The 71,790-nt window shown below is 42.9% G+C and overlaps 2 protein-coding genes across 13 annotated transcripts; one reads left to right on the forward strand and one right to left on the reverse strand.

The window, feature by feature from the left end:
• The first annotated feature begins 4,527 nt into the window (after positions 1-4,527).
• COA1 (cytochrome c oxidase assembly factor 1) lies at positions 4,528-34,733 on the forward strand. 12 transcript variants are annotated; one of them, XM_084896266.1, is made up of 8 exons: positions 4,528-4,680; positions 5,277-5,396; positions 10,752-10,851; positions 18,890-18,942; positions 20,809-20,911; positions 27,793-27,941; positions 32,245-32,321; positions 33,637-34,733. In XM_084896266.1, the coding sequence occupies exons 5-8, from the start codon at positions 20,824-20,826 to the stop codon at positions 33,740-33,742; spliced, it is 420 nt and encodes a 139-aa protein (XP_084752392.1). In that variant the 5' UTR covers positions 4,528-4,680; positions 5,277-5,396; positions 10,752-10,851; positions 18,890-18,942; positions 20,809-20,823; the 3' UTR covers positions 33,743-34,733. The 12 variants fall into 12 exon arrangements, with proteins under 12 accessions (XP_084752392.1, XP_084752389.1, XP_084752393.1 ...); XM_084896263.1 differs by having other exon boundaries at positions 4,541-4,680; positions 27,796-27,941; XM_084896267.1 differs by lacking the exon at positions 10,752-10,851 and adding an exon at positions 13,810-13,892 and having other exon boundaries at positions 4,541-4,680; positions 18,887-18,942.
• A 14,242-nt stretch (positions 34,734-48,975) lies between these two features.
• Positions 48,976-66,000, reverse strand: LOC311628745 (GTPase IMAP family member 8-like). The gene is made up of 4 exons (XM_084896257.1): positions 65,737-66,000; positions 57,464-57,503; positions 56,638-56,671; positions 48,976-54,527 (listed from the first exon to the last, which is right to left on the reverse strand). Exons 1-4 carry the CDS (start codon positions 65,793-65,795, stop codon positions 53,932-53,934), a joined length of 729 nt encoding a protein of 242 aa, XP_084752383.1. The 5' UTR covers positions 65,796-66,000; the 3' UTR covers positions 48,976-53,931.
• Positions 66,001-71,790: the final 5,790 nt, after the last annotated feature.

Below are 71,790 nucleotides of genomic sequence, written 5' to 3' on the forward strand. Positions count from 1 at the left end.
GGCGAGGCCAGTCTGCAAACCACTACAGGCCCCTCGCCCAGGCCAGCCCATGCCCCAAGGCAATCCCCACCCTGCTCCAGGACACCCTTCAGGGCAAACCAGCTGGCCCCCACCCATGTACCAGGCCTCTATTCTATATAATAACAGTAATATGCAAATTGACCATCACTCCAACACACAAGATGGCTGTCCCCATGTGGTTAAAGATGACTGTCCCCATGTGGACACAATATTTTCCATCAAAATCCACTGCTCATTTCTATTTAAATCTCTTATAATTTGTAATTATTTTGGTATTTGCTTATGTTTTTCCCACTTGATTATAGGTTCCCGGATGGCAGAATATATGTCTGTCCTGCTTGTCATTGTATCCATTATGCTGAGCATAGTTTATGGTCTTCACTAGTTGTTGAATAAATGAAAGATTAAGAAACTAGAAACCAATTTCCTTTTATATATGAAAAGGTGAACAGATTTAAATGAAGTTGATTAGGTGAATTTAGCAAACCATTGTATTTTTTAAAATGTATTTTTTTTTATTTCAGAGAGGAAGGAAGAGGGAGAGATAGAAACATCCATGATGAAAGAGAATCATGGATTAGCTGCCTCCTGCAAGTCCTCCACTGGGGATTGAGACCACAACCCGGGCATGTACCCTTGACCAGAATCGAACCTGGGACTGTTATGCCCAGATTTCAAGATCCCCAAGGACCACCAGGGAGCCAAGTCTGATGCAAAAGCAAAAGAGCCTTAATTCAAGCTCGAGTCTGGTCTTCCTGTCTCTACCAATGCAGCAGTAGGATCCAGAGAGCCCCGAGCTCTGAAAGTGTTGTCCTTTTTTATAGGGTTTAGGGTTGGGTGGTGGGGTGAGGCTCAGACCACTGAGTTGGCTGGTTCTGATTGGTGGGGTGAGGGCCAGGGTCCAGTTACACTGGGTTACTTCCCTCTGTATTTCTGTTGGTCTGTTTTAAGGGTGGGTTGGGTAATTGATATATTTTGTGGTTTTTCTCGGAAAGGGGTTATGTCGGAGACATAGTTACACAAGATGGAGGACACAGCACAAAACGGAGTCAGCCCTGCTCTGCCCTTGAAAGAAGGCCTACGTGCTGGGAAGGGGCCATGAGACCGTATCTCAAGGCCTGGCCTGGTGTCAGCACTGATAACTCTATCTGGGGCATAGTCCATGGCCTCTCTGGAAGCATGCTCAAAAATTCTCACTCTCCAACAGGACTTTTCAGTTCGCAGTTCCTGCATTTGGGGGAGCTGCGTCAACGAGAGTCACGGTCATGGCCCTTTCTTGTACAAGCAGGAACTGGAACTGCTGATGCCTGCAATATGCTTATAGGGAAATGGCAGTGTGTGAGTTCCTTTTATCAGCTTGTTAGTACATTATATTCTAATTACATTTCATGGTTGGTTAGAGTAGAATAAAGTTTTTATTCTCTGTTACAGAATGATCAAGATGCAATCAATAATCGCTAATGTTTACTGAGCACATATAAGACACCAGACACTGTTTTAAGTACTTGGCATCCTTTACAAATCTCTGGGGTAAATACCACCGTGTTTCCCCAAAAATAAAACATCCTCAAAAATAAGACCTACAGGTTTCCTTCTGAGTGAAATATAAGGCATTCCCCCCCCCCCCCCCCCCCGGAAAATAAGGCCCTCCCTAGGCTCTGTCTCAGAATGAAAATTAATTTACAGTAAACTGGTCCCGAGGGCCGCCCTGACTGGCGTCTAGCAAACAGTGACATTACACGAAGTCCTGACATCACTGCTGTGTGGAGGCAGAGCGGAGGTCGGAGTGAGCGGTGAGCGCGGGGCGGGAGAGAGGAGGAGACTTTCGCAGATGCGTGTAGAAGAACAGGAGGTTTAGAGCGGACGGACCCGGCGAAGTGGTGAGTGCTGGTCTGTCTCAGGTGACACTACCTGATGCTCGTGGCCGCCCTCATGATGACTGAAGGTTCTCAGTCAGTGGCAGACCCTGCTCCAGCCCAGATCCAGGCCCCAGCAAGCCCAGTGACAGTCCCCAGGCAGGCCCCAGGGGGTAAATGTCTGATAAAGGGGTAGGGGGGATGTCTGGTGAAGGTATTCAGTGGCACAGGAGTGAGGGGAGGGGAATCACTTAAAATGACACAGGAGGATCAGAGGGGGCAATCAAAATGACACAGGAGGATCAAAAGGGGTTACTAAAATGGTAATCCCTCCTCTGATTCTCCTGTGCCATTTTGATTCCCCCTTCTGATGTCCCCTGTCATTTTAAGTGATCCCCCTCCCCCCACCTTGATACCCCAATTCCTTTTTTTTACCCCTAGAAATGAGCGCAAAAAGAAAAAGCTACTCCGTGGAGTACAAGAAAGGAATCGTGGAAGACTCTCGGGGCCAAAATCTTACAGCTTTCTGCAAAGAGAAGATGTTGAGTATCCGATTGGTCCTAAAATGGCGAGCAGAGTATGGTAACCTCATTGAACAAGTGGACAAGGGAAATGCTAAAAAGCGCAAGTGTGGATCAGGTCGGCAACCATTATTTTCTGAGCTGGAAGACCTGATCTGTGAATGGGTTGTTGACAGGAGAGCAATTGCTTTGGTTGTGAATAGCGCTCAGATTCAAGAATTTCCCCTTGCAATGGCACCACAGTTTGACATAGCCCCCAAAGACTTCAAAGCATCACAACACTGGCTGGATAATTTCCTTCAGTGAAGTGAACTGTCTTTAAGAAGATCTACAACATTGTTTAGGTTGGAAGATACTCAAGTTATTAAGTGAGCACTTGCATTTAAGTCCTTTATTGATGTTGCTGACTTCTCTAAATACAATCTTTTCAACATGATTGCTATGAATGAAACTGCAGTGTTTATGGGCCAATCATCTCAAACAACAATTGAACAGCAGGGTGCCTCCTTAGTGTACATTCCCTCCACTGCTCATGATAGTGCACGTGTTTCCTGTATTTTGGCAAGTCATCTGGATGGCACTAAAATCCCACCTTTAATCATTTCTAAGGGCAAGAAGGAAAAGATTGAACGTGTTTTGGGCGTTTAATTCTTGAAACTGAAAAAGCCTGAGCCACACAAGCAGTTATAAGGAAGTGGGTCGATTTAATGTTGCCGCTTGTTATGCAAGGGAGCCAAAGAGGTCTGCAAGTCTGGGATGCAGCCAGCACTCACTGCGCTGAAGACATGAAGACATTTCTTAATGAAAGAAAAATAGATCAGATAATGATTCCCGCAGGAATAATGGCCTATCTCCACCCTCTTGATAGTGCAATCAACAAGCCATTCAAAGACAATTTGTGCATGGAAATTGATGACTACATTGAAAATAGAATGGAGAGAAATCAGTGTGGAAACTTTGTGAAACCTAAACTGCAAGAAGTTGTGACTTGGGTGAAGAATTCATGGAAGAAAATCACTGACAGTTGCATTGCAAATGCACTATGAACAGGCTACCTTGACAGGAAGTACTCATTTAAAGACAGTGCTATTGCTAAACATGAGAGATTTGGTCCACTGATTCTGAAAGAAATGGAGTCACAAGAAATTCACCAGGAAATTCAGGAATTGGATTGTTATGATGATGTTCCAGAAGATGATGACATGATTATCATTGAATAAATGAGTAAATTCTTGATACTGTAGGATTCACAGTTTGTCTAGTTTGTGTTGACAACTACCGCACTACCGTACCATATACAGGTAACAAATTTCCTTTATTTTCATTTAACAATAAATGTGTACCGTATCCCTCTTCATGGAAAAATAAGACACCCCCTGAAAATAAGACCTAGCGCATCTTTGGGAGCAAAAATTAACATGAGACACTGTCTTATTTTCGGGGAAACAGGGTATTACCTATTTTGCTATTCAATCCCATGAGAACAGAGAACACTCCAGTATTTTATCTTTTTTTCTAATTTTTTGAAATTAATTTATTCAGTTTTGACAGATAGAGATACATCAATGCATTCATTGGTTGATTTTTGTATGTGCCCTGACCAGAAATCGAACCTGAAACCTTGGCATATGGGTCAGCGCTCTAACCAACTGAGCTACCCGGCCAGGGCCATTTCAGCTTCTTCTCACGCGTGCATTCCTTGGATTTAATAGGCATTTAATAAATAATTGGCGAATAAGGTAAATTTTATGGTTGCCAGCTTTCTCAGCGAAAGGATCAGCACGGATTTCAGGGCCAGAGCGCAGGGTCAGGGGGCCCGGGGTTTCGTGTCCCTGGGGGGCAGCCGAGCGCGAGGTCCCTGAAAGGAGCGATGAGAGGCTGCAGCTTCAGTTTCCGCGCCCAGCGCTGCAGGACTGAATGCATGTTGTGGGCTCCCGCGACCCAGAAAACAAAAAAGCTTGGATTGGAGGAGGCGGAACCCCTTCCCTGCCTGAGCCCGAACATCTAGGAAGCTGCAGCCCGGCAGCCCGTCCGCCCGTCCAGGCGAGGTCGCTCTAGTCCACGTGGGACAAGCAAGCCGAGGCCGGACGCTCTAGCCTCCAGCGGAGGCGCCGCCGGAAGTCTCGACTGCTCCAGGGGGGCGTGCCGCCCGCCGGCTCCTTCCGCCCGCTCCTCGCCTGCGGCTGCAGCCAGCCCTGCGGCCCTCCGCCGCCTGACCCTCTGTCCTTGACAAGTTGGGTTCACCCCAGGGGGAAAGCCTGGTCTCTCCTGCGCCCCGAGAGGTTTGTTCCGGCGGCCGGGCGGCCGCGCCTGCGTGCGGGGCGGGCTGCTGTGAAGGGCGCCCGGCCCCTGGAGGGCCCTCGCGCCGCGGTCCCTCGCTCCCTCCGCTGGCGTGGCGCCGGGAGGCAGCGGCAGGCTCCGCGCCTGGGGATGCGGCTAGGGGGCCTCTCACCTCTCACCACCGAGTTGTGAAACGTGCAACTTGGCCTTGGCCTGCGGTCCTTGCTGCAGGAGCACGTGGCGAAGAGTTGGGGTCCCCTGAGAGGTGTGGCTGGGCACGTGGTTGGGGGTCCTCAGGGACACTGTGAGGAGGACCTTTGCAGGCCCTGGTGGGTGGTCACAACACCTTTTTGCCCCGACCACACATGAGCTCCATATGGGGGCTGACTGTAGGCCTGATTCCAGTGTAGGGAGCGATGCACGTACATGTATGTGTGCGAAAGATGCCAGTCTTTGTGCATGTAAGCGCGCGCGCCTGCGCCCGGTCTGCTGAGTGTAACTTTTAAAATCTATTAAAAAGTCTTCTGTTTTGATATTTGCTTGTCTGTCTCCCCCATCTCCCCAGTCTCACCTGAGGGGTATTGTTGCTCTACCTCAGGGTATGCTATTGGTCTGCTTCCACTTTGGATAGAAGTAGCAGATCCCCATTTCAACCGCACACCTGAAAAGCAGCCCGTGCTCCTCTGCTCAAAATCTGGCTGGCACTTCATTGGTTCAGGTTAGTAAAAAGCCCTTAGCCTGCCTGAATGCCCCTCAAGGTCTTGGTTCTGCTGAACTTGTCCGTGCCCTCCTTCAAGGAAAACACCCCTAAAAGTACACACTTCTCCCTCCATGCCAACCTGCAGTAATTTCATCATTTTAAAAAATATATATATATATTTCATTGATTTTTTACGAGAAGAAGGGAGATAGTTAGAAACATCGGTGAGTCATCGATTAGCTGCCTCTTGCACGCCCCCTACTGGGGATGTGCCTGCAACAAAGGTACATGCCCTTGACAGGAATAGAACCTGGGACCCTTCAGTCAGCAGGCTGAGGCTCTATCCACTGAGCCAAACCGGTTTTGGCAATTTCATCACTTTGGATATGACAGAGTTTTATAATGGTTTACCCGTATTTTGAAATTTACTCTTTCATTTAGTCAGAATTTGTTGAACGCCTAACATTGTCAAACACAAACATTTTAAGAGCTGAGGATATAATGAGGGGAGGGGAGAGGGATACAGTCTATAGTTCCTTAAAAATACAACAACAAACAGCTTAATTGTGATACAGTTCACATACCATAGAATTAACCCATTGAAAATGTACACGATTTTTAAAAACACATTCACAAAGTTTAAAGCCATTGACAATGTTAACCTAAAAATTAAAGGACCTTTCCAAGCCAGAGGCAAGCAGCATTTATTTGTGACCGAAGCATACCAGTAGAAGCCCAGGGTTATTTATGAGAAAGGGAAGGGGAACAATTACATCAATAGAAGGAAGGCATTTCTGTTGGTGCAGATAAGTTAACATAGTGGTACTAATTCTAAACAATATTTTAAATTTTAAATTCAGATGTCATCAGTCCAGTAGTCATAATATCTGCTTTCTTATTAATCTTTGCAAACAGTTCCTTTGGGACACAATGTTGCTTTCCGCCCAATCTAAAGATTCTTTGCTCTGTTTTAATATTCCAAGATTTGAGGCATAAGACATACAAGGCAGTTCCTCTGGGATAGCAATTGCATTTACACCATGATCAAGTTTAAAACATTTTCTTAACACCCGGAAGAAACGCTGAACCCATTAGCAGTCTCTTCTGATTTTCTCTCCAGTCCCACTGCACTCCTATCCCTAAGTACTACTAATCTATGGTCTATATTTGCCTACTCTAGATAATTTATATAAATGAAATCATAAAGTGTGTAGTCTTTTCTGATTGTCTTCTTTCACTTCATATTCTTGTCATCCATGCTGTTGCAGGTATCAGTAGTTAATTTCTTTTTTTTTTTTAAATATATTTTATTGATTTTTTTACAGAGAGGAATGGAGAGAGATAGACAGTTAGAAACATCGATAAGAGAGAAACATCGACCAGCTGTCTCTTGCACATCCCCTACTGGGGATGTGCCCTTAACCAATGTACATGCCCTTGACCGGAATCGAACCTGCGACCTTTCAGTCCACAGACCGACGCTCTACCACTGAGCCAAACCGGCTTCGGCAGTAGTTAATTTCTTTATGTTGCTAGATTATATTTCATTTTATGGATATACTACTGTTTATCCATGTGTCAGTGGATGGACATCAGTATTGTTTTGGGGAGTATGAGTAATGCTGCTATGAAGGTTTATGTATATGTTTTTAATTTTTTTTAATTTAATAAATCTTTATTGTTCACCTTTTTTCTCCCCCATAGTACCCCTCCACCCAGTCCTACCCCACTCTCTGCCCTTATCTACCCACTCCCTCTCCCCCGCTCCCCCTCCAGTCCTCATTCATAGGTGTATGATTTTTGTCCAGTCTCTTCCTCTACCCCCTACTCAGACACCCTTTTCCCACTGAGAATTATCAATCCCCTCCCATTTTATGCCCCTGATTCTATTATATTCACCAGTTTATTCTATTCCTCAGATTTTTAATTCACTTGACTTTTAGATTAACTTGTTGATAGATATATATTTGTTGTTCATAATTTTTATCTTTTTTTTCTTTTTCCTCTTTTTAAAGAACACCTTTCAGCATTTCATATAATACTGTTTGGTGGTGATGAATTCCTTTAGCTTTTTCTGATCTGTGAAGCTCTTTATCTCCCCTTCAATTCTGAATGATAACTTTGCAGGGTAGAGTAATCTTGGTTGTAGGTTCTTGCTATTCATCACTTTGAATATTTCTTCCCACTTTCATCTGGCCTGCATAGTTTCTGTTGAGAAATCAGCTGATAGTCGTATGGGTGCTCCCTTGTAGGTAACTAACTGTTTTTCTCTTGCTGCTTTTAATATTCTTTTTCTTTTGCCCTTAGCATTTTAATTATGATGTGTCTTGGTGTGGTCCTTTTTGGATTCCTTTTGTTTGGGGTTCTGTGCACTTCCTGGACTTGTAAGTCTATTTCTTTCACCAGGTGGGGGAAGTTTTTGGTCATTATTTCTTCAAATAGGTTTTCAGTGTCTTGCTCTCTCTCTTCTTCTGGGACCCCCCATAATTCTGATGTTGGTATGCTTGAAGTTGTCCCAGAGGCTTCTTACACTATGTTCAACTTTCTGGATTCTCTTCTTGCTTCTTCAGAGGAGTGTCCTTTGCCTCTTTGTGTTCCAAATCTTTGACTTGATTCTTATGCTCCTGTAGTCTGCTGTTGGGTGTCTGTATAATAGTTTTGTTTTTTTTCAGTCAGTGTATGTTTAATTTCTATTGTAGTTGGTCCTTTTTCATATCCCAGAGCATCTTGTTAAATTTATCAGCCTTTACTAGAAAATTCTTGAAAAACCTTATAACTGTGGTTTTGAACTATGTTCAGTTATTTGTTCTCCCCCATTTCTTTCATTTGTGATCTGTTTTCTTGTCTCGGCATTTTCGCTGCTTCCCTGAGTTGGTAGGATAGCTTTGTGTGCTAGGTGTCCTGTATGGTTCAGTGGATCAGCCTCCCAGTTATCTGAGGTGGACACTCTTGGTGCAACCCTTTGTGGACTATGTGTACAGCTTTGTTGTAGTTAAGTCTTGATTGTTGTTGGTGTCACTGGGAGGAATTGACCTCCAGGCCAATGGGCTGTGAGGACCTGCTGTGTCTATAATGGAAGAATTACTGTGCTGGAGACACGTTTATGGGGCAGGACTTGTTCCAGTAGAGCTTTGGTGCTCACTGAGTCTGCCTCTTGAATGTGTACCTTATGAGAGTAGTTGAAATCTGGTGTTGTCTCACACCGACCACTAGATACACTAGTTTCTGGATCTCCAATGGAGTGTAGGTCAGCTACTGTTTGAGGCCACCCAGTAGGAGCTACAGCAAGAACTACAGTTTTCTCCTCTTTGCTTGGGATTTGGTGGTTTTGGAGCAGTCTGACTGGAGCTGCAGTTTATTTCGTTAAGCTGCCACAGAGTAGGCCATTTATATGCAAAAGCAGCTGTGTGGAGCCTGGCAGGTTTGTAGAATGTGTGGGGCGGAGCCTCAGGGCATCACTAAGCTGGGGCGTGGCAAACAGCAATGGCTGCTGACAGCAGTCTCTGTGTTTTCAAGTCCCTGCCTCCCTGTGCTCCAGCGCAGTAAACTGATTACTGGGCGCACCTCTGCAAAAGAGTCACCCTCACTTTCTGACCCGATTGCCAGCAGACCAACTTCTCTCCATAGGCGTCTGGGTCTCCTGTGTGACCCCAGAAATTGGATTTCAAAGTGAATGGGAGCTTGTTTCCCTTTGGGTTGAAAAAAAGCCCTGCTCCTAGTCACCTGCCGCCAGCCCGATGCGTGTGCCTCCGTATCTCAGCTTTTCAGCGCTTGTGCTCCTTTCTTTTTCCTTCTAGTTGTAAGACTTCCGTTCAGCCAGCTTTCCCGTGGTTCTGGGAGATAGATGTTTTGTCTTTTAGTTGTAGTTTTGAAATTGTTGTTTAAGGCGGCAGATTAGTTGTTTATCTTTGCAGCCATCTTGGTTTCTCTCTTTGGTTTATGTATACATTTTCATTTCTCTTGGGTATATACCTAAGAGTAGAATTGCTGGCTCTTAGGGAAACTACATTTAACATCTGAAGGAATTGCCAGGCTGTTTTCTAGAGCCGCTGCACTGTTTATATTCCCATCAGCAGTGCATGATGGATCTGATTTCTCCACATCCTTGTCAACACTTGTCAGTATTTGTCTTTTTTATTTTAGCCATCCTAGTGGGTGTCAGCTGTGTCTGGTGGTTTTGGTGTGCATTTCTCTGATAGCTAGTGATGTTGAACATCTTTTCATGTGCTTATTGTCCATTTATATCCTTTGTTCAATTTTAATCAGGTTTTTATTCTTTTTATCACTGAGTTGAAAGAATTCTTTATATATTTTAGAGCGTTTCTTTAAAATATATTTTTTATTGATTTCAGAGAGGAAGGGAGAAGGAGAGATAGAAACATCAATGCTGAGAAAGAATCATTGATTGGCTGCTTCCTGCACACCGCCCACAGGGGATCCAGCCCACAACACAGGCATGTGCCCTGACTGGGATCGAACTTGTGACCTGGTTCATAAGTTAACATTCAACCACTGAGCCACACCGGCTGGGCATATACTATATTCTAGATGTTAGTCCCTTATCAGATATAGGAAAGCCTTGTAAATTATGCTATAGTTCCTTTAAATGAAAAGCATGTGAGGTTAATATTTACTCTCTCTGAAGACCATGTTTAAGGTCTGTAGGGGCAATTCAGTAAGTTGAACAATAATACTGTGTGTGGAAGACCAGGCCCAGGAAAAAGAGCTGTAAAGAATATGTGTACAGCATTATGAGATTTGAAAATCAAGCTGGAAGGAATAGTTTATATAATTTGTTTATTTCCTATTGAATTTTGTGTTTTTCTTAATGATATGTAAGAGTTCTTTGTATAGAGATATTCACCTATTTTGACTGTTAGATATGTGGCAAATGTTTTCAGTCTACTTGCCTATTAAATTTTGTTTTTTATCTTTTACTATACTGATGTTTTACATTTTTTGCATAGTCAGGACTGTCAGTGTTTTCCTTTTGTAGGCTTTTGTGGGTGTAGTTTGGGATACTGCTTTAAGTTATATGCATTATAGAAACTAACATAATTCCCTGCTTAGGATGACATTTGCATTCCTAGTACATATTTAACTTAGAGTGTTTATTATTATAGACACTGCCTCCTTTCCTCCCTGCCTTGAAAAATATGCTATAATCTGTTTCAGTTTTGTTGGTTCATTTAATTTTCTATTTCAAACAGACTTATAGAAGTTATTCCTTTATTCTTTTATGTTTAATATACTGTATTTTTTATTCATATTTAATATACTGTATTGGACAGTTGTCATCAAGTAGTGGTACTTATTTTATGCTAATAGGAGTTTATTTGAGGATTTTAAAAATATATTTTTATTTATTTTTAGAGAGAGAAGAAGGAAGAGGAATAGAAACGCCGATGAGAGAGGAACATCATTGATTGTCTGCCTCCTGCACTGTCCTCAGGGGAATGAGCCTGCAACTGAGGTAAATGCCCTTGACCAGAATTGAACCTGGGACCCTTTAGTCCGCAAGCCAATGCTCTATCCACTGAGCCAAACTAGCGATGGCTCCTTGAGGATTTAATATATATAGAGCTGGGATGCAACTATATTGGTTCTATATTGATAGGGACATGCTGGGAATAACAGTTTTATAAAATCTTATTAACATTTTTATATTTCTCTCATTTCATAGGTTTAACTCAAATATTTTTATATTTTTCTTATTTCATAGTGGCAATTCAAATACTTCTAAGGTCACTGGACATTTTGAGAAACTGAAGAAAGTTAATATTACAGTAACTCTTTAGAAAAAGTTGCATATATTTATTTTACATACAATTTCTAGTTCTCCCTAGGCCTGATTTGTTAGGAGGATTTTGTGTTTCTTGCTTCGCTGCTTAAGTTGTGTTAAAGTATACATAACACAAAGTTTAGCATTTTAACCATACAATTTAGTAATATTAAATATATTCATATTGTTGCGCAACTTTTTTTTTTAAAGACAATGTTTTAGCATTTCATTTTTAAAAAGTATATATTTTATTGATTTTTTTACAGAGAGGAAGGGAGAGGGATAGAGAGCTAGAAACATCGATGAGAGAGAAATATCGATCAGCTGCCTCCTGTACACCTCCCACTGGGGATGTGCCTGCAACCAAGGTACATGCCCTTGACCAGAATCAAACCCTGGACCTTTCAGTCCGTAGGCCAATGCTCTATCCACTGAGCCAAACCTGTTTTGGCTGTGCAACTTTCTGAACCATTCTCTCCACATCTTTATCTTCCCAAACTAAAACTCTGTATCCATTAAATAACTTCCCATTGTCTCCCTGCCACCCAGGCCCTGCCAAACATGATTCTATTTTTTATCTCCATGAGTTTGACTATTCTGGGTATCTCATAAATGGAATTCTGTAAGGTGCTCTTGGCACCTCACAGCATTTGGCATCTACAAATGCACTGGAAAGGCCCGCAGATGGATTTGAATGCTGCAGACCCTTGGAACTTCAACATAACTTAGATTTATATGTAATTTGTTTAGTATCCTGCAAATACTAAGATTACACAGATGCTAAGCACTCAGCTCAGCCTATTTATACCCCAGCTTTTTGAGAGAAGCAATACACAATCAAATAAAAATGCCTTTATAAGACTTCTTTTCAGGGTACTAGAATCAAGATTAAATACTGATTCCTAGTTTCCATTATTAGATTGTTACCTAGCATCACACCTGTCTGTGTTAGGAATAGAGTGAGATAGCACCAGTATTATTAAGATGAGATATATCTTCATTATAGTAGTATACAAATCTGTACTTGTGTTAAAGTTCATATAACTGTAAACAGAAAGGCAAAGCAGTCACTTTTACTGTATGATAATTTTTAAAAAGTATAGAATAAGTGGCTAAAAAGAAAATCATAAAACATTAGAATGCATAAGTATTGGCAGAAAATTGAACAGTTTTGCCATTTTTAACCCAAAGGCCTAAAGCTCAAATAAAATTAGAAAGATCCTAACCTGACAAGCATGTTGAAATATTTAAATATAGACCTAGAAGTGTTTCTAAAAGTTATGGATGTACACTAGAAGTATTTAAATATATTTCAGTATTTCATATTTCAAAAACATTAATTTGGCAAAACTTGAATTTTCTGGGAATACTTCATAGTTTAAAAAATATATGGTAACTCAGCTAATGTGACTCAGTGAATGAATGTTGACCCATGAATCAGGAAGTCACAATTCGATTCCTGGTCAGGGTACATGCCCAGACTTGTGGGCTCGATCCGCACTAGGGGGTTTGCAGGAGGCAGCCAATCAATGATTCTCATCATTGATGTTTCTATCTTTTCCTCTCTCTTCCTCTCTCTGAAATCAACTTTTTATCCTCTTATTCAGTATTGTTTTGAAAATATCATAATACAGTAAAATTGACTATTTGGCCTTTTGATTTACAGTTCTATGCATTTTAACACATACATAGCTGCTTTTATCCAAGTGTAAAGGGCTAGAAAGGACAAAATCAACTTAGTCTTTAAAAATTTTTTAAAATTACAATTCACATTTAGTATTATTTTGTACTAGAGGCCCGGTGCACGAAATTTGTGCATGGCATGGGGGGGGCGGGATGGGGAAGAGTGGGTGTTCCTCAGCCCAGCCTGCACCCTCTCCAATCTGGTATCCCTCGAGGGATGTCCAAATGCCTGTTTAGGCCCAATCCCACTGTACCTAAACGGGCATTCGGACATCCCTCTCACAATCCAGGACTGTTGGCTCCCAACGGCTTGCCTGCCAGCCTTCCTGATTGCCCCTAACTGCTTCTGCCTGCCAGCCTCATCACACCCTAACTACTCCCATGCCATCCTGATTGATGCCTAACTGCTACCCTGCCAACCTGTTTGCCCCCAACTTCTCTCCTTTGCTGGCCTGGTCACCCCTAACTCCCCTCTCCTGCAGGGTTGATCACCTTCAGCTGTCCTCCCTTGCAGGCCTGGTCCCTCTCAACTGCCCTCCCTTGCAGGCCTGGTGCCTCCCAACTGCCCTCCCCTGCTGGCCATCTTGTGTCCACATGGGGGTAGGATCTTTGACCACATGGGGGCAGCCATCTTGTGGGTTGTATTGATAGTCAATTTGCATATTACTCTTTTATTAGATAAGATAGAGGCCTGGTGCATGGGTGAGGGCCAGCTGGTTTGCCCTAAAGGGTGTCCTGGATCAGGATGGGTGTTCCCTTTGGGCATGGGTCGGCCTGGGTGAGGGGCCTGTGGTGGTTTGCAGGCCAGCCACACCCCCTGGCAACCCAAGCGGAGGTCCTGGTATCTGGAATTTATCTTCTACAATTGAAACTTTGTAGCCTGGAGCGGAGCCAAGCCTCTTGTCACTCCATGCGGAAGCCATTACTGTTGGAATTTATGTGTCTTCTATAATTGAAACTTTATAGCCTGGAGTGAAGGCCTGAGCCGCCAACACTGCAGAAGCTTGGCTTCCTCCATTGTCCGGGACAGCCTTAGTCTCCTGCTCTTCCAGCTCCATGGCTGCCACCATTTCTGTTGGAATTTATTTACCTTATATAGTTGAAACTTTGTACCCTTGAGTGGAGGCCTGGGCCAGCCAGGGTGTGTGGAAAGCTTGGCTTCCTCCATTGCCAGGGAAACTCAAGCCTAACTCCTGCTCTTTGTGGCTGCAGCCATCTTGGTTGGGTTAATTTGCATACTCGCTCTGATTGGCTGGTGGGTGTGGCTTGTGGGCGTATATGAGTGATGGTTAATTTGCATATTACTCTTTTATTAAATAGGATTGGTTTCAGGTATACAACATACCCGTAGTAGTTAGATAATCATATTTTACAAAGTGTTCCCCCTGATATTTCCAGTACCTAAGCGGCATAATACAAGTTCATAATGATTACACTATTGACTATATTCCCTATGCAGTGGTGCCTCGCATAACGAACGCCTCGCACAGCGACCTTTGGACAGGTTTTTCATGAAACCATCGGCCAAAAAGCAGAAAATGGATGAAGATGTGCAAGATTCGGTAGACTCTACTTAGTCTGTCTTAAAATTAAAAAAATGTGTGTTTTTTTTAAAAAAAATTATGTTTTTAGATGTATCTAAATAAAAATATGTCATCTTAGCATATTTTTTTTTATGTCATCTTAGCATATTTTATGCTACAGAACGAATTATTTTTTTTAACATGTATTGTTATGGGAAAACGCGTTTCACATAACGAACTTTTCGCATAACAAACTTGCTCCTGGAACGAATTAAGTTCGTTGTGTGAGGCACCACTGTGCTGCACTTTACATCCACATAACTATATTTTTCAATACCTTCATCTTTTTCTTTCTTTTTAATATATTTTATTGATTTTTTACAGAGAGGAAGGGAAAGAGAGAGAGTTGGAAACATCATTCAGCTGCCTCTTGTATACCCCCTACTGGGGGTCTGCCCATAACCAAGGTACATGCCCTCGACCGGAATTGAACCTGGGACCTTTCAGTCCACAGGCCGATGTTCTATCCACTGAGCCAAACTGGTTACGGCCCCTTCATCTTTTTCATCTAGATCCCCAATTCCTCTCCCCTTTGGCAACTCTTATTCTCTTCTCTTTTGTTTTCTTGCAGAAACTCAAACTTCCTTAGAAATAAAATTATTTCTATAGTAATATTGTGATATCAACAGGTGGCAATGTTGTGCTATAATAGGACATTAATAAAGATTGTGATGCTTCTTGTTGGCTGAAAGTAATTACTTTTAAGTTTTCACTTCAGAAAACCAGGACAGTTAATTGTCAACATTAACTCTTGAATCTATTTACTTGGATCCTTTCCAAAATCTCTCTTACTCTTATAATATTCCTAGCAAATAAATTGTGGATAAAGGTATCCTTAATATAATACTTATGTATTTATTTTCAAATCTTTTAAAATACTTGTAGAGTTATGGGTTAATTCTTTACTTAAGGTTAACCTTTGTGGTGTGAATAACTCCAGCATTAAGAATAAATCTGTGAGTCATAGAATCTTACCAGTGAGACAGGATATTTTATATTCCAGCTTTTTCTATCACATGTAGGAAACTCATCTATCATTTCTGAAAATTGGTGACATTAATTAATCAGCAAATGAAGCAGCTGCAGAAGAAAGATACAGATGTCGAAATTCAGCATCTGGAGTTTGAAGCTTTAACAGAGATATTCAGTGGGAAATGATGATGTGAGACATTCACACTTAGATGACTCATAAGTTTTCAAACATAACTCACCCATAAAGGGACTCCCCTTTTCCTTACACTTCAGCAAGTTACACCTGACAGTATATACTCCCCGGGGAACGGGAACCACCATTTATCCAGATGCTCGTGATAACTGTCTGTGACCATCTTTAAGACCTTTCAACATTTTCTTTATTCTTCCACTTACAGTTTCTGAAATGGCACTTCATCTCTTCCTCCATCACCTAGTTCAAACTACCATCATCTCTCCGGCACTGCTTTCTAATTGGTCTACTGAAAAGTATTATTACCTCCATTTTTAGTTTTCCATGGTATCTCCATACTGCTTTCCACAGTGGCTGCACCAATCCGCATTTCCACTTACAGTACACAAGGGTTTCCTTTTGAAAGCTATTTTAAAAGATATAAAGTCTGCCTGACCAGTGTAGTTCAGTAGCTGAGCATTGACCTATGAACCAAGAAGTCACGGTTCAATTCCTGCTCAGGGCATATGCCCAGGTTCCGGGCTCAGTCCCCAGTATGGGATGTGAAGGAGGCAGCTGATCAATTATTTTCTCTCATCATTGATGTTTCTATCTCTCTCACTCCCCTTTCCCTTCCTCTCTGAAATGAGTTAAAAAAAAAAAAAAAAAAAATATATATATATATATATATATATATATATATATACACACACACACACACACACACACACACACACATACACAGTGGTGCCTCGCATAAAGAACGCCTCGCACAGCGAACGCTGCACACAACGAACTTCATTTCATGATTCATACAACGAACTTCGTTTCACACAACGAAATCGCCCGAGCTTCCACGACTGCTTCGCCCGAGCTTCCACGATCGCTGCCGATGTATTGCATCCTTCCGCGCAGGCACTGCAGGCAGTCGTTAGTCACTGCGCTTAACTTAAGCACGTATCGCGGCAATCGTTCTTCATTACGAATTAAATCACGCAGGTATCACGGCAGTCGTCCTTTTAAGTTAAACTCAATATTTTTTTTATATCATGATGTATCTAAATAAAAATAATAACAAAAACTTTATCTTTTTTTATGTCATCTTAGCATATTTTATGCTACAGAACGAATTATTTTTTTTAACATGTATTGTTATGGGAAAACACGTTTCACATAACGAACTTTTCGCATAACAAACTTGCTCCTGGAACGAATTAAGTTCGTTGTGTGAGGCACCACTGTAGAGAGAGAGAGAGAGAGAGAGAGAGAGAGAGAGAGAGAGAGAGAGAGAAAGAGAAAATCGGTTGCTGCTTGAAACTCTGTTAATTACCATAATACTTAAACCTGAAATATTTAATTTGACCTAACACATTCCTCCCTTCTCCCAACTTGTGATATTTACCACTGGTCTCACTGCTTTCTGCTAAAGCCTCATATCACGTCTCTTTTTCCTTGTTCACTGTGCTCCATCCTATCTGGTGTCCTGTCTGTTCCTTGATTGGAGGAGGTGAGGAGTATAGATGCCAGGAGACCGGTTTTTAAGCCAACATGTACCTTAGGTGAGGAACAATGCCTGTCACAGTTTCTTGGGTGTGAAGCTGTAGCTTCCTGGTGAAGCAAACAGCCTCTGCTTCCCAGCTGAGTGGGTAACAATGTTTGACCCTCCCTTTGCTCTCTTTCTTTTAGTAATTAGCTAGCAATGGTAACACTTTCTTCAACTGCCTATATGCCTGCTTCTAGCATATTAAAATGAACCATGGTTTTAGCAATTTGGTGGGGCAGTGTAGAGAAAATAATTCACTTTGACAGACTCAGCTTGTAAGACATAGCCCAATGACAGGAGTAATGCAGTACAAAATAATACACGGAAGAGTCCAGCAGGGTAGACGGCCATTCATGGCAGTGACAGCCTCCATTTGCAGGTCCATTTCCCGTGACCCCCTACCAGCTCTCCACAGCGCTGCAGCTCTTGTTTCTGCCGCTCGGCCTTTGCTTGCTGTTTTTTCTGATCTGAAGCCCTTCTCCCACTCCTTCACCTTTCTCTTACTCGGAGTCACTTTCCTTTGCTGATCTCCTCTAGACAGGGCTGACCACTTCCTTGGTGTTGCTTCCTCTCCTGGTACACCCCCTGGACACACTAACCAGGCTTCTGCTTGCCTATTGGCACCTTCATGCAAATTAGAAAAAGGCACCCACCCCTTCTTCAAGATACTTCAGAGAACTTTCAATTGTTAGGAAACGGTCTTAATAAATACAGGGTGGGGCAAAAGAAGGCTTACAGTTGTTCCTAGGGAAAATAATACATTAATAAATAATAATACAAGCGTAAACTCTGTGTTGCACCTACTCCCGACTGTGAACCTACTTTTTGCCTCATCTTGTATATGCGTCTAACTTGTTTACCCTGTCAGTGGCACTCTGGTAGGGTTGTGGCATGCCCAGAACCATGCACATCTGGTTCTATCTGTGCTGTAATTATAGTGAATTATCTGGATTCCCCTCATCACTGTTTGAAAAGCCCGCAACATCCAAAAGCAAAAGGAAGAATAAAGCTACATATACATGCTAATAGCAGGGAGGGCATACCTGACAAGGCTTTTGCACTGAATGTTATGAATATATTGTAGTTCAGAGACACATGATTTTTTTGGACATTTCGGTATTTCTGAAATCAGTGGGTATCTTAAAGTCAGTATATCATGGTTGAAAGCACAGTCCCTAGAGATAGACCACCTGGGTCTGAATCCCAGTTCTACCACTTATAGGCCTATTTGTGTGACATGAGATACATTACTTAACCTCTCTGGAGATGATAACAATAGTTCCTACTTCGTGGGATTGTTGTACACATCTTTACTATACACATCTTTTTCTCTCTACCAGGCACTTAATAGTAAGAGATACAAATATTCACTGTTATTATCAATATTATTAAAGGCTATGTATATATTTATTTCCTTTTAACCCTGAAAAGCTGTTTTTAATCCAGGGTGTATAGCTTATATGGATAGCATCTTGTTTTGGTGGGCTGCTCACAGGGCCCATGATTGTGTGCACTGAGGTCACATGCCCTCTGCTGGCACCCTCCCTTCCCCACATCAATTTTCTGGTGGCTGGCTTTGTATTTTTCTCCTAAGGCAGAAGAGAAAGAGGAAAACTGGGCCCTTTAAGACAAGGCTTGTTTTAGAGGTTAAACTTAACTTCATGTTCATGTTCTAAAGCTTGGGTTGGTAATAAATCTTGGGTCTATAAAACTAGACACCAGAGAGAATTGGGTTTGAAAAAATGATTTTAATATAAAATCATTATCTAATTGCAGGGCACATTTCCTTTGGTGATTTTCAAGAAAGCGGTGATACAAAGTGGCAAAAGGTAATGAATGCTCCTGGCCAGGTTCCCCATTAGAATCCCCCAGAGTACCCTGAAGTTAGACAGTGGATGAAAATTGCTGCCTGAATAGCTGTGAGTTTTTCTGGTCATTAATTTTCACTTGTGGTTGTAACTTCACATGAAGGATGGGGTGGCTGCTCTCTGCATTGTTCCAGGATGTCTTTTATTTCATGCCTCCTGCTAACTTTAGAAACTACAGTCTTGTGAGGAACTCTGCAGAGCTCTTGCTCATTGTCCTACTCTGTTGAAGACACTTTCAAATTAAGCAAGATCTGACCAGTGCATTCTTTGGAGATGTTCAGACCATTTTCATTTTCATTATTAGATTAAATGTTGTTTTTTTTTCAGATTGCATTACTTTAATTGACTTTACATTAAACTTTGATAAATATTCTTGCATGCTATATTACACCAGCTGAAACTCTTTGCAGCAGTTTTAGTACATTTATTTGTTGTTCCATCTGCCTTTTCTTAGTTAAACAAAACTATGTAATACATGGATAAGCGAAACCTTCACCTTGCCTCATTTTATAAGTTGATCAAAATTCTTTATATACATAAATCTGGATTCAAGGTTATTTTTTATGAAACTATTCAATGTTAGCACTGCTTAAGGGTCTGTTTAATTGTTGGTTTCCAGAAAGAATATTCACATGAGGATTCATTTACCTTCATGTTTCTGGAAATAATAGGTAGACAGTTGTTATTACTCTCCATATTCTAGAAGTCAGAGAAGCAGACAGTAAGAATGTGTTCACCTTAACTCACAGATTCAGCATTACACCCAGTTTTACCCTGAATGCCTCCCGCTCCATTAGGCCACATCAAAGGCTTTGTTTTCTAAAGAAGCTCATAAAATCTAAGGTTAAGTGTTCAGGGCATAAATACTTACGGTCATTTTTTTCCTTTAGGATTTTTCTCACTTAGCGTAAGGATGTCCTCGTGCTGTTTGAGCCGTCACAGCAAACTAGAAGCCCACAGAAATAATCTGAATCACAGGTGTATTTTGTTAGTTTCTTCCTTTTTTTTTAAATTGGTTATCAAATTTTAGAATTTAGGCAATTTCACATGAAAAAACGTTTGAAAAAATTGGAAAACTCATTCGGACTTGGCCCACATGTCTGCTCTCATTTGTGTGACTTTTTCTAGCCCTTTGGGCTTTTGAATCATAACCCCTGATGTAAACCTAGATACTACTCTGTCTTATGGTTGAGTATTTTACAGCTTTGAGTCTGGTTGAATGGTCTCCGAGCAGGAGGAGGTTTGGCCACATCAAGGCCTACATGTTGCTCTTAGTCCCACCCAGACCTAGAGGGGACAGGAGTTATGCAAGGGTTGGTGATGGTACTCTGAATTGGCTGAGTTGACTCCTCTCTGTCTGTTCATTCAGCCTGAAAATCATGACCACAGTTTCCTTATCCCCAGGGTAGGACATTTTTCCAGATATGAAAGAAAAGCAGTCAGTGTCCACCCATTCAACAGCTTACAAGATCAGCTATTGCCACAAAAGAAGCCAGCATGTCACAAAGTAGCTGTGATTTTTGGCCGGGCAGCATTTGGCACACAAGTTGGGATTCTGTCTGTCAAGACATCAGGGCTAAATGCTTGCTGTGTGCTCAGCCACTGCCCCCATAGCATGGGTTCTGGATTGGGGCCCCCTCAGAAGGACACTTTCGCTTTGGCTCCAGAACCAGCCCTGGCATCTGATAGGAAGCAAAGGAGGAAAGATGGCTTTGTCTCCTTTTAGGCTTCCTCCTTGCTTTTCTTTCCTTCTGGGCCTAATCTAGACCAACAAAGCCCTTCACACAACCTGAATCTAACAGTCAATTTTAATCTTTTGTTTTTAAGGCTCTAGGAAGCAGGATGCCGCAAATGCCTCTGGGAAAAGTGGTCCTTTATAGCAGTGTGATGTCTAGTGGGGTCTGTACCCTCGGTTATTACCTTATACAAAGTGAGTATCCAGCAAACTGCCTGAGGCATGGCCTCTTCCTAACTCTCTCCCCTGTTCCTCAGTCATAGGAAATACTTCACATGCTCTCTGCAGATTAGCAAGGAGGAGGGGGTTGTTTTTAGAAACCAGTACACCATTCCATTTCTGTGGCCTATTTCTTGTCCTATAATCCCAGTTTTTTAGGAGCCACAAGTGCAAATAAAAGTGTTGCTGGTGGAAATGGGTCCTTGCAGTATCACGAAAGTAGCATTTCCATGAACCCACATAGGAGGATGAGGTCTGGTGGTAAGATTTATTTGGGTAGAAATAGAAGGCAACCCCCAGGAACCCAGTGTCTCTGTCCATCACCATGAAAATGTTTAGCCTTGTCTTCATAAGCCCAGTACAAAGCCTTTGTCCAAAAGTTCTATCCCATGTTGAAGCTTCATCCCATTTCGGCCATATCTGTCCTCGTCCAGCTAGCATAGTTTGTTCCCGGCTGCACTCTGTCTGATGCTGCCAGTAGTTGGAGTCTGCACAAATGCTGGCTGCATGGCTGCTACGGAGAGAATGTCAAACAAATGGGGTGAGTGTGTGTTACCAAGCAAGAGAATGCGAGAGATTTGTTAAATAAGTTTGGGTTATATTATCTCGGGCTTGGGAAGGGCAAGGTGCCCTTTTAAAATAACCAATGAACTTTCCCAATCCTTTGCTTCTGCTAGTTTCAACCCCCTAAACAACTCATTTACTAGATTTTTTTTTTTTTTTTTTTTTTTTTTTTTTTTTTGTGGGGGGGTCCTGTGTCCCTTATTCAGTCTGATCCTCTTTCCAGGCTAGAAATACAGGTCTTTATGGTTTCAATCTTAGTTTCTTCTGTGCATGCCTCATAGTAGAATCACCTCCCTCTATACATCTTGGCTTCTACTAAATATGCATCCAGCAGAGGAATTTCTTCTTTATTGTTCTGTCCCATCCCTAGTAATCCAGGGGGAATGGATCGATTGTTCCTGGGGAATGTGTGAAGCTATAGCTTTCTGGTGAAGCAGGTCCAACATTGGATTCAACTTACCAGTTTATTAGGCTTCATAATTTCTAATTCCATTTGTTCTCTTCCTTTATTAATATCTTGCTACCTACACTAACATATTTTCCCCCTGGAGAACCTTGGGCCTTATAATTTTATAAGGGTAGTAAATGGATGGAGATCTCAACTTTGTAACATCATCTTGTTAGAGAGCATAGTCCTGCCGGTCCACAGACCCAGAAATTCTTCCTATCTGCCAAAGAAAGAAAAGAGCAGAAATGGGGAGACTTCACACAGAGAAAGGGGTTATTATAAAGTCCAGGTTAGTGTGGTGCAGTCCTTGGGAGGTGGCACATGTTATATCTAGAGGATGGCGCTGTTGGACAGGCTGGCATTCTATTCTGGAGGTGACAAATTTGACAGAAAGGATAAAAAGGCTTAGTTCAAAAATGAGGAGAAATATAGCAGCTAAAGGGTGGTGAGTGGTAAGAACCAGATGATAGGAGTGTTCCAGATTAAAGTGGAGGAGGAGCTTCCCTGTAGGAAGATGTATCACATGTTTGAATCTTTCTTTATCATACATTGAAATGAGGCTAAAGGGAACATTCTAAGATTTCCCTTCTGAAGCAGGGAAATCTTTCTGTACAACTTGGGCAGAAAAGGGAAAGCAGTTTCAAGTGAATCGGACAGACCATTTTATACTTCACTGACACAATTTAGTCCTTATAATATGTCCATCCAGCCAAACCTGAGTCTCATTTTCAGATATGGTGATGAGATGGGCTTTCAAAGTGAGGCTCATACTTTGTAAAGAAACCATCCTATCTAATAAAAAGGGAATATGCCAATTGACCCTCACACTTTTGCAAAGATGGCGGCACCCACAGTCAATAGGAAGAAATATGCTAATTGACTGCCCCACCCTCAGAGATGGCGGTGCCCACAGCCACAAGATGGCAGTGCCCAGTCCCCTCAGCCCCACTGGGGTGGCAGGCATGTGGCAAGGCTGAGCCTGCCCCCACTTGGGCCCAGCCACTCTTCTCTCCCACCTCCAGAGTCCTCCAGTCACCTCAGCCCCCAGCTTCCCAGAGCTGGCCTGAGGTGCATGCAAGCCTCAAATGGCAGCTGCCCAGTTGCCCAGGGCTGCCCGAGGCTCAGGTAACCACGGCTGGTTGAGGCTTGTGCTGATGGCAGTGGCAGAAATGTTGCCTTCCCCTGATCGCTGGGTCACCTCCTGCCCCTGAGGGCTCCTGGACTGTGAGAGGGGGTAGGCTGGGCTGAGGGACTACCCCTTCCCTCCAGTGCATGAATTTTCATGCACCGGGCCTCTAGTTTGGTAAATAATGTCATACACACATAAGCTGTGAAAATGGAAGAAAAAAATACAATGGTTAATGAACACTGCTAATCATAAGTCAATTTCTGAGTCTGTATGACTGCCAGTAGAAAAGATTTCTAGTCCTGGCCAGATGGCTCAGTTGACTGGAGTGTTGTCCCATACAGCAAAAAGTTGCAGGTTTGATTCCTGGTAAGGGCATAGGTTTCAGGTTTGATTCCCAGTTGGAGCACATATGTGAGGCATGTAATCAGTGTTTCTCTCTTTCCCTTCCTCTCTCTCTACAATTAAACATCTTTTTTTTTTTCTTTTTTTTTTTTTAAATATATTTTATTGATTTTTTTACAGAGTGGAAGAGATAGGGATAGAGAGAAACATCGATGAGAGAGAATCATCGATTGGCTGCCTCTTGCACGCCCCCTACCGGGGATGTGCCCGCAACCAAGGTACATGCCCTTGACTGGAATCGAACCTGGGACCCTTCAGTCCGCAGACCGACGCTCTACCACTGAGCTAAACCGGTTTCGGCTTAAACATCTTCTTGGTGTGAATTAAAAAAGAAAGAGATTCCAAAATGGCAGTGGAGTAAATGGAAGCTATACTGATACTCTGCCAGGAACAAACTGGGAATACAACTAAAGTATAGAGAAACCACTCTGAAAAGCCAATGAAAACTAGCTGGAAAGAACCCTGATAACTAAGGATGGAAAGTGGAGACTACATAGAGACTGGTAGGAAGTGTGGAGGCATGAAAGGGCTGGCCAGTCTCCCATAGACAGCAGCTGAAGTTCCTGATGGATATCTCAGCTGTAGAGGGTTCCCATTGAGAACTCTGGGGTCTAAACCAGTTGGGTTCCCCAGCCAGCACACCAGAACTGATCAAGGCATGCACATAACATCTAGTTGTGACAAGAAGCAGGGTTTATTTCTGCCAGAGAGAGAAGACTAGAAATGTAGGTACCTGCCCATAAAATTTCATGTGTAGCCGCTCAGCTTGAGCTCTGGCAGAGGGAAGGCAGAGTGAGCTGTGTGAGCAGAAGCCAGGTTTGGGGCCTCAGGTTGGAGCTTGGAATGCGGCCACCTTGGTTCACTATGCTGTCATTCCCTCACACTGGAGAGGTTATCTTTCTCCCATTAATCTTTGCTATTCAGGAGGTGTTTGCCTTAGGGGAAGGCATTACTCCACTCTATTGGAGGACCTATTGCCCTGCCCTGTGATATATACGCTGAGGCTATTCAAAACAGAGTGTTATGGGACTGCAGGCAGTGGTAGGTCTCTGTAGGCTTTAGGTATTTGCCTGTTCTAATCCAGGGCTAGGAAAAGCAGACCCTGGTGCACATCTTGGTCTTTTCCAAAGGCATCTAGCCCAACAGAGATAGCCACCAGCTGATGATTGCTGATAGCTCCAAACAGGGTACTCAGTACAGTAATAGCATTTGACATTGTCCTGCACTAGCGATTGGGACTCATACCAGATTATTAATACAGAGACACAAACCCAAACAGATAGCCGAAATGGGGAGACAAAAATACAAGGCCCAGATTAAAGAACAAGAGAATTCTCCAGAAGAGGTAAATGAAGTGGAGATAAGAAATTTATCAGACATGGAGCTCAGAATAATGATGGCAAAGATGCTCAAAGCATGATAAAAAATATAGTAACTATGAAGAATGACGTAGCATAAGAAAGCACATAGTGGAAGGAATACACAGTGGGTTAGGGGAAGCCTAGGATTAGATCAGTGAATTAGAACATGGGAGAAAAAAACTAAGAAAAAACAGGTGGAGAGCTTAAGGAAGCTGATATACCATGAAACATAACAAATTCACATAATAGGATTGTCAGAAGGAGAATAAAGTGAGCAAGAGCTAGAGAACCTATTTGAAGAAATAATGGCAGAAAATATCCCTAACATGGTGAAGAAAAAAGTCACACAAGTCTTGGAGGCACAGAGAGTCCCAAGCAAGAAGAACCCAAACAGGGCCATGCCCAGACACATCATAATTAAGATTCCAAAAATTAAAGATAAAGAGAAAGTCTTAAAGGCAGAAAAAGAAAAGCAATTTGTTACTTACAAAGGAGCTCCCAAAAGGCAGATATCTGAGTTCTCATCAGAAACTCTATAGGCCAGTAGGGAATGGCATGAATATTGCAAAGTAATAAATACCAAGGATCTGAAACCAAGATTACTATATCCAGCAAAACCATCATTCAAAATAGATGGTAGTAGAAAAGCTTCCCAGAAAAGAAAAAAGACTAGAGTTTATCACCACTAAAACCAGCACCGTAAGAAATGCTCAAGGGACTGCAGCAATGAGAAGAAATATATAGGGAGAGAAACAGGCATAAAGAATTAAAATGGCACTAAATAAGTACTATCAATAAAAACTTTTAAGTGGAAATGGATTATATGCTCCAATCAAAAGACAATAGTAGGTTAGCTGGAAGGGTTAAAAACATGACCCAATTATATGCTGCCTACAAGAGTCCCACCTCAGAACAAATGACACACAGGATGGTAGCGAAGGGATGCAACATTTCCCCAGGAAAATGGAAACAAACAAACAAAAAACTGGAGTAGCAATACCCATATCTGACAAAATCTATACTAATAAAAGGGTAATATGCTAATTAGACTGGACATCTTCTGGATGTCCTTCTGGACAAAGCCAGGGTGGCGGGGCCAAGGCAGAGACAGATAGAGGTGACCAGGCTAGCAGGGGAGAACAGTTAGGGGTGGCCAGGCCAGCAGGGCAGAGCAGTTAGGGGCAATCAAGCAGGCAGGCAGGTGAATGGTTAGGAGCCAGCAATTCTGGATTGTGAGAGGGATGCCCGACTGCTGGTTTAGGCCTAATCCCACAGGCATGTCTATATTAATAAAAGGGTAATGTGCTAATTAGACTGAATATCATTCTGGGCAAAGCCAGGGTGGCAAGGCTGAGGCAGAGGCGAGTAGGGCTATCGCTTTCCAGTTAAGCAGGCTCAATATTGGATTCAGCTTCCCAGTTTGCTAGGCTTCTTAATGCCTGGTTCCCTTTGCTTCCTTCCTTTATTAATATCTAGCTACCCATGTTAACAAAAGGACCCCAGTTTCTCTGCATAAGAAGCCTTGCAAAAAGCAAGATGGACGTCTGCTCCAGAGTGTACACAGGAGATCCAAGATGGTTGAGATTATGTAAAGAACAGAGAGATACCAGATGGTTCACAGGTGGGGAAAACTGGCTCTATTTCTCAAGTGTGCTCAGCCTGTTGGTCCTGCCATTCTTTGATGTTGGTTTAGTGGAGGAGGGGACCTTGAGCAAGGGATTCTGGTGAGAGCAGGAACTAAAATAGAGTCCAGGATGGCAAAATCTTGAAGATGTGCCTTCCAGCTCCACTGCATTCAAGTGTGTGAATTTGTAAAGATAAGCCATAGTTATTGTAACCAAGACATGTAAGGTTGTGAAGCAGCAGCATTTTTTTCTTTTTCTTTCCAGAATGATTTTCTTCGAAGCTCTTCTATGCCCTCTCAGCTTGACTCTTCGCCCTCACCCTACAGCATTTTTGCTTTTTGCCAGGATGTTAGAACTACCAACAGATAGCTGAACAAAGCACAGTGTCCTCTCCACCATTCTTTCAGTTGACCAAGAGGCTATCTCCCTAGTACCTTGCAATTGTAGGGAGGTGCTTCCTGGAATTCCTCAAAGACTTTGGGCCAAGAAGGGTATCTGAGACAGAGCAGGTTATAACTTATCTACATGAAATGTCAGCATAAACCTGTAAACTTGAAAAAACAACATTTTAATGTTCTATAATCTTGGCCTGAGGGTTTTGTTGTCATTGATGTTATGGTCTATTTCATGCTGGTTTATCATGACCTTCATTTTAGTAGAAGTTCAGTCTTACATTCTGGCTGCAGCTGTACCTTGAGCCAGGTGTGTCTCTTTGAGAAAATTATGGTTCTAGGACCAAAAGGAGCTTGAGAGACGATCAAACCCCTTAGATGAAGAAATGAGGTAGTAAATGAATCAGGAAATGAGAGATGAAGAAATTGAGACATGGAGCCCTAACCAGTTTGGCTCAGTGGATAGAGCGTCCGCCTGAAGATTGAAGGGTCCCAGGTTCGATTCCAGTCAAGGGCATGTACCTTGGTTGCAGGCACATCTTCAGTAGGGGGTATGTAGGAGGCAGCTGATTGATGTTTCTCTCTCATCAATGTTTCTAATTCTCTATCCCTCTCCCTTCCTCTCTGTAAAAAATCAATAAAATATATATTTTTAAAATGTATTTAAAAAAATAAATTGAGGCATGGAAAGGTTAAGTATTTAGCCCAGCAATGCCGGCCACATCCTCACAGATCCTGACTTTGTAGACTTTGATTTTGGAGTCTCTAAAATGGACAGTTTAGAGTAGATTTTCCCTAATCCTTCCATCTATACTTTCATAATTGTATCTGTTTCCGTGTTGTACATATATTGTATCATCTAACTCTCTACAGAGAGTCTGCCTGACCAAGTTCAATAAAGACAACAGAAATGTAACAACTGTCTTTCTCACTTAGAAGCTTTTTCCAGGGCTTCCTACTACCAGCTGGGATTGGAGCAGCTGCAGAGCCACCGTGAAGCCCTGGAAGCTCTGGGCACTCCTCTCAACACTCACTATCTTCAGCTCATGGACAGTAACAACTTTGTGGACATTGCTGATGCCAAGGTAATATGCTCCCCCAGCAAACTAGGCTAGGTGTCTCCTGAAGGATAGGATGGGCCTCCTGAATCGGAGAGACAGCAGGAGAGACAGTGGGATAGGTACTACTGGGGACCTTTTTAAAAAAATTGGGGGTAATTTATTCTTGTGCATTTTTCTTCCTTTTAGGACAATTGATGTGGCAGGGAATGCAGTGTTTGTGCTCAAGTGCCATTTTGAACTGATAGAGAAATGACCAGTGGTAGTTTGCCACCACGTATTTTAGCTTCGAACTTGAAATATATCGACAGCCAGTTAACTCTTATTCAAATGTAAACAACTTCTTTAAATTTTAGTTTTGAATCTTATTTGTTTACATTGATTGTCTGGAATGCCAGACTATTTTTTCCAACTATATTTTGTCTTCTTTCATAGTTTAGCTGTTAAACCTCAGCAGAATACAAAATGCATTTGTTCTTCTGATTAACAAGAATGTGTTGAGCTAGAAAAGTGATTCTCGGCTTTGTGGGGAATATAGAAGTGCAGAAGGCTTTCTGAGAGTTTATAGTTTATAATTCCAAATTCCAGAATAAGACAGAGTAAAGGCCATGAGTGGAGTGGTTAGTGGACTGGGGGCAACTAGAGGGCTGCAACCTCACCATATGAGGTGCACACACTTGATTCTGTGGCCAGCAGGAGCTCTGAGTATTTTGAAAATAAGAGTGTGATGCTTTGACCTAGTTTATTTTTTTGTAATTGTTTTTATTATTTTTCATGGAAGTAGTTTTTTTGTTAACTATAGTAGCAATTTGTGCTCAAGTATTCTGATAAATATTTGATCTGGTGTGCCGCACCAGCACAGCCAAAGATTCAGCCAGCCTGAGGGAGGGCCGGTGAAGGATGAAGAAAAGACAGACGAAGAGAATAAGCTGGGTCTAGGTGGATCTTCTGTGCCTTGCTGAGGCCACAGAACAGATCCAGACTGCAAGCTGATGGTTTATTTTATAGTCGGAGGTAAACAAGTTAATTTACAATGTTCTTATAAGTTTCACTTGTTTGGCAGCACTTGTTGCACCTCCCACAGCCCATTAGTTGCACAGGAAAGATCTAGGGAGCAGTCACAAGATCAAGCTTAATTATGCTTGAAGGCTATGCCCTCCAAGTTGGGACTTATGTGCCACTTTGCCAGCAGGTCAGTCCGAGACTTAACCCTATAACCGCTTTCTATAGTCTGGGTTTAAAGCAAGGTAATTAATTCAGATTGGGAATACCCAGGGATTGGAAGCCTTTAGGAGAGCATTATTGCCACCTGGGTGTACAGTGGTGAGAGCATGGTCCAGAGCTATGGTCTAGAGCAGTGTTTCCCAAACTTTTGACATATGTGTACCCCTTCTATAATTTTTGTAATGCTGAGTACCCCTGGTACTCCTGAGAACGTAGAATTAGGCGCAGCTAAGCACGGTACAGTGCATACCCCCACCAAACTCCGGTGCAACGCGTATCCCCACCGAACTTCCCGTACCCTTTGGGGTACGCGTACCACACTTTGGGAAACACTGGTCTAGAGGAATGAGAGATGGATATGAAGAGTGTGGTGGTTGCCAGGTGATGGGACTAAGGACTAGGTAACAGTTTTATAGCAGGAGAGAAGTGTGTCAGAGATGATGCTCTAATGTCTAGCATGGATGAGTGGAAAGACAGTGGTGCCATCAAGTGAGAGAGGAGGAAAGGGAACGTGAATGTGTATTGTGCCTGCTCTGTGCTTGATAGTCTTATTTTCATTGTCTTCCAACTTCCTCACCCTATGTGGTGTGGCTCCTCTGTGTTTCTCCATCTCTATTCACTTGGCTGGATCCCTGCACACACAAGGTCAGGGGTTGGGTCTGGCTACTCAGGGTGTCTCTCAGCTCAGAGCACAGGGCCTGGCTTCTATGCTCAAGAAGCCTGCAAGCACCTTTGCTGAAGGCAGGTTGATGCAGCAACCATTGATGTGGTGATCCAATGAATGGTTGATGCAACCTAGTTTTAGAGGAGAACAGTGTTCTAGCACATCGGCTGCTGCGGAGAGGCTTCTTCCCGCCTGCAGCCCAGGCCTGAGGTTGCCCTGTGTGACTGCGTTGGCTGTGGTGCCAGGCACTGGCCTCTGCTGCTGAACAGTGTGAGAGCACAGTGACAGGAGTTCAACGCCTGCTCCCCAGAGCCTCCTCTTGACCCAACCTTTGCTTTTCTAGTGAAGTATGTGTGACATCCTGTCAGGGTTCTTCACTTCCTTTACAGTCAGCTATTTATTTATAAGGATGCCTCTAAATAACACAGGGCATCTTATCCCCAATCCCTATTTGGAGTTTCTTTATTTCATTCAGAGGTGAGAAGTTTCAGTTTTTCATAAGGAGTTGTCATATTGAAGGGTTTTCCCCCCAAGTGTATGTGTGAAATTGTCTCTACCAACACATTGGCTTATCAGACCTCCTGCTTTACTCTTGGCAAAGTCTGGGCAGTGAAGAACCCAGTCCGTAAAGCACCTCGTCACCCACAGAGACACAACTGCCCGAAGTTCAGACACTGAACCCTCTGCTGTTCTTCCAAAATCCTCTGCCCTTTTATCACGCACACCCCCTTTTTTTGTTTTTCTTTTAGCATGAAGAGATGCTCAATGTATGCTATATTGCTTAATTGTGTAACCCCCTGAGAAGAGCTGTGGTTTGATTCCAAAAGTAGGACTCTGAAGAAGAATTACGTTAGTATGACTTGGGGTGTGGAGCCATCATTCCAAGTTTGTGTCTTTAAAGTGTATTTAAATAAATGAAAGAGGATTTTGGAAAACACTAATATGTGTACCCAAGCATTCTTCCTCTTGGCGACAATTTGCTGTGGATAAGATACACCATCTCTTAGCCCATGAAAGGACCTTTGCCTATCACCTGGGGCACAGGAAGGCACCCTGGGAAGCACCTTATGATGGATTTCCTTGTTACATTGTGTCCCCTCCACTTGGCTCAAGGTGTCTTGTTTTCATTGAGAAACAAAAGGTTGCATTCAGTATTTTTAAAATAGTAGCATATTAGTAAACACCTACCAGCTCTGAGGTTCCCAGGCTGACTCCCTAGGATCGGGGCATGGCAGCATCCAGGCAGCACCTGGCCATGTGGTGTGAGCCCAGCCTGTGGTGGGTGACTGGTGAGGATGAACTAACCGAGATTTCCTTGTCTTTCCCAAATGAGCCTTTACATATTTTTCTTAAGACCTGTTCTTTATGGTCCAGGTTAAAATGTGTACCAACTTGCTGGTAATACCCTGTTTCCCCGAAAATAAGACAGTGTCTTATATTAATTTTTTCTCCCAAAGTTGCGCTAGGTCTTATTTTCAGGGGATGTCTTATCTTTCCATGCGCTAGGTCTTATTTTCGGAGGATGTCTTATTTTCGGGGAAACACGGTAGTTTCTCCTTTTAGATAGTGGACTTTTTTCTCCTACTGTATTGTGAAAAGTCTTAAACAACAGAAAAAAAATAAAAGAATGTATGCTGTGGAACCCACATGGTAGCTACCTGTATTCTACAAATAGTGTTTTGCTCTACTTGCTCTGTCCCATACCTATTCATCTAGCCATAATAAGGTTTGTCCATGAACACCTTCTTATTTTCAAACATCCACACACTTTATCTTTAAACATAAGAATGTATATCATTAACTAGAGTTGAATATTTGTTTATGGCTCTTTTTTTTTAAGGGAAAATTTACATTCTATGAAAGTACAAATCCATGTGTTTTATTTTATGAGTTTTAACAAGTCCCCTTCAAGCCGCTATCTAGATATGGACTGTTCCCAACACCTGAAAGTGCGCTCATGCTGTTCCCAGTTGGTCCCCTTTCGCATCTGCCAGCCGGAGCAGAGGCGACCACTTCTCTGATGTTTTCCCCCAGTGTACTTTAGCCTGTTCTAGAGTATGGAATTCCTGTTGGGTGAGGCTCTTTTCGCTCAGCATGTTGTTGATACTCATCCATATTGTTACATGTATCAGTAGTTTGTTCTTCTCTAACTGGATTTTTAAGTAATCATTGCAAGTACTCAGAGTATTGAGTTTGGCATATAAGATTTCCTTGCTAAACAAGAGGGATGCCTTTGACCTCACCAAACCATCCAATGAGGAGCAGGACATTTGGAGGGGGCCAGAAAGAAAACCAGGTGGATTCTCCAAGAAGACTGAAGTTATAAAATAGCCAGATTCTGTAGATAAGCACTGGTTTTTATAGGGTTAGCTCTATTATCATTTTGTCATCTCTTGAGAGGCAGCAACATATCCAATTCTATCTCTCATTTTACACTTCTAGTTGAAGATTCCTGTCTCTGGATCCAAGGCAGCAGGCCATCTCTATGTCATCTCCTCCAGAGAATCCCCCTTTAAAAGGTATTATGGGATAGTGGGTGGGTATGGAGGAAGGGGACCTTCTGATGGAAACAATCCTGATTCCCATTTTCATTTGTAGTTATGTAATTGTGGTAATAAAAATTACTTTTTCAAAGCTTGAAAAGTTTTACAGCCGGAACAGCAAGCTAGTGCTTTGGCTCTTAGTCCAGACATTCTATCCAATGCAATCCATCCAATTGTCTACCCCTTATTCTGCTGAATATGAAGAACTTTTCAGTTATAGTGTAGGTCTACAATAATTTTACACTTCTAACACTACTGCCTCAATCATTACATATAATTAAAGACATGGATTCCTATTCCAAAATCATTCAACACATTTAAAAAAAAAAATATTTTATTGATTTTTAACAGAGAGAAAGGGAGAGAGCTAGAGAGCTAGAAACGTCAATGAGAGAGAAACATTGACCAGCTGCCTCTTGCACACCCCCTTCTGGGGATATGCCTGCAACCAAGGTACATGCCTTTGACCGGAATCGAACCTGGGACCTTTCAGTCCGCAGACCGACGCTCTACCACTGAGCCAAACCGGCTTCGGCTCAACACATTTTTATATAACTTTTGCATACCATTAATTGGCTTTTCTTGTCTGGTTGCCAAAAGCTGTATTCACTCGTTTCTTCAGGGAAGCTCTCTCAGAGATGTTTGCTGTTTAGCCAGGATGTGTTTTAATTCCCCAACACAAAATGAGTAGGCGCCGTTAGGCGGCCCCCTCATGCCTCCCCTGACCACATTGACTCCAATGGGATTAGTGGAGGAGCAGGCCAGATTCCAGCCAAGAATTGAAGGCCCAAGTGAATTAGGACATGGGGAGCAAGGTGCTCCTTTTTCCTGAGGCCGCTTCAATTTACCCATCAGTCATTCATTGGTAACGTGCCTTGAAATGATGCTGGTTAAATACTGAGCCTGTAATAAAACTTTCATTAAGTCCTAGCCAGTGTGGCTTGCCCTAACCATCATTCTGGCACAGGAGTTTGCTATTTAGTTTCCCCGTCGAGGGCACATGCCCTGGTTACAGCTTGATCCCTGGGTATGGGGTATACAGGAGGCAACTAATTGATTTTCTCTCTCTTTCCTTCCTGCCCTCCCACCCTTTTTTCCTCCCTCCCTCTCGCTTGAAAAATCAGTAAACTATTCTTAAAAAATAAATAAAACGTGAAAATGTTATGTTCACCTAGTTATAACATAAATTAGTGTTTAAAAAATTTAAGACAATATTCCAAACACCTGTTTTCCCCCTCTTTTGACCATGTCATTTGCCAATGTTTTCTGGATTACTTTTGATTTCTATCAGGTGGAACCTTGATGAGGTCTTCTTAGAGCTTAAGGATGGTCAGCAGATTCCTGTGTTCAAGCTCAGACAGGAGGATGGTGATGAAGTAAAAATGGAAAAAAGGTGATAAAAAAGACAGCTTTCTCCAAGCATGGCCTTCCCTCATCAACATGTACCCTCCTATGTCCTCGAGCCAGTTTTCCAACCACCAGAGCGATGATTATATGTGCTGGCATATGGTAATTTTGTTTTAATTGTGATTTGACCACAATAGACACTATTGAGATTTTATTTAATCAGACAGAAACGTTTACTATAAGGTTATAATTATTTGAAAGTTCTCTACAAAGGCACAGACTAAAAGGCATCGGTATTAATGGGATGTTTGTTGATTTGCTGGTTCTCACTTCTTTTCCTCTCCCCAAGCACTCCTCCTATTTTTCAGCTCCATCAATGAGAAGAAGAAGATTTACTAAAGAAGTTTTTAATTGTCAATGTTAGAATGCTCAGGAAGTACAGCCTTTTGTATCTTGTAAATACCCTGAATTTATATTGTTAAGTAGCTTGTGAACATTCTCATTTTGTAATTTATTGCTTCATTGTTGCTTTATTTTCTAATTTGTTTTTTAGTTATCAACTGTCTGCCCAATTAAAGGTTTGAAAAATAGCTGCTTTACTTAAAACATTTGGAAAGCCTAAAAAATTGTATTAGTACATAAGCACGTGTAAAACATAGGAAAGTTAGAACTAACAGGTCCTTATCCTCAGCTTTCCAAACAACTTAACCATATCTTAAGAGAACCAGACCTTTAGTTTTTTAGTGGTTTTATAAGGGGACTGTTTTATAAAGCCAAAGATCTTCCTTCCCTCTGAGCACTAGACCCTACAAAAACTAGAGGTCAGGTACCTTTGTTTTAAAGAACTTAACATGGATGTATACATAACCCACAGACACAGACAATAGTGCAGTGAAGGCCTGAGGATGGAGAGGGAGCAGAGTAGAGGGACTCAGTGGGGGGTGGAGGGTGAGGAGCAGGAGAACTATAATAATAACTATCATTGCAAAAGTTTGGCCAAAAGATTATTTTGTATAAATTAAATTTAGAGATGTTTAAAAACTTCTGTTCTTTTTTTGTCTTGATTTAAAATATTTGTCATATCAGACTTAAGGAGTAAACCATCTGATGACTCCTTAACTAATATTGCTACTTCGTACTGTAGGTGCAGGGTGGGGAAGTTATTATACAGCTAGTAGCCCTGGGCACGAATCTGTGCACCAGCAGCTCTCTGTGGGGCCTGGCGGCTCTGAGCCCACTGCCCAGAGGCTCTCTGTGACCCAGAGGCCCGTCTGCAGCCGGGCATGGAACGCTTGCCTCACCTCTCCCCCCCCCAGCCACTCCATGCCCGCTGCCCAGAGGCCCTCCGAGGCTGGGGTGGAATGCCTGCCTTGTCAGCACAGCAACTAGGCAAGCATTTCACCAAGCTGCTCATGCTGCCCGCTCTCAGTGGCAGCCCCCCTGGGACTGGGGGACTCGGGCAGGGCTGAGAGGACTGGGCCCCACCATCTTGTGGCTATGGGTGCCACCATCTTTGTGACAGAGGGATGGTTAATTTGCATATTCCCTTTTGTTAGATTGGACATGTCCTTAGTGGTTTGCCTGAGCTGAATAGAGATGTTATGGAAGTTCATCTGTGTTAAAAATACTTAAAAAAATGCTTCCATTTTATAAACTACTAGAGGCTCAGTGCATGAAATTAGTGCACAGGGGCAGGAGGGGTGTGGTTTGTCCCTCAGCCCAGCCTGCAGCCTCTCCAATCTGGGACCCCTTGAGGGATGTTCAACTGCCCGGGATTCCTCTTAACAATCCAGGACTGCTGGTTCCCAACTGCTCACCTGCCTGCCTTCCTGATTGCCCCTAACCGCTTTTGTGTGACAGCCTGATCACCCCCTAACCACTCCCATGCCAGCCTGATTGATGTCTAACTGCTCCCCTGCTAGCCCCAACTTCCCTCCTCTGCCGCTTGGTCACCCCTAACTGCTCTCCCCTGCAGGGTTGATCGCCTTCAACTGCCCTCCCTTGCAGGCCTTGTACCTCCCAACTGCCCTCCCCCCTGGCCATCTTGTGTCCACATAGGGGCAGGATCTTTGACCACATTGTGTGTTGGAGTGATGGCCAATCTGTATATTACTCTTTTATTGGATAGGATAGAGGATGGTGCATGGGTGGGGGCCAGCTGGTTTGCCCTGAAGGTTGTCCTGGATCAGGGTGGGGGTTCCCTTGGGGCTTGGGGCAGCCTGAGCGAGGGGCCTGAGGTGGTTTGCTGGCCAGCCACGCCTTCCAGCAACCCTAGCAGTGGCCCTGGTATCTGGGATATATTTACTTTCTATAATTGAAACTTTGTAACCTGAAGCGGAGCCAAGCCTCTTGCTGGCTCTGTGGCAGCAGCCATTTCTGTTTGGATTTGTTTACCTTCTATAATTGAAACTGTAGCTTTGAGTGGAGGCTTAGGCTGGCAAGGGCAGGCAGAAAGCTTGGCTTCCCCTGTTGCCAGGGAAACGCCTCCCTCCTGCTCTCTGTGGCTGTAGCCATTTTGGTTGTATTTATTTGCATATTTGCTCTGATTGGCTGGTAGGTGTTTCTTGTGGAGAGGAGTGATGGTTAATTTGCATATTACTCTTTTATTAGGTAGGATGTGCAAAATAAGCCATTTCCCAGGACCACATTTTCAGAAAATTCACTATTTAAAACAAAGTAGCAAGGATGATGGAGTACACAAATTTCATATTTTTCCCACTAAGTACAACTAAAATCCTGTACATGTATAAAATATAAGAAAAGTTTGAAAGATGAAGAGAAGCAGGCCACTTGGCTAAGGACCTTGGGATGCAAGTAATAACACAGCAGTGAGTTCCCTGGGTTTTCTTTTGCCTCTTTTATCCCATATTGGGTGCTGGCAAAACTAGCTACCCAGAAACACCGATGGGAACAGACAAGAAAAGACTACTCTCTTCAGCCAAAGGACCAGGAAAGAGACAACCAAGAAAGGCAAACAACTTCTGTTCTAACCAAATACAATAAAAACGACCACGGTACCACCCCTGCTTGGCTGTAATGAGGCTTCCTCGGATTTTCTGCTTGAGTGGGAATAGAGGACTTTTACTCCTGCCTGATGGTCCACCCCACCCATTATGGTGTCAGTAGAGGCCACTTGGGGAGCCTGCTTTTCCTACCTGTCAATCAGTAATAAGCCCTCCCACCCCCATGGTATCCTACAGTAATGAAGTACCCCTTTCCCTGCCGTGGTGTTAAAAGAAGCTGAGTGGTGAGCCTGGATCTTCCTACCACCTGGCAGAAGTGAGGAGTTGCACTACATATCTCGCCACTTTGATCAGCAGCATGATGTCAGAGAAAGTCTGCTAAACCAAAAGATTTAAATAAGATACAGAGTATTGGAGATCCAAGAAGGCAGCGAAGTAGGTGGAAGGTACACTTACCTCCTCCCAGGACCAAACTGAAATTTGACTAAAATATAGAACAATCAACTTGAATTAACCAATTGAAGACTGAACAGAAGTCTTACAACCAAGGATTTACAGAAGAAGCCACTCTGAGACCGATAGGAAGGGTGGAGCCATGGACAGGGCTGGGCCCACTCCCACAGGCGGTGGTTGAGATTAGAGAATGATAGCTTCAGGATCATGGGTCAGTCCTACACAGGGCTCCCCATCCCAGAGCACCAGATTCAGGAAGGCACCCACATAACACCTGACCATGAAAATCAGTGGGGATTCAGTCTGTCAGGGAGAGACAAGCCTTTGAGAAGCACAGGATTCCCCTTAAAAAGGCCAGTGCACAACATTTCATTTGCAGACATCCAGACATGCAGACAACAGAGGCAGGTTGAGTGGGCTAGGGTCATGTGAGGAGAGACCGGTTTGTGACACTAGGAAGAGAGCTGAGCGGACAACCACCAGGATCCCTGTGCTGAGTCCCTTTCCCACTCTGCAGACATCATTTTTCTTGGGTGGAGCATTCCCCTCCTTATGGATTCAACCTGGGGGGATGCATTAGCCCACAGTCCACACTCCCTGTGTCTGCACCCTGCAATGCTCACACTCTATGGAGGAGTCAGCTTCCTAAGCCTGGGATGTAGAGGTCCAGGCAGACTCGGGATACCAGTGCCTGAGCTTTGCGGCTCTAGAGCATGGGCCATTCCACCACCTTCCTGTGTGCCTGACAGGCTGCCTCCTCATGGGAGATTCACCAGCTCCTTCCCTTGCCTCTCCAGGAGGATTCACCAAAGTCTGAAACAGACTTGAGTTGTTTGGCTCAAGAACAAGGGTTATTTTTTCGTGGATTATCCAACCAGAACCTCCCTTCACATGGCAAAATCTTGGTCTGTTAGAGGCTGATAAACTGCTGGCCTCGCCCTGAAAACTCCCTAAGACCCAAGCCCATCACAAAGGTCTGTGGGCACTCTGGTGGCAGCTAGACTTGGGATACCCTGGAATTTGGCAGAGTTGTCTCAGACCCAATACGGGGATCAAGTTTGAACCTATAAAAGTCTGGTGAACACTACTTGCCCCTATCTGGTGACTGACTGAGAACCTGCCCCATGAAACTTGAATACAGCCAGAGGCTTTTTCAGTGACTAAACCTAGCACAAAGGCAGGCTGGGGGCCTTGGGCCTTTAGCTCACCTTCCCTGGTGCCCGTGGAAGCAAAACTTGACACACAGCTTGCTCTTTCATAATTCAGGCACAGCAAAGACAGCCAAAAACGGTGGTTTGCTTTGTATGTCCAAACAAGTTTCCCAAAGCCAATCACAGTCAGTGTCTGACGACCTGCACCAGAGACCCTCCCCAAAGTCTCTGAAACCAAGACAACCAATTACCAGTTTCAGAAAACATCAGAGCAGGACCCAATTAGTTTAACAACCAACATATCCAAAGAGTGATCTCAGCAGGCACAAAAACCCATGAAAGGCAAAATAGGCTCTGTGTAGCCAGCATTTGCACAGCAGCTCACACACTGCTGTGAAAGTTAGTCCTCACCATCAGCCAGCCTAAGCTAAGGGTCCTCTTCACACATGAACAAGCCAATAGCAATAAAGACTCAAGTACAATAGGAAGGCTCACATAACCCACACAAGGAACATTCTTGGAGCACCTGGCTTTGTGATCAAAGGGACTGCCGTAGGGTCCCACAAGACACTACATAAGGCAACCCTACCAAGACCCGGAGACATGGCAAATCTAATACATAGAGACAGATCGAAAGAAGCAACCCAATTGGGAGGACAAAGAAGCATGCCCCAAATGAAACAACAGGAGAAACCTCTGGAAAAAGCTAAATAAGGAAGGCAAACAATTTACCAAATATAGAGTTCAAAAAAATGTTTATAAGGTTGCTCAAGGAACTTAGTGAGAATTTCAACAACTTAAAAAGAGACATAGAATCCATAAAAAAATAACAATCAGAAGTGAATACTACATTAATTAATGATATTTTTATACAACTGTAGTCTTGAATTCTGTGTCTTTTACATCACATATTTCCATGTGTTCCATTTTGCTTTCTGGAGATTTTTCATTTTCTTTTTGAGCTGCTTCGCTGCCATGGTTATTCATAGCATTTGCTGGTCTCCTTTGTGTAGGCATCTATTTATTACTGGCTCTTCTCTAGCAGCTTTCTCTGAAGAGGTCTTGCTACTCTGTTCCACTAGATGGCACTGGATCCAAAGATTTTTACTTTTGCAACCTCCCGCAGTTGGTCTTGGCAGCCATCAGATAGTACAGCCACACTGTTTGGGGTAGGGTTTCTTTTTGCCCTCACCTTAATGGTGATCCTGGACCTCCACAGGTTCCCCCTCCCCATGTGCCTCAACTGGGGATTAGTCGCAGAGGGAAACAGTGACTCTGCTGCATTCTCTCTCAGTTTACAGATAATGTGTTTCTCAACCTGACACCAAGAGGGACAGGAGGTGGGTTTTGGGAGTTCAAGGAGGCAGCAGGGCCCTGTGGCTCCATGTCTTTGAAACACCTACTACCCAACAGTGGACAGCCACAGCAGAACCCCTGCGCTGTGTCCTTGGTTTAGTCTCTCAGCTGGCTCAGCTACTGTTTGCCTTATTCACCTTGCTGGAGTGCCCACCAACACTCTATACCAGTGGTCAGCAAACTGGCTTGCAAGTCACATGCGGCTCTTTGGCCCCTTGAGTTTTTAGCAAAGGCCAGCTTAGGAGTACCCTAATTAAGTTAATAACAATGTACCTACCAATATAGTTTAAGTTTAAGAAATTTGGCTCTCAAAAGAAATTTCAATTGTCGTACTGTTGATATTTGGCTCTGTTGACTAATGAGTTTGCCGACCACTGCTCTGTACCATCCAGTGGAAGGACCTGCTTGCACTCACTGGCTTACTTCACTCTCCAGGCTGAGCTGGCCATGAGCTCCCACCGCAGGGCTGCAGAGTGGCTGAGGTTTCCTTTTTTTCTTGCCTTCCCGTTTCTTCCCATTCCTCCCTCCACCCGTACCTCCTGGTAGGTGCTTCAACGCCTGGGTCTCTCAGGTGTGCCTCTATATTGAGCAAGGACTCCTTTGTCGAGTTATAGTTGATCAACCTGTTAATGTTTCAAGAGGAGAGGCCAAGGGGATCTCTCATGCCACCACTTTCCTGGCCTAGGAAATCACTGGAAATTAAAATAAATAAATAAATAAATAAATAAATAAATAATAGAAAAAAGAAGAAGTTTTGGAACATCAGGATGAAAGAAAAGTGGAAATAGCAAAATTGAGGGTAAATATAATAGACTATCCTAAATTTTTTGATGGTGGAAAGAAAATGTATAACATTCTCTGACGTACTCAGAACACTCTGGAGACCCGCTGGCCTCCCCAGCTAAGTGTTTTTTTTTTTTTACTTAGAAATAGTTTTATTGGCTCATAAGACCTTTGCATATTGAAAAAAAAATCACAGAGCATTATGCAGTATTAAATCACAGCTGCTTTTCCCCTCCCCCTCCAATTAAAACTACCCAGAGTATACATTTTTTAAAGGGAAAAAGCTACAGAACTGAATTCTGAAATGACGTTATGAGTAAAATACTATGACAAAATAAATAATTCCTTATAACATTAATTCACTGCACATTCTGCTAGACACTTCAGTGAGGAGAAGGAGGAGGAGAGGGAGGGGGAGGAAAAAAGAAAGGGGGAGGGGGAGGAGGAAGATTCAGTAACATCCTTCTGCTGTCAGAGCCTCCAAGAGTCAGCAACGCCTCTGCGTGAAGAAGTCCACTCCTCTCAATTCTTCGGGCAGGTACTCCTGGTCCACAGGCTCGCTGTGTATGGGGTTGTATTTGCAGCCCTTGCCGTAGCCCAGGTCCTTCATGAGATCCGTTGGCACATTCCTCAGGTGCAGGGCACAGGCCCTGGCGGTTCCACAGGCAGGCTTTGATGTTGTAAGCGCTGTACACCTCCATAGACTTTGGGGCTCTGGCAAAATAGACTACACACTGGGCAGAAGCACCTCACATTCGGCATGCCTGTGAAGTGACAGCCCTGGTAGGCGGCCACTGTGTGTGGTAACGCGGATGGGTCTGCCAGACCGAAGTCTTCACTGGCAAACCTCACCAGCCTCCTTGCCACACACAGTGGGTCCTCTCCTCCTTCGAGCATGCGTGCCAGCCAGCCCCGCATCCACTTATGAAGAGCAGAGATGCAGTTGTAGGCTCTTTTCCTGCTCAGCCATCTAACGTGAGTCTCCTGGAGGCCTCCCTCCCATCATTCCCAGCGGTCAGAACTCTACTGCGAGAATAGGCTTGCCCACTCCTTACAAAACGTCTTTCTGGAGCTTCGCCCGGCCAGCCCCGCCAGCTGCAGTCCATTCAGCCCAATCCGGACTCCCCAGCAAAGCTAACTGGCGACACTATACCGCTGTACTGCAAACCTCTCCACTGCCACAGGGCCTGGCGCCTGGGGCCACACAGCCCACACCCACCCGAGCTGCTCAGCCTGGGGCTCCGCGTGGGGTGGGGGTGGGGGCCAGCAGGTCTTTTATTTATTTATATATATATATATATTTATTTATTTTTAGGGCAAAGTCTCTGATTTTTAATTAAAACTGAAAAACTGTCAGGGACAGGAATGACAGAGGACTCGTCCTGGGTGGATGGGATCCTGAGGGTGGGGAGTGGGAAACATTGTTGACACAATTGTCAGAATTCAAATGGGGTCTGTAGATTGAACCTACCATCATTTGAATGGTTGGGTGGAGAACTGTTATGTAGGAGTGTCTGCTTTTGGGAAATACATAGGGTAGTATCAGGCATCCTGACGTGTGTAAAGCATGCTCTCAAACAGCTCAGAAAAAAAGAAATGGGGGAATGGGGGTATATATGCCAGATTATTATGATCTCTGAATGGATAATAATTTGGCCACTCAGTGTATAAGCTATATAATAAAAGGCTAATATGCAAATTGTCCCTTTGACCAGGAGTTCAACTAGCAGGCAGGCTGGCCAACCGCCCATGACCCCTCCCACTGGCCAGGCTGGCTGGATCCCCACCCATGCACGAATTCATGCATTAGGCCTTTAATACACACACACACACACACACACACACACACACACACATACACACACACACACACACACTCTGAGTGGCCTGGTGCATGAAATTTGTGCATGGGTGGGGGTTGTGTCCCTCAGTCCAGCTTGCACCCTCTCCAATCTGGGACATCCCCCTCACAATCTGGGACTGCTGGCTCCTAACCACTCACCTGCTTGCCTGATCACCCCTAACCACCCTTCTTGCTGGCCTGCTTGCCCCCAACTGCCCCTCCACCAATGGCCTGATCACCTGCAACTGCCCTCCCCTTGGTCTGATTGCACCTAACTGTCTTTGCCTCAGCCCCACCACCAAGGCTTTGTCAGGAAGGATGTCCAGAAGGTCTCCCAGTCTAGCATATTACCCTTTTATTAATATAGATATATATAAAGAGCCAGGGTCCATAATGACTGAATGGACGATTGGTCCATCCCCCAGCCCTCAGGCTCCATTGATCAGGGGATGGCTAACGGGGGAATTGGAACTTCTCAGGCTTCAATGAATCTGAGGCAGCAGTGACTGGGGCATGGGCTTGGTCCCTCCCCCAGACCAGAAGCTCCCATTGATCAGAGGATGGTTAACAGGGAACCAGAGTGAGTGGTGCAGGGACTGGCAAGCAGCTGGAAGGCAGCCTCTTGGTCCCTCCTCCTGGCCCTCATACTCCAATCAGTCAATGGTGAAGGCAGGGCGGAACTGGGGACTGGCTTCCTTAGTAGCCCTGTAGGTTCAATCTCCACAGGACAGGCCAAGCACAATGGACCAGCGCCTCTGGCACGATCCTGACAGAGCTGCCAGCCTCCTGGAACTTGGCCTTGGGCACTGTGGCTGCTTCCCCTCCCTAGATGCTCCACAAGGAAAAGAAGATACCGCCACCAGCACCAGGGGCGACCAGTGGTGACTGACTACTCTCCCTGTGCTTCCTCCAGGTCACAAATAGATCATGGGCTGTCTGGTGCAGGATCACTTCCCCAGATGGCAGAGCCTGTCCCCAGACAAGAGTTTCCACTTCATTGTGGCCCTGTGTTATGACAAGAAACTGGAGGCCCTCAGAGAAGATGTTCCCACAGCTTCGCATAGTTCCCAGGGTGCTGACTGCATGTTACCCTCAGGTGAAATTGTCCAGATAACGGAGCAAAGTGACCTGGCCTCGAATGATGCCGCTGCCACTGGAGATGTGAAGGAGGAGGTGAGGCTCCACGAGGGTGCCAGCTCTGACGGGCACCTGGGGCACATCTTCAGGCACACGGCCAAGGAGCTGTTCAATGAGGATGTGGGGGTGCTCACCTGCCACACCCTGAGGAACAAAGGCTGCCAGGAGGTCACCCTGAAAGGGACGGAGAGGGCCTGCTGTGCTGTGAGACTGCTTACGGCTTTTGGCACATCCGGACGTGGTCCTGAAGCTGCAGAGGGCACTTTGTGGAGGTCCTGGCCTGCGCCGGACATGCTTAAGCAGCAGGGCCAGCCCCAGCGGATGACGGGCATGCAGACAGGGCACTGCTGTGGCAGATGAAAGGCATCTACGCTGCCATCCCGGTGTGGCCCGGAGACCAGCGCCCATGGCAGGAGCTGTACCAGGAGTGGCTGGGGCTGGAGGGTGACTGCACACCACCTAGCAGGGCCAGGGCAGCCTGCCAGGACACCAAGTGGTAAAGGTCCAGCAGATGTCCGGCCTGCAGGCCGTCTGAGGAGGGGTGTGAGATGCATGAAGGAAAGGCTTAGCGTCTCTGTCATCGCTTTGGTTTTCAGAATTCCCTGCTCCCCATCTGTCGGCTCCCTCACTTTGAAGGGTGCTGTCATCATCACCTGGGTGCAGCTGGAATACTGTATCTCGAGAAGATTGCCCCATTGGAAAACACAGATATTTACATTATGATTCATAACAGTAGCGAAATTACAGTTATGAAGTAGCAACGAAAATAGTTTTATGTTTGGGGATCACCTCAACATGAGGAGCTGCAGTAAAGGGTTGCAGCATAAGAGGTTGAGAAGCACTGCTCTAGTGGGAGAGCAGGGAAGGCCCCCAAGATTAAGAGCTCTTGGCAGTTGCTGGGAAGTTCCTGCAATCCCTGCCATGGGTTCAGCCTGCCACAAGCAGCTGGGGCCCCCAGCAAAGTGGGATGTGCCCTCACTTTTAAGCAAATTAAACCAAACAACGAAGAGACACAAAACAACAATCAACAGCATCTCTCTCATAACAATATTTACAAGTGCACACAACAGACAGATAACTGTTTGTGGCTTACTGTTCATAGCAAGACAGAATACCAGACAGAATACCCAGTGTCATGTAGGGCCATGCTGAAACCCTAAGCTGAGCAGGCTCTGGTACAGCGACCAGACAAGGACTGTGAGAGGCTGCATGCAACCAAGAGCTGATCAGGCTCACACCAGATTGGGGGGCAGCGAACAACAGATGTCCCTCGTTACAGAATTACAGAATGCCTGATTGAACTTCGGTTTAAGGTGAGGTGACAGCGAATGCTGAAGCTACCATGGAAACTCCACAGGAAAATTTCTGACAGCATTGAGAATAAAATAATAAAAGAGTCCAGGCCTCAGTTCCAGGAACCCCCAGTCCAGGCCACAAGTGGGATCACTGATACTGTCCCTTTTTGTCCCACCAGAGTCACCAGCCACCTCTGCTGATAGAATCCTGATTGAGAAATCATAATGATAATCATTCTCTTGCCTTTCAGAAGTGCCCTGATCTTTACTCTTGTTTCTTTTAAAAATTCCTTCTAGTGTTTCGGACACCAGAATATCTCCTGACAGATGAAGCCTCTGTCATTGCCCAAGCAGAGAGTTTGTGTTCATACCTGATGAGTCTGTTAATGTACCATCTTTGCTAAATCCCATGGAATACCAGTCAACTCCCTGAGTGCTCTGCCCCCCAGACCAGGACACTTTCTAAGTCAATGGATGGGGTCATGGGATTCTGGGTGGGAAAAGTTGCCCCTGAGTTTAGGAATTGGTGTCTTGAATTGTGTTTTCTCTTGCATGTGATTGCATTGTTGCTGTGGCATCTGAGAGAGCAGCCATCAAATGAGCCACACGCATGCTAGTGAAGCCCCCTGCTGACCTCTCAGGGCACACAGCAGAAGGAGTGGGGGCATATTAAATTGTAGGAGCTGGTCACCACAAATGGAGTGTTGGTGATAGATAGGACAATGCTCTCAAGTCTGTGCCATTCTCACTAAATTCTAAAATGTGGCACAGTATTTTGCAGAAGAGCTCTAATAGGGATGAGTGGCCTGAACCATTACTGATTAGTTTACCCAGTTACAAAGAAGAAATCAATATATAATTTACAAAACCGAGTATATAAGCCTCCCTTAGGAGAGGCAGAGCTTTGGAATTTATTATCCTGTCTCCTTTACTGGTCTCAAGAGAAAATAGAACTTTTTCTCCCACCAAGACTTGTGTTCCTTTGAACCCACTGTGTAAGGTCATGGAGAAGATGTGACCTCCAGTTGACCCAAAGGCTGGACCAAGGCAATTGGAGGCTGTGGGGAAGCACGGGACTTGGTTGGGAAAGTCTGTAAGGAGGGTTCTCAGAAAGGATTCTTGGGGGCTTCTAAGGGAACCTTGCCAAAGGTGGCAGCATCTGCCTTGACTTTTCCAAACCAGTCCAACCCCCTGGGTGCTTGCTGAAATCTCTATATAGTCTTTAGACCCAACCTTATAGAAGCATGTGCTTTCTCAAGGATATCCTGCTGATTGTATCTAGAGGTTCATTTTAGTGCACACTGTTGATACAATAAAAGCCTAAGGAGGCAGGCAATTGGGGCTGTTTGGTGCCTCCTGCCAAGTAGCCCCTAGCCCTCTCTTTCACAGAAATGTGTGTCAGAGTAATCCATTCATCTGGAGTGCAGGGTCTGCTGGTCAGTACCAGCAGAGGCTCACCCCAACCATATTTGGAATGTGCATTCAGCTTGCCTTTTTCCTTCCTAGAAGCTGCCTCAGGAACACAGCATTGAGATAGTAATGTATTGCTGAGACCATTTGGGTGTTGTATGTCTCTAGGCCCACCTAAAGCCTTTATATCAACTTTTCAGATATGGCAGGCAGCTGCTGAGAATATTTCTTTGGGCCATTCAAGACAAGTCTTGTAAGTAAGTTCCTGGGCTTATTAAACTGCTACCTAAACATCTGCAGAGGTCTGCCTCATTTGTAGGTTTCTCCTGCCCTCTATATTGTGTTGCTTTCAGATTATTCCTGAGATATTTTGAAACAACATATGCTTTTATTTATTTACTAGAGGCCCAGTGCATGAAATTTGTGCATTGGGGTGGGGTGTCTCTCAGACCAGCCTGCACCCTCTTCAATCTGGGACCTCTTGGGGGATGTCCAACATCCCACTGGGGATGTGCCCACAACCAAGTTACATGCCCCTGAGCAGAATTCAACCTGGGACCCTTCAGTTTGCAGGCTGACACTCTATCCACTGAGCCAAACTGGTTTTGGCTCCTAGTAATATCTTAAAGTCACAATAATGGGCTTCCTTGTCTTATTCCTGATTTTAATGGGAAAGATTCCAATCTTTTACCATTCTGTACTACATTAGCTATGCTTTTTGTATATATGCCCTTAATCATGTTCAGGAAGTTGCTTTCTAGTCTTATTCAATTAAGTGTTATCATAAAAGTGTATTGGATTTTGTCATATGGTTATTCTGCATCAACTGAGATGACCATGTAGTTTTTCACCTCAATTCTATTTATGTGTATAGTAGAGGCCTCGAGCATGAAATTTCTGCATGGGCAGGGTCCCTAGGCCTGGCCAGTGATCTGAACCAATTGGGGTCTTCTGGCTGCCAGCCGGGGCCTTCCTTTCCTGGCTGGGCCTTCCTTCGTTATACACTTCCCCTGGTGGTCAGTGCACATCATAGTGTGCGATCAAACTCCTGGTTTCCTGATCAAACTCCTAAGGGGACACTTTGTATATTGTCTATATATATATATATATATATATATATATATATATATATTACATTAATTAATTTCCTTATGTTGAACTACCGTCACATTCCTGGGATAAATCTCACTTTTTACTGGTATATATTTTTTATTATGCTTGAATTAGATTTCCTAGTATTTTGTTGAGGGATTTTTATGTATATACTAGAGGCCCAGTGCACAGAATTGTTGCATTGGGGTGGGGTCCCTCTACCCAGCCTGCACCCTCTTGCAATCCAGGACCACTGGCTCCTTACCACTCGCCTGCCTGATCATCCCTAACTACTCATCTGCCTGCCTGTTGCTCTTAAACACCTCTTCCTGCCTGCCTGATTGCCCCTAACCCCTCTGCCTGCCTGCCTGATTGCCCCTAACCACTTGCTTTCCTGTCTGACCACCTCTAACTGCCTCTGCCTCTGCCCCTGCACCTTGGACCAAGACTTTCCTCCTCCAGCTGGCCACAGACATCCGTGACCCAGGATTCCCTCCCTCTGGCTGGCCACAGGCACCCAGGACCCTGGGAAGCTTCACCTGGCCTCTGGCTTTGTCAGGAAGAACATCAGAATGATGTCCAGAAGACGTCCTGTCTACCCAGTCTAATTAGCATATTACCCTTTTATTAGTATAGATTTGTACAAAATACTGGTCTATAGTTTCCTTATATTATTATTCCTGATTATTTTGACTGGTTCTGTTATCAGGGTAATGCTGGTCTCAAAAGGATGACATGGGATGTTATGATAATTAGTGTTATATGCCAACATTGCTAAGCCATGGCATCTAGATACTTCCTTAAACACCAGTATATATGTTGAAGTGAAGGTGTTTTTCTTTATAATAAGAGTAATCTAACCTAATAATAGAGAAATATGCAAATTAACCATCACTCCCCTACACAAACCACGCCCACCAACCAATCAGAGTCAGCATGCAAATTAACCCAACAAAGATGGTGATTAATTTGCATACATGGAGGGAGGGAGGAGTGAAGACTAAAGACAACATCAAAGAAAGAGGGAGGGAAAGTGGAAAGCAAGGCAGCTGTGGCTGCTGGAGGGAAAGCACTGGCAGCACATGCGGGGCGGAGCAAGATGTGCAGCGGCAGTGTGCATGGCTGCAGAGGCAGCATCAGCAGTGGGCGCAGCGGGTTGGGCGTGTGGGGCCTGGTGCGCTGTGGTGGTGGCAGCACAAGTGGCCATGGAGATGGTGGCTGAGGTGGCTGTGGGCATGGTGGGGTGGGTGGAGTGGGTGGGACCGGTGGGGTGCGCCCTGCCCACCACAACGGGAGTGTTGGGGGGGGAGGGAGAAGGGGAGGTGGCAGGAGGGAAGCCCACCAGAAGTCTTGTTTGGATAGTATTTCAATAAAGCAGATTACTATCCATAATACGGGTATCTTTTGTCCAATCAGTTGGAGGCTTTAAGAAGGATAAGGGGGGAAAAAAGGAAAAGAAAAAGAGAGAGGGGGGAAAAAAGTGAAACAAGGAAGAGGGAATTATACCTTTACTGTGTCTTAGAATTCCAGCTCCAACATGAGTTATCATGGGTGTCCAGCAAGTCAGACTACTGTGTAGATTTTGTATTTCTCAGCCTCCAGTATCACATGAGGCAATTCTCCCCTCTCTATATAGACCGATTTCTCTGAAAAACCCTAGCAAATACATATGTATCTCCTGATCATTTTATTAGAAAACTTGAGAAGGATTAGCAATAATTCTACTTTCTTTTTTAAATCTTTTAATTATTTTATTTTTAAAATTTAATAAATCTTTATTGTTCAGATTATTACAATTGTTTTTCCTCTCCCCCCCCCCCCATAATTCCCCTCCACCCAGTTCTCATCCCACTCTCTGCTCTTACCTCCTCCCAACTCTCCTCATCCATAGGTGTACGATTTTTCTTTCCCCCTGAGAATTATCAGTCCATTCCCTTTCCATGTCCCCGATTCCATTATATTCACCAGTTTATTCTGTTCCTCAAATTTTTAATTCACTTGATTTTTAGATTCATTTGTTGATATATATGCATTTGTTGGTTATGATTTTATCTATACTTTTTTCTTATTTCTCTTCTTAAAGAATACTTTTCAGCATTTCATATAATGCTGGTTTGGTGGTGATGAGCTCTTTTAGCTTTTTCTTATCTGTGAAGCTCTTTATCTGTCTTGAATGATAACTTTGCTGGGTAGAATAATCTTGGTTGTAATTCTTGCTATTCATCACTTTGAATATTTCTTGCCATTTCATCTGGCCTGCATAGTTTCTGTTGAGAAATCAGCTGACAATCAAATGGGTGCTCTCTTGTAGGTAATTAACTGTTTTTCTCTTGCTGCTTTTAATATTCTCTCTTTGTCTTTTGCACTTGGCATTTGAATTATGATGTGCCTTGGTATGGCCTTCTTTGGATTCCATTTGTTTGGGGTTCTGTGCGCTTCTTGGACTTGTAAGTTTATTTCTTTCACCAGGTGGGGGAAGTTTTCAGTCATTATTTCTTCAAATAGGTTTTTAGTATCTTGCTCTCTCTCTTCTTCTGGCACCCCCATAATTCTGATATTGGTATTCTTGAAGTTGTCCCAGAAGCTTCTTACACTATCTTCAAATTTTTGGATTTTTTTTCCTTCTTTTCTGGTTGAGTGTTTTTTGCTTCTTTGTATTTCAAATCTTTGGCTTGATTCTTGCGATCCTCTAGTCTGCTGTTGGATCTCTGTATGTTATTCTTTATTTCAGTCAGTGTATGTTTAATTTCTAGTTGGTCCTTTTTTATATCCTCAAGGGTATCACTAAATTTATTGGCCTTTTCTAGGAAATTTTTGCAAAACCTTATAACTATGGTTTTGAACTCTATATCCAGTTTTTTGTTTTCCTCCAATTTTTGCATTTGTGATCTGTTTCCTTGTCTCTGCATTTTTACTGTTTCCCTGAGTTGGTAGGGTAGCTTTGTGTGATAAGTGTCCTATATGCCCAGTGGGTTGGCCTCCTTCGTTACCTGAGATGGACACTCTTAGTGCATCCCTTTGTTGACTATGTGTACAGCTTTTTTTGTAGTTAAGTCTTTATTGCCATTGGTATCACTGGGAGGAATTGAAGTATATTAAAGTTGGCTGTGAGAATTAGCTGTGTCTATGATGGGAGAACTTCTGTGCTGGAGACATCCTTATGAGACAAGATTTGCAAAATTGCAAAAGCTTTTGTGCTCAGCTTGGATGGGGCAGAGTCTCAGGGCTGAGCAGACAGTCTTGGCTTCCCTTCATCCCTGTCCTATGAGGATCCTGGGTCTCAGTGTCCCTTGGTAATTTCTGTAAGTACCTCTGAGAGAAAGCAGCCCTTGAATTTCACCTACTGCCAGACAGTCCAGTTTCTCCCCAAATGAATCTGGATTTCCAGATTCTTGCCCAGAACTGGAGTTCAGCACAGTGGAAAGCTTCTGGTTCCCTCCAGCTAGAGAAATCCAGCAGCACACTCAACAGTCAGTCCTCTCAGTGTGCACTTGCACATGTGCCTCCAGACCCCTGCCCTCCACAGCTCCCATGAATCTCCATGTGCCTTTATCTCTACCTGACAATCGAGAGTCCCCTGGTATGAGCCTGGGTCCACAGGGTCTTGCTCAGAACTGGGGATCAGTGCAGTCAGAACTGAGGTTCAGTGCAGTTGGGAGCTTACTTCCCTCCCACCAGAGAAAGCCAGCCACGCACTCAGCCACCCTTCCTCTCTGCGTTCATGTCTCTGTACCTCAGCTTTTTGAAGCTCCTCTGATTCTCTGTGAACTTTTCTCTTTCCTTCTAGTTGTAGAATTTCCACTCAGCCAGCTTTCTTGTGGTTCTGAATAATGTCTGTTTTCTCTTTTAGTTGTAGTTCTGAAATTGTTGTGTGAGGCAGCAGTTTAGGTGCTTACCTATGCTGCCATCTTGTTTTCTCCTATATTAATGATCTCAAAAAAATTTTTTTTAATAAGAAAGCAAGAATGCAGTTTGAAGCACTTTTCAGCAGTAAAAGTGAACTGCAGAAAATAGCTTACTTGGTTGATATCTTTGCCATCTTGAATGAATTAAATTTATCATTGCAAGGACCAAATGCAACATACCTCAATTTGTCTGAAAAGATCTGATCATTGTAAATGAAACTTCAGCTTTGGCAAAAAATATTGGATGAAAATAAAATTACATGTTTCCTACCTTATCTGCTTTCTTTGAGGAACATGACATTGAACCAGACAAAAGGATTACGATGATAATTTCTGTGAACGAACACTTGCACGTGCTTGCAGACGAAATTCCATTGTACTTTCCAGATCTACCTGACACCCCATTTGCACTTGCCAGAAGCCCATTCACAAAGTTGAAGATGTTCCTGAGACAGCACAGGAAGAGTTCATTGAACTTATTAACAGTGGTGCAGTGAAAACTGATTTTTCTACAATGCCAATTACAAAATTCTGGATCAAGTGTTTGTAGTCATTTTCTGTTCTGTCTGAGACTCTGTTGTACCTTATTTTTCCATTTCCAAAAACATATCCTTGTAAAACATGGTTTTACAGCTTGTTGATTATCAAGTCAAAATACAGAAGTAGACTTGTTGTGGAAGATGATATTCGTTGTGCTCTTGCAAAGACTGCCCTGAGAATTTCTGATTTGGTGAGAAAGAAGCAATCTCAACCTTCGCACTGGCGTTGGCTTTTTACGCATATTGTCACAAAATGTAGCAATTTAGTTTACTGTTCTTATTTAAGACTGTTACCCATGCTATACCATGCTTCAAGACAAAATTTCATTTATTTGTAATTTTAAATAAATATTTCACAATATATAATTGCATATTGTTTTTGTGATTAATCTCTATGCTTTAATTATGTTCAATTTATAACAATGAAAATACATCCTGCATATCAAATATTTTCCATTATAATTCATAACAATAGCAGAATTACAGTTATGAAGTAGCAACAAAAATAATTTTATGTTTTGGGATCACCACAACATAAGGAACAGTATTAAAGGATAGAGGCATTAGGAAGGTTGAGAAGCACTGTTCTAGACCTTCTCACTGCCATGTTCAGGTTACATTTATTTATCCTTTTATAGTAAAATGTCCAAAATAGGACATTAGTGAGTTTACTGACACCTAGTAAAGTGACTATCATCCATAATTAAGATGCAAAAGCCTTGGCGAGTCCAGGTATCTCCTGCCTCTGGGAGGAGTCATGCTCTTCCCCAAGACAGAATAAAAGCAATCAGGATGCTGTAAGTTCATAATACAATTCATCTTTATTATTTGACTCAAGTGAGTGGAATTACACATGATTTTTTTTTTCAGAATTTGTCATAGCAAGGGTTGTTTAGGGTACAAAAGTATTATTCTGTTATAAATGGACCAATCTTGAAGGTAAGCTGATACTTAAAAAAAACAAAGGTAGCTGACCCCATCCCAAAACATCTATAAGAGGTTAATATTGAAAACATCTGGTCCTACATCTATTGGGAGAAGATTCTATAGCTCCCATCTCATACAGCGCCCCTATCAGGGAGCTCTCAAATTTATCTCTTCAATCCTAAGTGGAATATCATCACCATCTACAAAGAGGTCAAGTAGGCACAGCAAGCAAACCCTGAAGTGCAGAGGCTGCGTGAGAATGAACCTGGACCATGGGCAGTGTACCCACTTCATACGACCTGCCCCTGGATATGAGACACCATAAGCTCCTAATGTGTTTGACTGCTATTATGTGAGTTCTCTGAGTTTTAGCCTTATCCCTAACCCTCAAGATGAGAGAGAGAGAGAGAGAGAGAGAGAGAGAGAGAGAGAGAGAGAGAGAGAGAGAGAGAGAGGAGAGGGAGAGGGAGAGAGAAAGGTGCAAATGAGTTTTCAATAAACTCTTTAGAGAAAATCTACATTATACTTAGAATTTAAAAATTTTGCAAGGTTGTATAATTTTGGCAATTTTACTAGGATTCTGATTATTATTCTAGTCTATTGCATTATGATGATTTAACAATACAGTCCTTTGAATCATCACAGAGGTGTGTTCATTTCCTCAGAGTGAAGAAAGAGGGGATGGCAGAGTCCTTTGCATTTAGACTTGAAATGGAGAGGACAGGAAGGACAGCCACCACATTAGGAAGGAATAGCTCAGGGGCCAGTAGGCTTGGCAGGCAGGGGGGAAGCCCACAGGAGTCCAGCTTCTCCTCTCTGGCATGCGCAGGACTCTCACACATCCGGAAACCCTGATTCTTTGTAACCATATGTGTTATGGCCACTGCTGGCCGTGTCCTTGTTCCTGGGGCTGACCTGACTGCAATCTACCTACATAGGTAAGTCATTCTTGTGACTTGATTCTGACTTTTTCTCTACCTTATTTCTTCTTGTTCTTTTATAATCCCCTACTACTGCCCCAACCTGACAATTTATTTACATACAAAGAGGTAAAGCATTACACGGTAAGACACAATTGACTTCTTAAGCCCTCAAAGTCATGAACCCACTTCCCACCTACCAGTCCTCCCATACCCCCCAACCTGAGCATGTCTCTAACTTAAAGAGGCCCCGGGCATTTCAGCCACCTATTATGACTATCTTCATTTTCTTTAGACTTTTTTTTTTTTTTTTTTTTGGATTTTGCTTTTCCTGGGCAACTACCCTGTTTCCCCGAAAATAAGACAGTGTCTTATATTAATTTTTTCTCCCAAAGTTGTGCTAGGTCTTATTTTCAGGGGATGTCTTATCTTTCCATGTGCTAGGTCTTATTTTCGGAAGATGTCTTATTTTCGGGGAAACACGGTAGTTCTTTTGTTGATGGGCTTTTTATTGTTACCTATCAGCTCATTGGCCATTTTCATAAAACCTATTACCTGGTCTTCCCTGGCTTGGCCAGTTTCTTTGTTATTAAAAGCACAAACTCGATTCCCACACTTTTTAATTGTCTTCTTAAGAAACTTGTTTTCTGTGTTTTTGCAGTAATCTTCAATGTTCTCATCCCCCAGGTCTTCCTTCCGAGTAAAAAGCACAATCATATAATCTCTAACCTTCCTTCCGAAGATGGTCTTTAGTGTCGCCATCACCTTTTTGTCTTCGTCTGTGACCCGTCCCAGCTGGAGCACCAGTACCAGAACTGTGTTGCCATCACTTCTGGGCATATAATTTTGGACAATCCCTTGGTTACTGGACAACTTACAGGGATCAGGGGTATCTACAACCGTAATGTCCTGCCCAGCCTCTGTCCTCTTGCCTTCCTTGCATTCGGTGGTGACTGGCTGGGGTCGGAGTTGAGAGACAAACTCTGACCGCCCAAGGATGGTGTTCCCAGTGGCACTCTTCCCAGCCCCGCTCTTTCCCACGAGGACAATGTTCAGGGTCTCTGTCAGAGGAAAGCAGGAGAGAGTTGAAACCCTCGGCTGACCTGAGTACACCTTCCAAAGCCACACATTAGAAGGAAAAACACTTGGGAAGCATCAGGGCTGCCTTCCCAGAGCAGCTCCAGACAAAAGCATGGGAACAGCTTCCTCCAGACAACTAGTGAACCCTGAAGCAGGAGTTGGATCACAGTCCCTGTCCAGTGTTCACCCAATGACATGCTGCCATTCTCATCTCTGAATTTATTTATCATTGATTTATCATTAATCTATCATTAATTTATCAATTCCCCTTTTTCTAGTAGCTTCTTTGATATCCTGGCACCCTGTGAGTGCTTTGTTACTCTTCACCTTCTCACCTAGTCCAGTCTATTCATCTCACCTCTATCTTCTGTTACTGCTGTGACTATGTATTCTCACTGAAGACTGGTGCTAACTTTAGCAAAGTCTCCTGGATGTATTTGAAAAATGATTCTATACAATTACTTTTCGTGAAAAAGCAACTACACATACCATCTGTGGGTTACCAGATGGAGCGCGCTAGAAGTCACTTCTCATTACAACCACATTCAACTTAACTGTGTCTTTCATTGATGTCAAAAGGCACCTCATAGCTTTAACAATGAATACCACTAACACTTTTTTCTATGGTGTCAATGTGGAGAATATATTTCCCTACAGATAGAATTACTGGAATAATGTGATGCATATCACATTTCATTTTCCTGAGAGATTATAATGTTAAACTTGGCTTCACTGGGCTTGGTCCTTAGTGTTCCTCTCATTTTGCTACCAAAGGTAAGTACTGTAGCTAACATCTGAGGGCTAAAGCAAGGCCAGGGAAAATCTGAGTTTAACATGACACTGAGTTGTATATTCATAAAATAGTATACAACTCATCATTTAATAAAAGACAAGAGTGAACTACTGATATGCAACATGGCTGGATCTCCAAAACATGCTAAGTGAAAGAAGCCAGATGCAAAACCACATACAATATGAGTACATTATATGAAGATCAAAAACATACAAGATTAACCAGTGCTAGTAAACGTCTTACGAATGGTTTCCTCTGGTGAGCTCTTGAAAGGAGATGAAAATGAGCCACATCATCATCTAATGGTCACATATGCGTAGATGTGTAAAAGTCATTGAGTTGTATACTTATTATTTGCACATCTTACTGTACTTAAATTAAACCTCAATAAGTATCTGTAAAAACTTGCACAACACAACAGTCTCTCCACACATGCCCTGTTCCCACCACTTCTCCTGTGAAACAAGGTCAACACCAGACCCACATGCTGAGCAAATGGCAGAGTCAGCAACTCTAGGGATATTCACTGAATCTCCGTCATCCAGGGCACCATTCTGTGGAATGTTACTCTGTTGTCTGCATGGCAAGCTTGGGAGGGGAGTGATCATGGCATTTATTTTTTTTTAAATATATTTTATTGATTTTGTACAGAGAGGAAGGGAGAGAGATAGAGAGTTAGAAACATGGATGAGAGAGAGTCATCGATCAGCTGCCTCTTGCACACCCCCTACTGGGGATATGCCTGCAACCAAGATACATTCCCTTGACCGGAATCGAACCCGGGACCCTACAGTCCCCAAGCCGACGCTCTATCCATTGAGCCAAACCGGTCTCAGCTGATCATGGCATTTAAAGAAAGCAGCTGAAATGCAGTAACTCCACATCCTTTTATGTTGCCTTTGGAAAGTTACTGACATGCGCAAAGTTTAGGATACATCACTAATGGCAATCACTACATGCGTACTGAGCTCCATCACTGAATTCTGCATAGTAGAAGGAGGTGTTTGCATCCAGGACTAGGAGGAAGAGGCCAAGTAGGCACAGCAAGCAAACCCAGTTTTGTAACATTTTTGAGAATGTCAGGTACACCTGCAAAGGGCTAAAGACCTTTTATGGTGTTATACCTACTCAACAGTGTTAAGCTTTCCATAGAGACAGGTTGTAGCCATTGACCTGAAGGTCTTCAGGATATATTTTTTGTTTTTATTTATCTAGATAGTTTCCCCACTTCCCTTTGATGCACAACTCATTCAAAGAAATTCAGATGTGACCTTGACATATTTTAAGGATATGCTTACCATTGTTCTTAGATGTAGTTTCTTTCTCACAGGCCTGGAAAATAAAGAGGGAAAATGATGTCCAGATCTAAAATCTCATCTTTTCACAAAGTTAAGAAATGGAGTCCTAGTGTGTAATTCACAGTAATTTGATGAGTAGGCTGTAGTCAAATGAAGACCATGGTCATAGTCTTTGCTGGTCATTATAAACTTGTCCATAATGACAATCTTGAAACCTTACTGTTTCTGCTGCTTTAATACATTACCAAGTGCATGGTGGGTGTTGCTCTCACTCAGAGGAGCCCCACAGATGCCTTCTATAAGGCATTGTTCCTGAAGCTCTAACTTCTCTTCTCTATAGTTTCTAATAGTAATTCCAGAGATTCTGCTATTTCTGGAGAAAATTCAGAGGCTTCAGGAGACCTTCTGCGCCCCCTGGAAGAAGAAACGCGCCCAGTGATGCCTGTGATGTGCAGTTGAGAGACAAGGGGAAGTGAGGAGATTGGAAACCAGATTCCCCACATCTTGCCGATGCCCTCTTACACTACTGGCACCCCCAATGTAGAGATGAATTATTATTAACATAAATACAGTAACACTTGGGACCTTCCCTATCCAGGTGGGCAAATGAAGATGACGACAGGATGGATAGCCATTTACGTGACATTCTCTTCATCTGCCTGATGAGCCTTATCTTGATTCCCCAAATTTAAACTTAAAGGGAATAAAAAATGTGAAAACATGATAAACAATCTTGATTAATCTGCTATTGTAGATGCTTTCTATACTTTATTTTAACCTTGTCTTTGTTAAGTCTTCATGACAGCCCAAGTTCGTGCTTTCTAACCTGATTCACAGCATCCTTCTGATACAGCCTCCCGCTGGTCCTGTTGGGACAAAGAGAAACACATCAAGGTTCAACTCACAGAGTGAACAGAGAAACAGCAAGAAAGAGTGTTCCCTTTTAACTCAATCCCTCTACCCCACTCAAGAATTTAGGCTACTGAAGTACTAGACTGGACTAGACTAAAAGAAGGAATCATGTTTGCCAGGATCTTCTCTTCATGGTTGTTTGTGAAATGAACAACCATGCTGACAAAATGGCAACACTGTGGATTGGCTAAAATAACAAGCCCTTTATTTATCTATATTACCCACTTACATGCTGGGAGATACCTAAACATTCTCTATGACAGTCAGAATAATGTTCACCCACCAGGCGACCATGTATGAACCCCAGAATCTGTGACTGTGATTCCTTGAGTGGTACAGGGATTTTACTAATAACATTGGTATCTTCAGATGCATAGAGAATCTTGGATAAAACAAGATATTTTAAGAGATCCTTATACGAGGGAGGCAGATAGATGAAATAGGTTAAAGGATTTAGAAGTAAAAATTAGTCACAGCCCATGGACACAGACAATAAACAGGTGAAGGCCTGGGATGTGAATTACCTTTCAATAATAAGTTTAAACATAACAGACTAAATACTCCAATCAAAATACATCAAATGGATGAATGGATAATAAAACATGACCCAGTATATGCTGTTTACAAGAGACCTATCTCAGACTAGGGACTCACACAAACTGAATGTGAAGGAATGGAAAAATATCTGCCAGGCAAATTAAAAAAAAAAATGAGGTAGCAATATTACCTCTGACAAAATAGAACTCAAAGTCAAGGCCATAACAAGAGATAAGGAAGACCACTTCATAATACCAAAGGGATCGATACAACAAGAGGATATAATCCTGGTAAACATATATGAACCCAATGCAGGAGCACCCAAATATATAAATAAGCCTGCTGGAAGAGAGGACAACAATAGAATCATAGTAGGGGACTTTAATATACCACTTACATCACTGGATAAATCCTCTAGACAAAAAAAGCAAAGAAAAAGCAATCCTAAATGACTCACTAGATCAGATAGACTTAATTGACATTTTCAGAACATTTCACCCCAAAACCATAAATATACCTTCTTCTCAAGTACACATCGGATATTTTCAATGATAGACCACATATTGGGTCACAAGCAAAGTCTCTCCAAATTCAAGAAGATTGAAATCATATGAAGCATATTCTCAGATAACAATGGCATAATATTAGAAATAAACTACAATGAAAACAATAAAAAAATTAAACACCTGGAAGCTGTATAGTATGCTATTAAAGAATAATTGGGTTAGCAATGAGATCAAAGTAGAAATTGAAACATCCTGGTAACAAATGACAATGGAAACACAACAATCCAAAATCTAGGAGACACAGTGAATGCAGTCTTGGGATAGATAGCTCTATAGGCCTCTTTCAAAAAAAATAAGAAAAATGGTAATAAATCATCTAACTCCACAACTAAAAGAATTATAGAGAGAGCAACAAGAAAGGCTAAGAGAGAGCAGAAGGAAGATATCAAAGCAGAAATAAATTACATAGAGACAAAAAAATACAAAAGATCAATGAAACCAGGAGATGGTTCTTTGAAAGGATAAACAAGATTGATGAACCTCTAGCTAGGCTCACCAAGAAGCAAAGTGAGAGGAGCCAAATAAACAGAATCAGAAATGAAAGAGGTGAAATAACAACGGACCCCACCGAAATACAAAGGATTATTTAAAAATACCATGAACAACTCTATTCCAACAAACTAGACAACCTATAGGAAAGAGATATATTCACAGAAAAATACAACATGCCAAAACTCAATCAGGAAGAATATAAAAATCTCAATATCCCGATAACTATGGAGGAAATTGAAGCAGTCATCAAAAAGCTTCCAGCAAACAAAAGCCTGGGGCCAGGCCACTTCACAGGGGAGTTTTACCAAACATTCAAAGGAGAACTAAAACCTATCCTCCTCAGACTATTCCAAAAAATTCAAGAGGAAGGAACACTCCCAATCTTATTCTATGAAGCTGGTGTTACCCTAATATCAAAACCAGATAACGTCAGCATAGAGAAAGAGAATTACAAGCCAATATCCCTTATTAACATATATGCCAAAATCCTCAACAAAATTCTAGCAAATCAGATCAAGCATTACATCAGAAAGACCATACACCAAGACCAAGTAGGATTTATTCCAGGAATGCAAGGATGGTACATTATCTGCAAATCAATCAATGTGATATGTCACATAAACAAAATGAGAGATGGAAATCACATAGTTATATCAATTGATGCAGAAAAGGCATTTGACAAAATCTAAGACCCTTTATATATAAAAAAAAACCCTCAGCAAAGTGGGAATAGAGTGATCATACCCCTGCACAATAAAAACCTTATATGTCAAACCCACAGCCAACATCACACTCAACAGGCAAAAACTAAAACCACCTAAGAACAGGAATAAGACAGGGATGCCCACTTTCACCACTCCCATTCATCAGTACTGGAAGTGCTAGCCATAGAAATTAGACAAGAAGAAGAAGAAAAAGGTATTCAAATTGGAAAAGAAGATGTAAAACTGTCATTATTTGCAGATGACATGATATGGTACATAGAAAGCCCTAAAGACTCCATCAAAAAATTATTAGACTTAATAAAGAAATTCGGCTATGTAGCAGGATACAAAATTTATGCCAAGAAATCTATGGCATTTTTATACACCAATAGTGAACTTACAGAAAGAGAGATTTAAAAAACAATCTCATTTACCAATACACCAAAACAAAACAAAAACAAACAAACAAACAAAGAAAACCAATGGAGACACATAGGAATAAAATTAACTAAGGAGGTAAAAGACATGTACTTGGAAAACTACAGGACACTAAAAAAAAGAGATAAAGGAAGACAAACAGATGGAAAAAGATACTGTGTTCAGGATTGGTAGAATCAACATCATTAAAATGTTCATACTACACAAAGCAATCTATAGATTTAATGAAATTCTCATTAAAATACCAAGGTCCTATTTCAGATCTAGAACAAACTCTTCAGAAATTCATCTGGAATAAAAAAAAAGAACCGATTGCTGCAGCAATCCTGAGAAAGAAGAACAAAGTATCAGATATCAGATATCAAGCTGTATTACAAAGGCACTATTCTCAAAACTGCCTAGTATTGGAACAAGAACAGACATATAGACCAATGGAATAGAATAGAGAACCCAGAAATTGACCTAAAATTCTAAGCTCAAGTAATATTTGACAAAGGAGGCAAGAACATACAATGGATTAAGACAGTATCTTCAATAAATGGTGTTGGGAAAACTGGACAGATGCATGTAAAAAAATGAAACTAAACCACCAACTTACACTATATGCAAAAAATAAACTCAAAATGAATAAAGGATTAACATAAGATGGGAAACCATAAAAATCTTGGAGAAATCCAGCAAAATCTCAGACATATGGCAAAACAATAGCTTCGCTGATTCAGCTCCTAGAGCATTGAAAACTAAAGAGAAAATAAACAAATGGGACTACATCAAAATAAAAAGCTTCTTCACAGCAAAAGAAACCATCAACAACAAGAAAGTCCATTACATGGGAGAGCATAATTGCCAATATTATCTCTGATAAAGGTTTAATCTCCAACATTTACAGGGAACTCATACAACTTAACAAAAAACAAAACAAAACAAAACAAAAAATTATTTCTTAGTTATATCCAATACTCAACATATTTTCCAAATTTCCCCAATTGTCCCTAAAAGTAATTTATAATCTGTTTAATTGGATCAGTCAAGGTCAGCACAGTACATTTGGTTATGTCTCTTAAATTTATTTTAATCTAGAACAGTCTCTGTCCTCTCCCCCAACCTCATTGACTTGATGAAGAAATATCCATTATTTTATAACAATTAATCTTATTTTGTTCATTGCTAATCAAGAAGGCAACCACCATGGGCCAAATGTCTTGCCAAGTTAATAAAACTAGGTATTTTCATTCCATGATTTTTACTTTTAATTTGGAGTTTACTGATATCTATTTTATTTTTTATTTATTTCTTATTTATTTTATTTTATTTTTTTATTGATTATGGTCTCTAAGAAATAATGATTAATATTGTTAAGTGTGTTAATGGTACAGTGGTTAGGTAGGAAAACGTCCTTAAATAAAGATGTGTTGTCCTTATTTATGGGAGAAATGTCATGATATTATAGTAACTTTAAAATATTTAAATAAAAGCAATAGATGATATTAAAACAAACAAACAAACAAACACACACACACACAAAACAAAATAAAACAAAAAACAACCCAATCAAAAAATGGGCAATGAACCTAAATAGATACTTTTTGAAAGAAGAAAGAAGGATGGCCAAAAGACATGTGTAAACATGCTCAAAGTCACTAATCATCTAAATGACAATGAGGTACCATCTCATACCTGTCAGAAGGGCTATCATCAACATAGCAATGAATGACAAGTGCTGGCAAGGATGCAGAGAAAAAGGAACCCTCGTGCACTGCTGGTGGGAATGTAGACCGGTGCAGCCATTTGGAGAACAGTATGGAGTTTCCTCAAAAAACAAATAATGGAACTCCCATTTGACCCAGTGATCCCACTTCTAGGAATATATTCCAAGGAACTAGAAACACCTCTCATCCTGTCTAATAAAGAGAGAATATGCTAATTGACCCTCATGTGGCACCCACAGCCAATAAGAAGCAAATATGCTAATTAACTGCCCTGCCCTCAAAGATGATAGTGCCCCCATCCAATAAGAAGGGAATATGCTAACTGCTGCCCCGCCCTCAAAGATGGTGGTGCACACAGCCAATAAAGCAGAAATATGCTAATTGACTGCCACCCCTGACATCTGAGGCACAGGCAAGCCTCAGATGTCAGTTGCCCAGCCACCCTGGGCAGGCCCGAGGTGTAGGCAGCTGCCCAGCCGCCCAGGACCCACCTAAAGCACAGTCACGCCTCAGATGGTGGCTTCTCAGTCAATGCCCCAGGTGCAGGCAAGCCTGGGATGGCAGCTGCCCTGGGCTGCCCTAGGCTCAGGTAACCAGGGTTGGCTGAGGCTTGCACTGCCGGCAGTGGCAGCAGCAGAGGTGTGTTGCCTTCCCCTGATCACTGGGTTGCATCCCACCCCTGAGGGCTCCTGGCCTGTGAGAGGGGGCAGGCTGGGCTGAGGGATGCCTCCTCCAATCCATGAATTTTCATGCACCAGGTCTCTAGTACAGGATATATATACCCCTATGTTCATAGTAGCACAATTCACCATAGCTAAGATTTGGAAACAGCCTAAGTGCCCACCAGCAGATGATTGAATTAAAAACTGTGGTAGATCTACACAATGGAATACTACACTGCTGTAAAAAGGAAGGGACTCCTATCATTTGCAACAGTATGGATGGACCTGGAGAGCATTATGCTAAGTGAAATAAGCCAGTAAGAGAAATATAAATATCACTTGATCTCACTCATTTATTTCACTTAGCATTATGCTAAGTGAAATAAGCCAGTAAGTGAAATATAAATATCACTTGATCTCACTCATAATGGACAACTTAAACTGATGAACAAAAACATATCCAGAGTCAGAGAGGCATTGATCAGACAGTCAAACCTCAGAGGGAAAGTAGGGGAGGGAAGGGATAAGGTGGAGAGATCAACCAAAGGACTTGTATGCATGCATATAAACATAACCAATGGACACAGACACTAGGGGGGTGAGGGCATGTGCTGGGGGTAGACGGGGAGAAGGGATAAGGACACATATATAGTACCTTAATAAAAAAAAAAAAGGAGTCAAGTCAACATGCACCATTCAAGTCAAAGGAAGGCAAAATAATAAGATAAGAGGATTCCACTGAGCTGCCAGATCTCCCTGCAATCACCTTTTTGTTAAACACTTACTAATATTTTTACAATTTAAGCTGTTGCTACACCAAGTGTGATTCACAGATTAGCAGTATTGCCAACAACTGGACCCCATGAGAAATGCAGTATCTCAGGTCCTGTCCAAGACCTGCTGAATCACAATCTGTAATTTAACAACTTCGAGGGGGTTCCCATGAACATGCAAGTTTCAGAAGCAGCTTTAGTTAAAAATTAACATGCCTGAGTCAGAATCTACATAAAGAGCCACGTTTCTCAGCACAGTCTACAGAACAGTCAGCCCATCAGATTATGAGGTGCCCCTCTCTCTCTCTGAGTCTGTCCTCAGACTCCATGTTGTGTCCATTGTCTCAGTCTATCCCTGAACCACAGTGTCTTCATTACTAAAACCAGTATGACTTAATATAACTTGAATATAGATCTTAGTTACCTGACCTGGCAGGTCTCAACACCTTCCTGTTTTTCAAATGTGTCTTTATTTTGGCCTTTTGAACTTCTAGAGGGCTTTTAAAATCAGTTGTTATTTCCTTTAGAAAGTCCTGTTGATATTTTAAATGCCAGTGATTGAATTCTTAGCTTAGTTCAAAAGAACTAACATCTTCATAATGTCATTCTCTTCATTGTTCTTCTTGAATATATTCTTAAAATATGTTCTAACTTCAACTGTGGTTTCTTTTTGCTCCACAAATTAAGATAAGTGACTATTAAATTTAAAACTGTACATGCTTAATAAATGGCCTTAATAAATTGAGTGAGCATGAGTGGTGGTGAGGAAAGGAAGATAATGAGTTTTTACAAGTGCAGAGGGAGGTTGAAGTTCTGTCACCTTGACTAATAAAATAGAAGCTATTGTATTCTAAGCTAATGAAGTGGTACTATTTTCCTCCATCTATAATTATAAAAGTGTAATATGCTAATTAGACTGGACAGCCAACGACCTTCTGGACTTCATTCGGATGTCTTTCTAGACAAAGCCATGGGGGCAGGGGCTAAGGCGGAGGTAGATAGGGATGATCAGGCAGGCAGGCAGGCAGAGGCAGTTAGGGATGATCAGGCAAGCAGGCAGGCAGAGTGGTTAGAGGTGATCAGGCAGGCAAGCAGGTAAGTGGCTAGGAGCCAGTGGTCCTGAATTTCGAGAGGGATGTCTGACTGCGGCAGTCAGACATCCCCTGAAAGGTTCCCGGATTGCAAGAGGGTGCGGCTGGGCTGAGGGATTCCCCACCCCCATGCACAAATTTTGTGCACTGGGCCTCGGGTTAAATATAAAACTGACACCAGTGGGTAAATAAGCAGAGATTCAGCGGGTCTGGAGGAAGAATGAATTTCTTCCCCATGTGAGCACCACTGATTCCCAGTATAGTGGACTAAATGATGTTGCTGAACTCTTTCCAGGCCAGGACACCAGATTAGATCAGGAATTTTCTCCCTCTTTCTTCCTCTAGTCTTTCTCCATACATACAATTGCCCAACCCATACCATTTTCACCCAGGTATATAGAAAATACTTTTAAGGAGAAGAGGAAACCAAAACTTCCTCCTCCCTCACTCTTTTTTTTAAAACCCACAGTTCTCTCTGATGATGTCCCTGGCCCCCTGGAGACCCCAGCAGAGCAATGGAGAGAACCAGACAGAAAGTTTTCCTTCAGAACTCCAGTGTCACTCCACAGCCTGAGGCAGGCATGGCTTCAGGCATCCACATAAAGCTTCCAGGCAGTTAAAACCCACTAAAAAGGGGTCAGGAAGCTTCCAGAGCTTCCCTGGTGGGGAGAGGGGAGGACTCATTCCAGCCCACAGGCCAGTTATGGGGATGAAGTGAAAGCATTCTTGGGTGAGAGCTCAGTTGGCTTAAATATAGTTGACATCAGAAATATTATTTCTGCAAACATTGACCACCCTCAGTGTTCAGGCACTGAAATCTTAAGTGTGCAAAGGTTCAGAAATGTCCTAAAAGTGAATGTGGGGAATCCTGTTCCAAACTACCAGCTTCACAGTGGGGCAGGGCTCAGAGGCTGCTGGAGACACAATCCCAAGGTCAGGAGATTCCTCAAGAGTGGACCCCATTCTCTTTCTTTTTCCTCCCCCTCCCACCAGGCCTTCATCCCAGTCTTAGGGTCAGCATCCCATCCCAAAGCCTCTTCTGGGAACTTGGAGATTCAAACCCCCTCTCCCCCACCTCCTCCCACACACCACCTTGTGGCTGGGCAGACCAGTGCTGAATCAGGAGGAACCATACCAGAGGCCCTGAGATCACAACCTTTCGGTGGCTCCTGTTCCCTCTCTTGCAGGAGTAAGCACATATACGCATAAACATACCTTGGTCTTGACTCCTGGCCTTTCACAGTCTCAGAAACTTCACCTCGGGACTGCTCCATTGCTCTGTGGGTGGAAGCAGCTCCTAGTCCTTCTCAGGCAAACAGAATCCAAAGGGGGATGTGGGAGGAGGGACTTGAGGGAGGAGATCAGGGCAGGACTAGCTCTGCAGGATCTGAGTCTTTCAGACAAACAGTGTTCCCCAGGAGGCAGAGGTTTCTAGACACAGGTTTCACAGCCTCAGAAGCACAAATACAGACACAGGGGAAGTTCAGAATGAATGCCTGGTCACAGGGTGCCACGTCAGAGGCAGGCGGGGTCAGGGAGGGACAGGCACACGCCTCCCAGTGTGCAGCTGCAGAATGGAAGGCTGGTGGGCAAAGGAGAGAGTCTGGGACTCCTGCACCAAGCAGAGCTGCAGAGGGTCCCTAGAGAAGGGTCATGGTGCTTAGGGCCCAACAGGTTGTGTGGGTGGCTCCTTGCTGCTGGGGATAGAAATCACTGAAGCATGGAGGAAGCTTCCCAGCTTCTGTCCACCTTGAAACAGCCTTTTCAGTGTCCTGTAACAACCCATCTCCTCCTTTTCCAGGAAGATGTCCTAGAATCCCCAGCCTGAGTAACCCTGGCCTTCAGAGTAATGCTGCTTCCCAGGCAAATCATTCTTTCCAGGGGCCAGTCGAGCACTTCAAATGCTGGAACATCCATGTTTTCAAATAGCTCAAGACCCCTTTGGTGAGAGGTAATAGTTCACATGACAGAAAGGAATTGAATAGGGAACAAGATTTTTTTCAAGTTTTGTTTTATTATGGCAAAAAACAAACATACAAACAAACAACAAAACAAACCTCCAACACATTAAATGGACCATATTAGCAATTTTTTTTAGCTGTAATGTTCAGCCCTATGAAGTATGCTCAATGGTTGTGCAAAGACCTGAGAACCTTCCATACTTTTTTTTCTCAGTGGCTAGAGGTTTTCCTCAAGCCAAAGGGCAGGTTCCATTCCCAATCAAGGGCACATACCTGGGTTGGAGGTTTGGTCCCTGGCCCTAGTGAGGGTGTATGTGGGAGGAAACCAATCAATGTTTCTCTCTCTTTCTCAATCTGTGTGTGTGTGTGTGTGTGTGTGTGTGTGTGTGTGTGTTTCCCCAGCCCTTCCTTCCTTGCATTCTCTCTAAAAAAAAAAAATCAATGGAAAAAATTATCCTCCAGTGAGGATTAAAAATAACAACAAAAACAGCTGAAAAATTGTTCTTGCAACACTGGGACTTCTGCCCATAAAATACAATTCCTTTTCCCCAGTAACCATCTTCTTACTTCTGTTTCTATAATTTTGACGACTTTAGATACTTCATACTTCAGGCACCTGTCCATTTGGGACTGGCTGTTTTGATTAGTGTCATATCCTTGGTGTTCATCAATGAGAGAAGACTTGCAATTGGGATGCAGGGGCTGGCCATTCTTTGAACTTGAGCTCACACATTTACACCAGGCCTGATCTTTGAAAGTCGGAGGTGGTGCTGAGCCTTTTGAGACCTGGAGGAAGGAGGAGTAAACTTGAGGGGCTGCTCTGTCCCCGGGGGACGCCTTCTCTCTGATCTGGACATCTTAGGAAGTTGAAGGAATACTCTCAATGCCCAATAAGGGATTGGGGCTAGGAGCTAAGCCTTGGTGGGACACTAACAAAGTCTCTCCCATCCACCTACCTATGTATCTCCCTGAGTAAGGGGGACCTGGTTCTGGAAGGCTCCCATTATTGGGTGTTAGGTCCACTCAACTTTTAATGAATCAACTCTATCCATTACAAGATAAGACCAAAGCCTTTTACCCTTCATGGTGGCTTACCCCAGCCGTGTCACTCCCAGAAGTAGTCGGAAGGCTGTCTCTGATTTGGCTGGGCCCTGACCTAGGGAAGGAAGATGAGTCCAAAAGCTGCAAAATAGGAAACACACCACAAAACATCTCTTCTCAGCCAACATCATGAGACTGTGAGAAAAAGAAATTAAGACTAAAAAAGAAATTGAAAGCAATAAAACCACTAAAATAACAAGCAGCTGCCAGCAAACAGCTAGAAAAAGCCAGTGGAGAAAATTTAAAAAAGATAGCCTTTTTCTTGCAGTTAGGAAATTTGGATTGAGTCTTTTAAATAGTCATAGAAAACAAATGGATACCAGAAACAAGTACAACTATGTCTTCTTGTTAAATCTGACGGAAAAACCAAAACATTCTAAAGTCCACACTTGCTATTTATCTCTAATTTACCCAATATTCTAAATATGTAGGAAATTAAACATATTTGTAGAATTGTGTAACTTGTCAATTTGTAAATGGATCAAAAACATTTCAGCTGGAGAAGTAGTTCACACAGTGGCATGAGAGAGCAAGGTGCATTTGATCTACAAAGAGTGAGGTTTCAAGATGGCTGCAGAGTGGGTGTACCTTTATTACACCTCCTCCCGGAACCAAACTGGAAATACACTAACTTGGGGGGTATTCTCCTTGAGCTAGCAGCTGCAGCATAGCTAATGAGGAGACTTTTAATGAGGAAGGGCAGAATCCTTCTCAAGGCTAGGAAGGGAGGGGTCATGAGCTGAGTGTGAGGGAGGATATTGTGGTTGCATGGGAGCTTTCCCTGAGAGGAGTGAGGCGCTAACCCTCCACTGGCCTTCTCAACCTGGAGCACCTGAGCCCAGAACAGCAGCCCACATAACATCCAGCCCTGAAATGTGGTGAGTCTTTTAGCCACCAGGGGGAGCCAGAGACTTCTAAAGACACTTAAAAAGCAAAACAAACAGACGAACAAAAAACCAGAACACAGGACTTACATTTGTAGCCACTCACCCAAGGCTTTGGTGAGTGCAGTGCAGATTGGAGTTGCCTGAGCAGAGGCTCGGGTAGGAAGTATTTCGGGAAGACTTGGAATACCATGACCAGGAGACCTGCATTCTGTCATCTTACCATAATACCACAGCAGCCAATTTTCTAGAGGCTCAAGTCCCTCCAAGCAGCAATAGCTGCAGGAGAAAGATGAATACCCAGCTTTCAGGAATACAGCTCTCCCACCCTCAGGAATCCCACTGGTCCCACCCTGCATCCCAACCCATGCTGAGGAGACAGCAGCAGAAGCTAAGCCTCAGGGGACCAGTGATGGGGTTTGGGGTGGGGTAATTGATTGCACTCTCCTGTGATCCTGACTAGTGCTTCCCCCTCACAGGAACTTGATAGAAACTCCCAGTCTCCAAGAGAGAGCTGCTGAGCATATGAGGGCCTCTACTCTGCCCTGGTCAGGGAAATATTCTGAAGCAGACTCAGATGAGTGAATCTGGGATAGGAGAACACACCCACCATCTTCCCTGAGATCTGAATGGCATCTCCCCCCTCACAGAAGACCCGGAGATCTCATATTCCTGATTACATCAAAAGCCATTTTAGAGACAGTCTTTTCAGAGATTAAGTGGTGAGAGGAAGAGCCTGAGGTGCCTTGGGACATTTGCTGAACCATCCCTGGACCCTCACTGCTAACAAGCTGGCGCTAGACTGCAGTTTGGCCCCTCCCCTGTGCCGCCAAGCCCTGGGGAAGCAGCCATAAACTGTGGATCCCTTGAAGCTTCAAACAGAGTCAAGCACCCAGAAGGCTCAGAAACAGCAAACAAAACAATCAGCCTCAGTCAACAAAGGAACAAAATTGACAGGAGCTCCCAAGAGCTACTACTGTATATTCTGCTGATACAAACTCCATTTCTTATATATATTTTTTATTTTTCACTATTTTCTTTTTTTATTCCTTTATTATTTTTCTTTTATTTCGCATATTTTTCTCTATTATCTTATTCCTTTTTTCTTACTCTATTTTATCTTCTTTCTCCTCATTTCTCTACAATTTTCCTTTTCTTATTATGTCCTTTGTCCTTTTCATTGTTTTTCTTCTTTTAAAATAACATTTCCCTTATTCTATTCTTTACTCTTATTTTTTTCTCTCCTTTCTTTACTCGTATTCCTTTTACTTTTACTTTTTTTCTTCTGTATGTTTTCTTTTCTTTTATTAGTCTTATTCTCTTTTTCTTAATTCTGTTTTCTTTTGTGGTAATTTTTATTGCTATTGTAGGTGTCTTTTGTATGTTTTTGTTTAGTTCCTGTTTTGTTTCATTGATTTTGTTTTATTATGTCAGCATATGCACAATAGTTCACATGATGTGATTAGAATTGAACCTCACAGTCAACAAAACTGAAAGAGACAACAACAATAAAGATCCAATTGCAGCAGAAGAGCACAAATTAAACACACAAAGAACATTCATAGAGCATCCAAATTAGATCAAAGGGACTGGTCCCACAGGACATATGCTATATAAGGTCACCCCATGAAGACTGGGAGGTATAACAGTTCTATTTAATACATAGAAACAAAGGGACAGAAAAAATAGGGAGAAAAAAATGAGAGAAAAGGAGGAAGCTTCTGAAAAAAAGTTAAATGAAATGGAGACAAGTAATTTATCAGATATAGAGTTGAAAGTAATGGTTAAAAGGATGCTCCAGGAACTTAGTGAAAATTAAAAGGAACTTAAAAGAAACTATACCAGCATGAAAAAGGAAATAAAAACCATGAAAAAATAACAGTCAGGCCCTAGCCAGTTTGGCTCAGTGAATAGAGCATCTGCCTGCAGACGATTCTGGTCAAAGGCACATGCCTGGATTGTGGGCTTGATCCCCAGTAGGCAGCATTGCAGGTGGCAGCCAAACAATCATTCTCTCTCATTATTGATATTTCTATCTCTCCCTTCCTCTCCATTCTTCTGTGAAATTAATAAAAATATATTAAAAAATAAAAAAAGAAACAGTTGGGAAAGAAGAATAAGATGTTTGACTGAAAAGAATCAAAAGCAGATTGAGTGAAGCAATGGATGGAATCTGTGATTTGGAAGACAAGGTAGAAAAAAAACAACCACCAATCAGAGCAGCAAAAAGAAAAAAAAATTATAGAAAATCAGGAGGGTAGATTAAGGAGACTTTGGGACAACATCTGCATAATGGGGGATACAAAGAAGCAAAAAGTGAACAAGGAATAGAGAACATGTTTAAAGAAACAATGACAGAAAACTTCCCTTACCTAGTGGAAAAAAAAAGTAAACAAGTTTAAGAAGCACGAAGAGTTCCTATCAAGATGAACCCAAAGAGACTGACTCCAAGACACATCAAAATTAAAACGTCAAATTTAAAGACAAATAGAGAATCTTAGAGGCAGCAAGAGAGAGACAGAAAGTTATTTATAATTGAGTATACACTAGAATTCCAGATGATTTCTCAACAGAAACACTTTAGGCCAGAGGGATTGGCATGTAGTATTCAAATAAATGGAAAGCAATGACCTGAAGTCAAGATTACTCTATCCAGCAAAGCTATCATTTAAAATTGAAGGGAAAATAAGGAACATTCAATACAAAATAAAAGGCTAAAGGAATAAATTACCACCAAAACAGCATTGCAAGAAATGTTAAGGTGACTGCTTTAAGAAGAAATCAAAAGGAAGAAGAATTATTGGAGAGTGGGAATTTTTGCCCATTCCAGAGAGACCATGGACTATGCCCCAGATAGAGTTGTCAGTGCTGACACCAGGCCAGACCTTGAGATAGGGTCTCATGGTTCCTAGCACCTAGGCCTTCTTTCATAGAACACTGTCAGCTTTCTGAAGAACAGGATGACCCTATAAATAACATGGTCGTCAATGGCATGATCCTGACGTTGCTTAGGAAGAACTGTTTTGTCTTGGGTTGCTTGTTCTGCAAAAACAAGATGTGGTTAATGTGCTTAAAAGTGGTCCTGCACAAAGGGTTGGGGCTGCTCTCTGAACTCCCTTTATCGTCTAAAGTTTTAGGTAAGTCTCTTTTTTCTCCCAACTGACCCGCTCCCCTCCCTACAGCCATTCCCACCCCAAGGGCAAGCCCACACTGCCCCAGTGTCTATGTCCATGCATGCCAATATGCATGCATTCAAGACCTTTGATTGTTCTCTATCCCCTACCCCTGCCATTTGTCTCTGAATCTATTCTTGTTGATCAAAT

The sequence above is a fragment of the Pipistrellus hanaki genome (assembly GCF_964339955.1).
Source record: "Pipistrellus hanaki genome assembly, chromosome: 10".
Taxonomy (NCBI): Eukaryota; Metazoa; Chordata; class Mammalia; order Chiroptera; family Vespertilionidae; genus Pipistrellus; species Pipistrellus hanaki.

What these genes read in the sequence shown, in the direction of transcription:
- COA1 (XM_084896260.1), top strand. Translation starts at nt 26,322, where the DNA reads ATGTTAACAAAAGGACCCCAGTTTCTCTGCATAAGAAGCCTTGCAAAA. An exon ending in AGATACCAGATGGTTCACAG is followed by an intron (nt 26,461 to 27,792) that starts GTGGGGAAAACT and finishes TTTCTCACTTAG; the next exon opens with AAGCTTTTTCCAGGGCTTCC. An exon ending in AGAGAATCCCCCTTTAAAAG is followed by an intron (nt 32,322 to 33,636) that starts GTATTATGGGAT and finishes GATTTCTATCAG; the next exon opens with GTGGAACCTTGATGAGGTCT.
- LOC311628745 (XM_084896257.1), bottom strand. Translation starts at nt 65,795, where the DNA reads ATGGAGCAGTCCCGAGGTGAAGTTTCTGAGACTGTGAAAGGCCAGGAG. An exon ending in AGAAGGATGCTGTGAATCAG is followed by an intron (nt 56,672 to 57,463) that starts GTTAGAAAGCAC and finishes TTTATTTTCCAG; the next exon opens with GCCTGTGAGAAAGAAACTAC. An exon ending in AACTACATCTAAGAACAATG is followed by an intron (nt 54,528 to 56,637) that starts GTAAGCATATCC and finishes TTCCTCTGACAG; the next exon opens with AGACCCTGAACATTGTCCTC.